This window comes from Helianthus annuus, chromosome 10, assembly GCF_002127325.2.
Source record: "Helianthus annuus cultivar XRQ/B chromosome 10, HanXRQr2.0-SUNRISE, whole genome shotgun sequence".
Taxonomy (NCBI): domain Eukaryota; kingdom Viridiplantae; phylum Streptophyta; class Magnoliopsida; order Asterales; family Asteraceae; genus Helianthus; species Helianthus annuus.
This window is the reverse complement of record NC_035442.2, coordinates 148473155-148545243: the sequence shown is the minus strand read 5'-3', so window position 1 is coordinate 148545243 and position 72089 is coordinate 148473155. Positions and strand designations below refer to the sequence as shown.

The following is a 72089-nucleotide window of genomic DNA, read 5'->3' as shown; positions in this document are numbered from 1 at the left end:
TTGCCGTCCGAGCCGAGTGATGAGGAACTTGCTCTTATGTACCTGTATCAGCAGAGTCAGTCACAGGAGCCAGTATCTAGACCGCTAGATGTTCCTACGCCCACCGTGGGTACTCACGATGATGAAGCAGGACCAAGTGGAACTAATCATGAACCGCCAGAGGAACCAGCTCCGTCATTTGACGTTACTGATGACTCAGAGGAGGAACCCGCTCCTACCTTTGACGAGGAGCCAAATGATACATCAGAGGATGCTGTTGATCAAACCGTTGATCTCGATATTTCGAATCTGGAATCGGAAGTAGTTGTGCCTGATACGGTGATGCCACGGACGTTGTCTTACCACCCTTCAGATCAAATCATTGGCGACCTACAAAGTGGTGTCAAGACAAGACATCAAATAGACTAAGCTTTTACGTGTTTTTATTCGTCTATTGTTGATATGCAGAAAGAAGTCTCACTTAAATGTTTTATTTCGCAGATGGAGCCCAAAACTTACAAAGAGGCATTGACCGAAGACAGCTGGGTTAATGCAATGCAGGAGGAACTGCAACAGTTTGAAAAACTGGGCGTCTGGAGACTTGTTGATCTGCCGAAGAATCAGAGGTTTATCAAGACGAAATGGGTCTTTAAGTGTAAACGAGATGATAGAGGAGTCGTGGTGAGGAACAAGGCACGACTTGTGGTCCAAGGCTTCAGCCAACAGGAAGGAATAGACTACGATGAAGTTTACGCACCGGTTGCAAGGCTTGAAGCAATTCGAATTTTTCTAGCCTTTGCATCTTGGAAAATTTTCAAAGTCTATCAACTCGATGTCAAATCAGCGTTCTTGTATGGCAAAATCCGAGAAGAAGTGTATGTGGGGCAACCGCCGGGGTTCACAGACCCACAACACAAAGACAAAGTGTATCTACTGGACAAAGCACTTTACGGACTTCACCAGGCCCCGAGAGCCTGGTACGAGACGCTTTCGACTTACTTGCTGGACAACGGGTTTACAAGAGGCACAGTAGACAGCACTTTGTTCACGAAAGAAGAAGCAGGCCACTTGCTGATCGTGCAGATATACGTTGATGATATAATTTTTGGTTCCACCAACGACGATTTGTGCAAAGAGTTTGAGAGAGTAATGAAGAAGAAGTTCGAGATGAGTTCGATGGGGGAGATGAAGTTCTTCCTCGGGCTGCAGGTAGAACAAATGCCCGACGGAATCTTCATTCACCAGTTAAAGTATGTAAAGGATGTGCTCGACACGTTCGATATGACAGATTGCAGTCCTGCATCCACCCCCCTCGCGCAGAATCATGGTATTTGTCCTGACGAACAAGGCGTGAAGATGGATGAAACATTATACCGATCGATCATTGGTTCGTTAATGTATCTCACAGCTTCCCGTCCCGACATCATGTATCCGACATGTCTCTGCGCCAGATATCAGTCGAATCCTAAGCAGTCACACCTGACCATTGTCAAACACATTTTACGGTATTTGAAGGGCTGCCCAAGCATCGGCTTGTGGTACCCTCGCTCGGGTGACTTTACTTTATCCGGTTTCGCTGATTCTGATTTTGGTAGCTGTAAGCAGAATGCTAAGTCCACCACTGCTGGGTGCCAGTTCTTCGGAACTTGGCTCGTTACCTGGCAGTGCAAGAAACAAACTGCAGTTGCGCTCTCCACGTGTGAGGCTGAGTACGTCTCAGCTTCTAGCTGTTGCTCGCAGATCCTTTGGATCCAACAGCAGATGCGCGACTTCGGTTTGCAATTCTTGGATACACCGATATTTGTGGACAATGAAGCGGCCATTAATGTTACTAAAAATCCGGTTCACCATTCAAAAACCAAACACATTGAAATCCGTCACCATTTTATACGTGACTGTTATGAGAAGAAATTAATACGGATTGAACACGTGAGCACCGATGATCAGAAAGCCGATTTTTACACAAAACCTTTTGATAAAAAGAGATTTTACTATCTTTTGAGGTTAAATGGGTTGAAAAATCTGCAATCTGGGAGGGTAATCGAATGTGAAGCCGAGTTGGGCGGCGATCTGACATGAACCTGTGTCGTGTTGTCACTTTTCTTTTATACAGTTGTATTTCCTGCTTTTCAATAAAAACAAAAACACAAAAATATGTTTTAGTTTTAGGGGAGATATTCGCAGAAAAATACAAAAACATTATAAAATCATAAAATCCAAAAACATTAGAAAAACTTCAAAAAGATTTGTGTAGAATAGGGGAAATGATAGTACATCAGCTAGACGGACTCAGTACGCTAATGAATTGTAATGTAAAAAATGCAATTAAGCAGTCTCGCTAAAGATGTGCCGGTAGGTTTTTACAGAATTAGTAGATCAGTTTGGGATATAAACATAAATTTAACTTGCGTTTACGTGGGGAACACCTCCAGGATATATAGGTAACCCCTGAAATCCTGTTTGAAAGGTCCCGTATTCTGAGATACTAGGTCTTTATGCTCAGTGATATCTGGGGTATTATCCCGGGACTTCTGCTGTATGGAAATACTGACCTAGTCCCCGGATAATACTTTCTGCAAAAGCTTTGAAACATAAGCTTCACCCTCAGCAAGCTGATGAAACAATAAAATTGATAGTCGCTGCTGTTGAAAACAAAAGATCCTCTAAAGGGGACACACATTAAAATCGAACCGTCATCTCTCTGCTGAACGGAAGTTCTGACCTGAGCTCTCACGGTTTCGCAACTACCCCGTTACAGATATCAGCTGTGGTATATTCACCTGTAAGACTGAATACTGGGATCCGGATACGGGAGTATATACTGAGGTGGGACACATGTAAACGTTTAAGTCTTAAAATACTAATCACGTATCCCGAACAGATTGAAAGTTTTGTGAGAATTTAAGTGGATCAATATATCGGCAATCTACGCGAACTGTTTAATGCTTAAAATGTAATATCAGCTTAACGGTACTTGGGTTCTGTCGGCAGCTGATATGATCTCCTAACACACTCGCAAAAATATTGTGTGTACATAGTTTCAGTTTGTCCAGTTAAAATCCAAAAAGATTTTCATTTCTCATTTTATTTTCGACAACCGATATTGGGAATTGGAAGATCAAAACCTTTGTGCAGAACATGTCAGTGATTGATGAGGGTTGGGTAAGCTAGAGATTGCAAACTGTGATTGGTAATGTGTTTGAAAGTTAAAATGTGTGAATGTTTGAAATGTTAGAAAGTTCACTCAGTTGAACGGTTTTTTAAAAGAAACGTCAGGGTACTTCATAAGTCTGATCATCCAAGGCCATTAATTTGGACTTGGTGGGTCAATTGTTGACCAAGGTCATTGACTTGGACTTGGTCAGCTGGTGTCACGGTGGTTAAATCTGAAAACGAAAAAAATGAATAAAAAATGAATTTTTGAAAAAATCAAAACAGGTTTGCTTTTAGGGTCACTACCGGTTCGTTTATTTGTCAAATGCATTGTGGTCCGCTCATTTGGTAGTGTCACATAAGCGGACCTATCCCCATATATATATATATCACTGGGATCCGCTTATAATATCATTACTCACTATTATCCACTATTATCCGGTCCGCTTTTACGTCAAAAGCTCAGATACCACTTGTAGGATCGGTTTTGACGCCGTTCGATTGCGTAACGGACGTTCGACGTGCGGAATCCGTGAACGTGCATGACCGAACATACAATAACGTACTAGAAACGTGATTTTATTGCAAGATATGACGTGTACGATACAAAATCACGTGTGGAAAGACTTTCTCTCTCTAGACTTTCTCTCTCTAGACTTGAATCACCAAATTCTCAAATGGAAGCTAAAGTCTTCAAAGTCTTCCAAAAGTCTTACAACTTATGACATACTCTCCTATTTATAGGCCTTGGAATTAATGAGACTTCTCATTAATTACCAAAACTCCACCTTACTAATTCTAACTAAATATTACAATATAAGCTCGATTTCTTCGGTTTCTCGCTACGGCTCGGATTGACGAAGGCGATAGACATTCGTGCACCAACACCACCCGATCGGATTGCCACTCGATCCTTGGCATGTGATGAACAGTTCTTTTGAATGTGTGCTTTGGATCGGATGGCCATCCGATTGGATTGCCATCCGATCGAGATGCCAACTTACCAAACCACTTTGTGAACAGTTAAAAGCACAGATATCGAGGTAAACAGTTGAGAAATATTTTAATCATGAATTGCTAAGGATCGGATGGCCATCCGATCGGATGGGAGTTGCCAAACTATCCTAACAACACATTGACAGATAATGCACAAATTCCAAGGCATCATATCAAATAGTTTAAGCACAGATTTCAAGGCACAAAGACTTCGAAAATTTCAAACATGAAAGGCAGTGGATCGGATGGTCACTCGATCGGATTGCCACTTGATCGAGTTGCCACTTGATTCAAGAACATTCAAGAACAGTTTGAACAAAACATGAACATCAAAATTTTTCTAAGCTAATCATCAAATTGAACACAGATCTACGTAGAGAATTCAAAGGCGATCAAAACCCTATGTTCAATTCTTTCTAACTCGGCTTAAACAAAGATTAATTTGACAATAACTATATCAACAGCTGACTCGTTCTAATCATCAGATCTCAAATTTTAACAAGTTTTGGCACAAATTGAGATGGTAAACTTGTAGATCTAAGGCTCGTGAACAAAACCCTATGCTTGATTTCTATCGAAACATCCTAAAATTGCCTAGATCTGAGAATAAAGGTCCGAACAGTCGCTAACCTCAAAAACACATCAAGAACATCAAATTAACAATCAAAGATCAGAAATCTTACCTTGCCCATTGTGAAGGTTGAGTATGCCAACAATCCAATGTAGTATGGAAGGAAAGATATTGAAAATCAGATCAAGATCAGAGAAAGTGAGAGAGTATCGGATGGTCGCCCGATCGAGTAAAAGTTTGACTGAAACCAATGACCGTCTATTTATAGGGTGACCATGTATCGGATGGCCATCCGATTGGATTGCCACCCGATCCAAACACTACTCTTTGACTTTCAAATTTTGACCTTTTGACTTTTTGCAGTTTTTATCAGATTTTGATCAATTTGTAGAAATCCACTTAAGTATCTAGGTCCAAGTTAATGACCCTATGTACTTAATTTTGTCTACCAAGTCCAAGTTAATGACCTTGGTTGACCCGAAACGATACAAACTGACATTTTGTTTTCATTTTTCAAACCCTTTTTCATGAAAATTTACAAGTGTCAACTTAATGAACTTGCTTTGCCTTTGCATTTTACTGAGTTTTTCATGATTAGCTCCCAACCCAGCTGTCCAGTTCAGAAACTTCCTGCATCTGCTTCATGACTGCGAGTCTGAAGATCTGCTTTCTACCTTGGTTTGTCGATAAAACAAAGCATAAAATTTCATGATTAGCTCCCTAACACGCTTTAACGGAAAAGACGCAGCGGAAAATACGTACCATAAAATTTCTTTCATTATGAATGTCTTAACCTACTTGCAGTTCATTTTTAAGGTGACCCATTTACAATGAATACAACAATCGAACTCCTTTACAAAATAAAAACATAAACTATGTTCACTAAATTAGTTATCCAAGCATTCCCGTACAATCTAACTTGTGACTCGGTCTTCGATCTCCACGCCTCGGTGATCCTCCGTGACTCGTACAACCTACATTTACCATACAATTTCAAACATTAGTACACATTATGAATGTAACAATATTCATAAACTTTCACTTTCCATTCGTAAGTCCTTTGCATTTAGGCATTTCTGTCTGAGTATCTACTCCCTGGTGAGACTTCAACATTGTACCTGCATTATTCTACATTCTCAAGGTACACTGTCATTAGTGTCAATACTCAATCGTATTGAAAACATACGAGCATACGAACTTACCTACTGGCATACAAATATACAAACATACTTGCATGCATACATAGAACGAATCATAACTACTCACATGTATACCTTCACTCACACGTACATATACTTACATAAATCCGTAATTACATTCATTCATACCTACTAACTCGTACATACCACTTATCCAATTCCCCACGAATTACTGTCGTATCTTAATTACAAACCTTCGTATAACATGTATGAACAAACCTACATTCATACTTACTCTTATTCATGATTACTTATTAATTTAAGCGTATTAGAATAAAGTTAAATCTTTACATACATATCTAATGCTTAGTTCATTACCCCGTTTACTTGCTCCCACATCCCGATCTTACTTTCCCATTACAAACACTTTTTAAGTGTCATTTGGGTACGTTTCGGGTCTTAAGAATGAGTTCCATGCTCACCCGTAACTCACCTAGCCATTTAGTAGGGTTGAGGAACATTATAAATGCTTAACGAGGCTTGGAATGGGTTCACGGGGTCCGAAATCGAAGGAAAGACAATGAACTTCATAAACTACACATTTGCATCAGACCTCCACCGTAAGCTACGGTGGCTACCGTAGCTTACGGTGGCCCCCAAAAGCCTACGACAGCTTCAAACTGCCTTACGGCAGAAATAGAATTCCCAGCACCCACCGTAGCTTACGGTGGGCACCGTAAGCTACGGTGATGCCCAGTTCAGCCCCCATTTTAAATACTAAAATTTGCATAACTGGCTCGTTTTGCATTCGTTTCACTTGAAACTTGTTCCTAAACATTCGTAAAACAATTCCTTACATATTAGACTAAGAATCCTTATCTCGGGTCCTTATTCATTAACAATTTTATTACCGTTACCTCACTATTTCTTAATTATTCGACCCGTTTGATCCCACAACGTACCTTCGACTATCTAGATCAATACTTATCCCAATACCAACAATCATTTCATACCTTACATGACTTCACCTCATTTATAAACAAGAAAGTTCTTATGCATACTAAGAAGTGAGTTGGATGTCACATACCTTGAGCGTCCAAGTTCGAGCATAGGTTCCATGCCTTCTTTTGACCGCTAGCTTCCGTACTTGAGCCCGTAGACATGCTATCTATCCTTACATGACCATACATTGATACCCTTGTTAGTAAACAAGGCCACACATAGCAACAATCATGATACATCTATGCTCAACAATTGACTTTCATTAGTGGATTTCTTGCAACTCATAGCATAGATTAACAATGAGATCCTTTTTACTCGCATAATATAAACACGCCATTACATATCTCGCTATGAATATACCATGTATCACTTTGACTTCCTAAATCGTACATTTATGATAAGAGATCCACCTTACAACATTCCTACCATTGTTGACTTTCCATAAAGTCAACCATCAAGCATTTCAATTTCCAACTTAAGCACACATTCATTCACAAATTAACATGTTAGAACATAGTCATTATGCCATCTATGCTTCATACTCATTTTGTAGGACATATTTGGTCGCATAATCAAATAGTTACATATACACATATACATACCATTCCGTTCATAACAACATCTTCATAGTTAATGCCAATATCATTTAAATTTACTCTTTTCTAGGATTCTCATTCGTTCCATAACTATTCTTAAGTCGAAACTAATAAAATCAAACAATCCATATATATTCATCACATCATTCAAGCGTATGATACGGATTTCACATATTATTGTCGTTTAGGCATTTCATCAAACACCTTGTGTGCGTACTACCATCTAAGCTTAATGTACAACTAGTTCATGCATATCCTTCTAACCTCATACATAATTCACCAAAATTCCTCTTTCTAATCATCATGAATCATTTCTACATAATCATTGAACATACTAGTATCACATTTCTTTCAATTCCTCTAACAAGAATCTATCATGCATGCCAAAATACAACAATATTAAGCAAGAATTGGACATGGGTGATCATTCAAGTTGTCATCATCACCATAACCAAATGGGTTTCACATATAAACATCAAATTAACCCAAACCATGCCTAATTCATGTTCCAAATGAGGATTCTAACACATACTCATACTCAATTTCATACAATTTCGAAATTTACACATAACCCACTTCGGGCATAATCATAAATCTAACTTTTAAGACATACCTTGCGATCCCCTTGTGAAGGTGATCAATAATCCGTGCTCGGTTATGAGTTTAAGCTTCATTTAACCTTTCATTTTGATGATTTCTTGATTAGGGTTCTTGAGCTCTCATGGAGCTTCCTGGCTTCTTCCAGAACACACGTACGTACGTGTGTATGTTTGTGTGTATATTTCATACATATAACCTCAACTTTCATTTTACCTTACTTTAGTCCCTCATGTTTGATAGTTAAGCATAATTGGCACCATTTTCATATTTCCTTAGCTTTTTACCTTTCCCTTAACTAGGTTAATTAGCCTAGTTACTTATTTCATAATTTATCCTAAAGGAACATACAAAAATATAAACATTCAGTTTTTGAGGTGTTACATCGAAGCAATCTCGGATGAAGTGATGACGAATTTCAATATGTTTGGATTTAACATGATGTATCGGATTCTTTGTTATGTTTATTGCTGCCTCATTATCAACAAAAATAGGTGAAGTAAGAAATTGCATACCGTAGTTGCGCATCTGTTGCTGAATCCACAAGATCTGAGAGCAGCAGCTGCTAGCAGATACATACTCGGCTTCACATGTCGATAAAGCAATAGAGGTTTGCTTCTTACATTGCCATGTGACCAGTCGGGGTCCGAAAAATTGGCAACCTGCAGTTTTTGATTTAGCATTGACTTTGCAGCAACCGAAGTCAGAATCAGAGTACCCTTCAAGCGTGAAGTCACCATCCTTTGGATACCACAACCCCAATCTTGGAGTTCCTTTCAGGTAGCGCAATATCCTCTTAACAATTGTCATATGCGAGGCTCTGGGACTTGATTGACATCGGGCCGCGAGGCAGGTTGGATACATTATATCTGGCCTTGATGCTGTCAAATACATCAGCGATCCGATCATGGAGCGATATAACGTTTCATCGACCTTCTCTCCGGTGAGATCAGGGTTTATACCATGATTCATTGCAAACGGGGTGGACATTGGAGCAGTTCCAGACATCTCGAATTTCTCCAGAACATCATGAACATACTTTGTCTGATGTATGAAGGTTCCTTCGGGCATTTGATCAACCTGGAGCCCTAAGAAGACATTTCAAACTTCTGCTTCATTACTTTTTCAAAATCTTTGCAGAGTTCTTCATTTGTCGACCCAAAAATAATGTCATCCACGTAAATCTAGACTATCAGAAGATGACCATCAACTTCTTTCGTGAAAAGAGTGGTGTCTACCTTGCCTCGGATAAAGCTGTTGGCTAGCAAATGTTGAGAGAGCGTCTCGTACCAGGCTCTCGGGGCCTGATGCATGTCGTACAACGCCTTGTCCAAAAGGTAAACCTTATCTTTGTGGATTGGGTTGGTGAAGCCCGATGGCTGTTCGACATATACCTCCTCTTTCACCTTGCCTTAGAGAAATGCCGACTTTACATCTAGCTGATAAACTTTGAACCCTTTCCATGAAGCAAACGCTAGGAAGATTCTGATAGCTTCAAGACGAGCAACAGGAGTATACACTTCAGTGAAGTCTATCCCCTCCTGCTGACTGAAACCCTGGACCACGAGTCGAGATTTGTTGCGAACAATAACTCCTCGGCCGTCTCTCTTACACTTAAACACCCACTTCGTGTTTATCTTCCTATGACCATCAGGCAAGTCCACCAGTTTCCATACACCAAGCTTTTCGAACTGAATCAGCTCCTCTTGCATTGCGATGACCCATGAATCTTCAGTTAGTGCTTCCTTGTATGTTCGCGGCTCAATCTGCGAAATGAAACAACGAAGTGAAATTCTGTTTATAAAGGAGCAACTTTAGAATAAAAGCAAGTAAGGCCATGGTCAATCTATCTTCTGGTGCGAACGCCTAACTGCAGCTCTCCTATTATCAACTCTTCTGGATGGTATGAAAGAGTTCTCGGCATAACCTCGCCAGGAACACCCACCTCGCCTTCCAAATTGGTAACGTTCTGATCCGCAACTTGTTCATTGACAGGAATTTTCTGATCTGAAGATTGGATTTGCTCCCCCTCAGACTCTGAATCACCATGATCAAATGTTGGCCTTTCATCAGATTCTGAATTATCATTGACTGTCGTCTGATTTTCAGGAGCATGTTCACGTTCCGAAGAATTCGAAGTTTGCTGAACTTCATCATTCTCTCCAGTGTTACTTGGACCAGCTTCATCATCATTGGAAGTTTGTCGTTGACGTCTAGAAGATCTTGTTGGGATTCTTTCCTGTGATGCTTCATATTCTCTTAAAATATCCAAATCATCAAAGAACTCTGGCTCTTCTTCTAACTCGAATGAATCCCATAGAATATCGTAGTTGAATCGCCATGAGTCTGCGGGCTTCTGTGGTGGCATGTTATAGCCTTGGCACTCAACATGCTGTGCTTCGATGATTTGCTTCAGGCATGGAACAAAGACTCTTCATAGAGGACTAGCATACCCCACGAAGATACCTTCAATGCTCTTCGAACCAAATTTGCCATCGGGATCCAGAACTGTGCAGGGAGATCCGAATGGTTCCAAAAACTCGAGATTAGGTTTGCGATATTGATCAACTCGAAACATGTCTTGTTATGCTTTTTCACAGTAAGTACCCTGTTGAGAGTATAGCAAGCGGCTGATACTGCTTCTGCCCATAAATTAACAGGTAACTTGGGATCAGCAAGCATCGTCCTGGCCGTTTCAATCAGTGTTCTATTCTTTCTTTCTGTGACTCCATTCTGTTGCGGAGTATATGGTACGCTAAATTCTTGCAGTATACCTCTCCTATCACAAAATTCTTCCATTCTGTTATTCTTAAATTTCGTACCGTCGTCACTTCTCAATCTTCTGATGCGGGTTCGGTACAAATTCTCAATCTTTCTAAATAGTCTCAGCAAACTCTCAAAAGTTTCATCTTTCGTCTTTAAGAATGACACCCATGAAAATCTCGAGTAGTCGTCAGTGACTACTAAGCAGTAGAGATCACCAGTTATGCTCTTGACATTCACAGGACCAAAGAGATCCATGTGAAGTCTTTCCAACGGCTTCGAGACTGAGTTTATCTTTTTGCACGGGTGAGATTTCTTTCGTTGTTTCCCTTTTACACAACTTATACACTCCCCCTCAAGATGGAAACTCTTCAAGTGAACACCTTTTACCAAGTCGTTATGCACCAGGTAGTTCATCTTGCGCAGGTGGATGTGGCCCATCCTCCGGTGCCACAATTGCGACTCCTTTTCAGTGGCTCTTGACATGAAGCAGTGAGTTTGACCCGTGGTAGTCGTAGCTACGCTCATATCCAACACGTACAGATCATTAACTCGTGGTGCTCTCATGATGATCCACTCCTCAGGGATGAACAACCCCGGCCTCAATATCAGACATTCTTTATCCGTGAAACGTGTCGAATACATTCTATCACAAATTTGAGAAATGCTCAGAAGATTGTTCTCTAGCTCGGCGATGTAATTGACTCTTTCAAACATGATAATACCATTTGATAATGTTCCTTCACCAACAATACGTTCTCCCTGATTACCAGCAAAACTAACGTAACCACCGTTAAACCCTCTAACATCGTAAAGAGGGTTTTTCTCCCTGTCATGTGCCGAGAAGCTCTGCTATCCATTATCCAACGTGAGATAGATCTCGGGAGCTCCTGCACATATCACAAACATTTAGTGAGATTTTGAAGCAACCCAAGCCTCTTTCGACTCAGGTAGCTTGACATTGATGTGGGTTGTTGCAGTGTACAAAGGTGGGAAATTCTTATCATTCATCTTAAGACTTTCTTCAGATCCAATCTCAACCTCTTTATACAAAAAGAATACCTTTTGCTGAGGTTGGCCAAATGATTGGTCTTTCTTCGGAACATACTTCTTCCCTGGAGAGGTAGAAGTTTGTTTCTCAAGTTTCTCGTAGTAATCCAAAGGTACATTCATCTTCTTAATTGAAGATGATTGTTTTGTTGACTCAGAAACCTTTGGTTTTGGAGAACTTGGTGTCTTATCCTCAGATTTTGGCTTCCACGTTTGTTGTGAAGAAGCGACCCGTTTGTAAAATTTATCAGTTTTAGTTACCGACTTCTTTACGGGTTCAGTTTTGACTTTGTTGTTTTCATTTTTCAAAACTTTCTTCTCAGCAAACATTGGTGCTTTACCTTTGACATCGTCTTTCTTCTTCGGACTCTTGACAACCGCAGACTTAGGCTTCGAGTTGGTGCACTTTCGTGCAATGTGTCCAACTTCATTACATTTAAAGCATGTTCGGGTATCAACTTCCCGACTTTTGCCTTCAGTCTGAGGCTGTGAGACCTTTTTCTCAAAAAATTATTTGTTAGATTTCAAAAAAATTTCAGATTCTTGCTCGGAATGTGAACTTGAGCTTTTCACAAACACTTTCTTTTCAACAAACCTTTTATTTTGAAAGTTCCTTTTCTGATTGTTCTTACCACCCTGATAACCACCCGACCATCTGTTTTGGTTGTTGTTGTTGTTAAAACGTGGCGGTACAGCAGGTTTTTTGTAGTAAGATTTATCTTTTTCAAAGTTCATTTGCTTTTTAAACCTTTTCAAACCCTCAATTTCAGAAACATCGATTTCAACCAATTTGAAAACATTCTTTAACTTGTCAACATTCACATTTTCAAGTGGAAATTCAAGATCCGAATACACATTATCAGAACCAGACATCTTGTACATCACAAGAGTAGGTCTGTCACTTGAGTTGTTTTGGGATTTTGTCTTCGGAATATAGTTATTCAAAAGCACTCTTCATCCTCAGTCGATTCACTATCTGATTTTAAAACGTTTTCAACCACATTTTTCACGACTTCAGACTGAACATTGTCTTCATCAGATGATGAAGTGAATGTGACATCGATTGTTTCTGGAAGTTTTACATCATTTGTTTCCTCTTTGTTATCCAACCCAGACATTTTCTTTGAAAAATTGTTTAATATGGGAAGTGGAACTTGATGATAACCCACCCCGGTTCCATCTGAGCATACATCTTCACCAGCTTTGTTCTTCCCAATTGGTTTGGGAACTATGTCTTGAAGAACAAAGCTCGCGGAGCTGTAACTGTTCAGTTTCAGATTGATTCTTTCGTTCTCAATCTTAGCTTCCTGGAACTGAAGCTTAAGATTTGCAATCTCATCTAACTGCTGCTTGATTTGTTTTTCTTTTGACTGAAAAACACCAGACAATTGAAAATTCTCTTTAGAAGTTTTACTGTTTCGCTCATCAGAATCTTTAACAGTTCTTTTCAATTTCTCAAAATTTTCAGAAATGTTTCTGTTTTCTTGAATTAACTTTTCATTTTCTTTCTTAAATCATTCTACATCAGTTTTATCTTTTTTGATCTTTTCTGTTAATTCTTTGATTCTTTCGTTTGAAGCTCTCACTAATTTATCTCGACTTAAGATTTGATCTTCAACCATTTTGACTTTTGCAGTCAGTTCTTCAGTCTTTTTTACTGTGAGATATGCATTTGTGCTACAAACTTTGCAATTTTTCATGCAATTTTTGCAATCACTTTCAGTTTTAGCTTTATCAGTCTTACCTGATTCATTTGTTGAACCACTACCACTGACCTTGCTGGTTGACTCAGACGCAGATTTTGAGTCTACCTCTAGTACTTTTGCTGCAAGTATTTTATCTGCCATCTTCGTCAGGTTCTCTGCGGTCATTTCCTTTGTTGTGTCGATTATCCCATCATCGACTTTCCTTGACTTTTTCTCTTCCTCTTCAGCTTTCCTTGCCTGTTCTCTCTCTCTCTCTCTCTCTCTCTCTCTCTCTCTCTCTTGCTTTAACTGTTCAATGAGAGTTTCAATTTTGAGTGTTCCTGGTTCAGCAATTATGTTGCCTTTCGGGTCCAACTAACACTCACGATCTGGTTCCCATCTGTTTGCCTTCTTGGCCTCTTTCCTAGCTCGATAGTTTCTATCCCTCATGGTTTGAGCTACCAGCTTCCGATAGGTGTATTTCTGCTGTTCGGTTCGTGTATCTTTGTGTGGTTCAACTTTTTCCATGAAAGCATAACCTACAGCATCATCTTCTGGTAGAAACTCACTCCAGTGTAATTCCTCATCATCATGAACCACTGCTAAGGCTCTTGACTTTTCTTTAGGAATTTCTTCAATTTGTTTCATTCTTGGCGGTTCTTCCTTGTTGCGATGATAAACAACCTTTTTATAATAATCATCATGGAACGGATTAGTTGTTTCATCTGAAGCTGCATTCCTACATTCTCTCTTGAAGTGCCCTTTCTGTCTGCACTTAAAGCAGGTAACCTTTGACTTATCGAAGCCCAGCTTTGTTGAAGGCCCACCAATTGAATTTCTCCCGGTTATCTCCATGAACCTTTGTGCACATCGAATTACGCTTGCCATGCACCAGCGTATGTCAATCAATTCCATTTCCTCGGGATCGATTTGATCATAATCTTCTTTGGTCAAGTTCGGGTTTCCGATATTTCCAGCGACTAAGCTTTCAGAGGATTCCCGGATTGAAGCCAAAAATACCATCTGTTGCTTAGCTGTTTCTTCATTAAAATTTTGTGCATTATTAAGATTCACAGCTATGTTGCACTGGAATACATTTTTGGGAATATTCTGCTGCTGCGGACTCCCTGAAGTGGATGAAGAAGATCCTCCATGATAACCACTGCTCGGAGCAGAACTGCTGCTTTGATTCTCTTGATTCGTCGTGTTTGAACTCTCAGCTGAGAACGCAGTTTTTGGTGAAGCAGTTTTAGGTATCATACTACCCCTATAGTACAGATCGACGTTTGCTGATACGGGGTGTTGTTGACTTTATTCATCTTCCTAATTTCAAGTTCGTGACTTTCAAACCTTTCTATCAGCCAATCAACAGTCATCTCAGACATCTTCATTGTGTTTTTCAAAACCAATGCATAATACTTCCAATCCTTTTCGTCTGGAAATGATTCCAACAACTTCTTAACTAACTCTTCTTCAGTGTATGTTATCCCATATCTTACAAGCTCTATCTTGAGGTGACAGAAGTGCTCAATCATCTTTAGCACCGACTCATTCTTCATACACGCAAACAAATCGAACTGTTTCTTCAGTAGGCGCTTCTTGTTCTTCACTATCTCAGCTCCTCCAATACATTTCTGCTTTAACTTGCCCCACAAATCTTTTGCATTTTCATAACTAATTAAAGAAATGATATCATCCCTAACAGATTGATGTAATAATGCTATACATTTCTGTTCAGCAACAAATGTTTCTTGTTCACCCTCATTCAAATTTTCATAATCTTTCCTACCAATATCATAAACGTTCTTAAGACACTTCCAGCTTTGATAAGCAAATGCCTTCAACCAGTCTTCAAATCTGCCTGCCCGTCTGTTATAGTCTTCAATAGCCATGAGCTTTGGCGGTTTGTTGTAAGTACCATAAGCGTTATCAATACTTAGCGAATCTGTAATCGCCTTCTTTGGATTTTGATTGGTACTGGTGGTTGTTGTATTTGTTGAAGCATCTCCCGTGATATAAGCAAACACATCGCTGAACGGATTTAAGAATTCGTCTCCCATTGTGATCACCTGAAAAATTTCAATTACTTAGAAAAATTTTCACAAGTTTCAAACAAGTGCACTTGGATCAGATGGTGATCCGATCGGACAACACGACCAAGTAGCAACGACCAAGTGACAGATATACTCAAGTATCGGATGGCGACTCGATCGGGTGGTGATCCTATCGAGTGGTCGTCTGATCGAGTGACACAAGACTATGAAACTTTAACCTTCAACCTTTCACCGATCGGATGGTGATCCGATTGAGTGACAAGATGACGTAAGGTGATGAAACTTAAACAACAATGCTACACCGATCGGATGGTGATCCGATCGAGTGATAATGATGACGTCAGCAAGCAATATCCAAGAACAGTCTATGCCAATCCGTTCGGACAGATGTCCGATCGAGTGGATGACGACAGCAAGAACGAACAGTTCGACATGGTTTTTGCTTGATTTGATTCAGTTTTACTTGGAATTTTTCAATGAAAATTTGAAGGATTGATCTATGTTTGATTGCGAATCGATTGATATGATTTTTACTCAATTTTATCCGTTAATTCTCATTCAATTTTGAGTTTTTCTCGTTCTTAAGGTGTAAAAATGTAAAACACGGCAAGAAATGAGTAGAAGATGAGCAATTGGTCATATTTCCGGTGAAATTCGACAGAAATCGGCAAAGAATCACTGAAATTCCGGTGAATTTGCAGTTACCGTCTTCGATTCAACCTCCTGTGGCTCTGATACCACTTGTTAGGCCTTTGGATCAGTATCTGTTCGTGTGGAACGTGGATGAATCGACCTGAATCAATGTACGGAATCCATTGATTATGTCACAAGATCAACAAAAACACATTCAACGTTTAATCTCGTTTGATTTTCTATTAGAATGATTGTGAAAGTACAGTAGCATCGGTAGAATCTCAGACTGGTAGAAGTTCCTTACAAGTTCAGCAAAAAGTCCTAAATGACTAACACATGCTAGCTATTTATAGGCAAACATCAGAGAGACTTATAAGTGTCACCCGATTGGATGGTGATCCGATCGAATGGTGATCCGATCGGGTGACATTAGTCAACCGTCAGACTTCACTTTTACATTACATCACCGTTCCCTGAGTTGTCGTTATACAAACATACATACAAATACATACATATACACAAAAAACACACACAGTACAAAATAAGACTCAATGCTGACGGAAGCTACAGACATATGAACTAACAAACATGATTACAGATTGAATCGACCAATTCATCATAAGACATTTTATGTCGCATAAGGAATGCGGTAGTTAGCATGGACTGGTCAAATTGAACAACCCCATTTACAAAAGAAAAGACACCACCCCAGTAAAGTCTAACTAGATATGGCCGGAAATAATCCATTAACTAAGAAAAGGAAATTTGGCGGAAAATTGATAGGATGAAGCGAAAAAAGAAAGTTGTTATGGTTATTAGGATGACCTGAAAAAAGAAGGTTGTTTTGGTACTTCAATCTTGGTGTGGGTTGACACCCTAATCCCATGGGTATTTATTGTGGTGAGGACCCAGACTTTTGCTGGAGCCCACCACCATGTGGGTTGAAAATATATAACTATTCTTTTTAAATATTCAGACAACAATAATACTATTTTTCACAAACAGTTAAGTAATTTAAAATATTACAGTATTATTTGTATTAACGAATTCAACAACACAAGATGGTACAACACCAAATTTAACGAACCTTTTTATTAGGTAGTTCAACAATATTACAACATTACAATAGGATATATCAATCTCGCAACATTACATACGTGCAGTATTATTTTAATTGAATAGAAAATGCATTTAAAATGTTGTGTTGTGTGCAGAAATACACTGTTACTAAACAAAACATTTCTAATGGAGAGGTGCCAAACACAAACTAAATGAATTTAAACCCGTCCGGTTTCTTCGTATATCGAGTTTCGATATAAGGTCAAAAGGCAGTCACTAGCTCTTCGACCCGTAAAGTGATATGGGACGGGTTGTTCGCAACTTCCGTGACGATTCTGCATCTTCGGTAATGTGTAAGGATCTAATCAACACATTTTCATCGCCAAGTCATAGGGGATAAAATGCGACTTAAATTGTGTTATGATCCTAATCTCCTACCAAAAACGGGGGTGATGATGATTGTTCTACAGGCTCATACCCCCACCAGAAGTTGCAGAATACTTTAAAGCTCAGAAACACGTCATAAACCGCCCGACCACCTGAGCGGCTGAGTCTACTCAGTAGCAGCTGTAGAAGCATCCACAGCAGCAGTTGAGTCATTGTAATTATACACATTACGTGAGCGGGTGGTAGATGAGAATTATCGTTCTCCTCCCACCAAACTCTTCTCACTATGTGTTCAAAATTTAAAACTGAGAAAAACGTCATGTTGAAAGAAGTCTCGAATAATCTTCTGGTCCAGTGCACGTAAACTGCTTCATAATCTCTCAAACTCGTTTAAAAAAAACAGCTTCATAATCTCACAAGTTACATTTGTTGCTGGGTAATTTAAACATCATATTTGATTGTCTTCATACTCACAGAAGGTGTAAACTACTTAGACATACCATTCTCTGTTTCTAATAGCAAAACACAACGACCCACTACTAAAAATCAAATTTCATTTAAAACTACTGTTAAAAACAGCGAAGTAAATTGAAGATTGCAAACAAAAAAAGCGAACTTCTTCAAGATTGCTATTAAAATAAGCGAACTTCATTAAGATCTTAGTTCAAATCAGAGAGCCTTTGAAGATTGCCATTAAAATCAGCGACCTTCTTGAAGATAGTTGTTAATATCAGCGATCTTCTTCAAGGCTTGCTGTTCAAATCAGCGATCTTCTGATTAATTTGTTGTTCATATCAGTGAGGTTTCAAGGTATGCTGTTCAAATCAGCGAGGTTCAATTTAATTGGCTGATTGTTGTTTGTCAGGGACCTCTCACCTTTAACAGGATTTTGGCAGAAAACTTGTGAAGCCTCGCTGATCTGAATGGTGAACTACCTAAAGGTGCTTCTTTTCTTGCAGTACACCTAAAATCACTCTTTGGGGACTCAAACCCCCTACTTCTGCAAAAAAAAAAAAAAAAAAAAAAAAAAAAAAAAAAAAAAAAAAAAACCTCATAATAATATGCAGCGGAAATATTTGAGTAAAATTATTAAATTCAATAAAGCTTGAATATATAAAACTATTACAAGCGTTTCAGTATAAGCCCATAGGCGGGATCTAATAAATAGAGCTTTAGACATCATAGGCCTTAAGCTTTAGGAGTTGATAATTCCTTAGCCTTCATTCTAGCTGACCCAGCATATAATAAGGTTCGGTACCTGCGGTTCAATCTTTTGAAAATACGTCAGCTTAAGCTGGTAAATACAATCAACTGACTCGTTTTGAAAACAGTTTTTCAAAAAGAGTTTTATACATAGAGAAAACCCGTAGGTAATCTTTTAATATTTCTTGGGATTTATTCATGTCTCCATATTTACATACTTGTCATACAACCGGGAACCAGAGATCAGAGCCGGTCATTTTCAGTGCTATAATGATAAAGGTTAGCACCAAAGTTGAATAAAACGCGTCTTACAGTTGGTATACCTACCCCTGCACGCTATTCCGTATGGCCATAACAGTTAATGAGTCGGGACGTCCAGACACGGTACCATTAACCCCCAATTGTTTCAGTTATCAAGTAAAAGGATTAAACCGGGTTCTTACATTTATGATCAGTAGAAGTTGACCCATTTATATAATACCCGCTCCAAGTGGCGTATTCTCCATACCCCAGGTTTAAAAACAAAATAAGTTAAGAGTATTTACCTTTTTGCTAGCTTCCAATCAATATGGTTATAATTTAGGAAAAAGCCGCAAGTCTAAGTATTATTGACCCAAGTCCGATTATCCGAGGGGTTCTATAGTCTAGAATGAACAAATTTATTATCTGTTAGAATCTATACGGGTCAAAGGTTAGTCCCTTTAGATATGACCCGTTACTTAAGAATAGGTTCGCTAGATTAAGCGTAAATCGAATAGAATGCGGTTTATACCTATCCGAGTGTAATGACTAATTGGATAAAGGTTATTTAACCAAACATTCTGATTTGGAAAGGTTTAATAAAGTTTTGACCCGTTATGCCAAGTTTAAGCGAACTAGGTTCGTATAACTAGTTATGCGCATAAAGATGGTTTTGAAGGTCGGTTGGGCATACGACAAGTCCAAGTAGTAAATTACCTTTTTAGTTGAAGTATCTACTGACTTAAAGTCAGATTATAAGTTTGGTTTAGTTTAAAATCATTCACTTAGCTACTTTGACCATACAAGGGCATTGTAGTCATTTTTTATAATAATTTCAAGACTTGTCGTTTAACCCATCAAACGGACTGAGCATGTGGTATAAATTCAGAGAGTTATACTCAATAATATCGTGGTCCTAAAACTAATTTAAAATAGGCCTAAACGTTGACCAAACGGATCAGAATCGAAAGTCAAAGCAAAATTCAAACTGCTTGACTTTCGATATAGAATTAAGCTCTAAACAAGAAATGACAAGTTGGACATGTTTAGACATGTCCTAACATGTTTTATAAACTGATATAATGTCGAAACTTCAAGTTTTAATAGTTAGAAGCTTGATTAACTTCATTTAGAAAGTTTACGTTTTTGACTGTTTATTTAATATAAAGTTGACTCGTCATTTCGCCTACTTAACGTGATCTTTGGAAGGTATGATCCCAGGGGATTATAACCTTCATTATTATGATCACGTAGCCATGTTCGATTGGCTTAACCATAATGGTAATAACTGAAAGTCATACAGAAAGTCAAACTGTTTGACTTTTGGCTATTAACTAGCCTATAAAATGAAATAGACTATGAAAGAACACTTACTTGTGTTCTAGGAGAAGTCTTGAACTCAGAGGTTGGCTTCATTGAATCAGGAAACACTCCAAGAAATAATAGAGAAGAAATCAAAGAAATGAGCAATTTGAAAATGAGTACAAGCTTACTATTTATAGTTTTAAAGGATGAACAAGATCAAGACATGTGTCCAGGCTTATTCTAGGATCATGGCAGGTGTTAATGAGGTGTAAAGACCAGGTGAATTGGTGGTAAAACGAGCTATATGTCACCATGTGCATAAAAGCCTTGGGATGCAAGAATGAATCTACCAGCAGACCCCTTACGGACCGTAAGGGTGACGGCTTACGGTCCGTAAGGACCTTCAGCGCACATTTTTTGGTTTAAAACCCTTGCGGTCCGTAAGGGACCTTCAGAGCATAAATTTGAGATTTTACATTTTAAGTCCTTGGACTTTACATCATTGGCCATTTGGCAATTATAGTCCCTCTCCTTTCTTATAGTTGAGATTAGTCGGAGATCCGGGACGCGTTTTAGTTAACGCATGATGAAAGTTTCTCTCCTTCCCAGAACTGGGATCAGTCGGAGATATGAAACACGTTTCAATGAACGTAGAATATAATTCCTTCCTCCTTCCACATAGTCGGGAATAAATTGGAGTATTGGATATGTATTGTTACATAGTTGAACGAAAAATTCCCTCTCCTTAGTTGGAGATTCAGGACACGTGTCATCTCATAGTTGGACCGAAATTTACGGGCGTTACATTAACACAAAATCCTTAACCCGGATTCTTAGTTTTTTTTGAATTACGCATTTGTTACCCAATTAGCGCATATAAATTATTTGACCCGTTTCAAGATTTGTGTACCAAACATCAAATCTTCCTTATTCTTTTCATACGCCCTATTTCCACACTAATACTTCCATTTATCTTCCACCACAACTATATTTTTGGTGAATTATTTTAGTGAAAACATTATATGCCGATTCTACCCTCCGGATCGGCAATTTACGAAAATGACCCGTTAGGTGGCATTTAGCTAAAAAGGCTTACGCCTTTCACTTTTATACCACCCAATGGGTCCACCCAAATACAAAATCCATTTTTAAACTGCCCTCAAGGGTCATTTGCTCGATTTTCTATTCAGGGGCGTTTTAGTCAAATTTAGTCCTTTTTAACTACGAAGGACATTTTAAAAGCTTGTTTTGACCAAGTTTACTCTTTTAAATCGTATTTCATTTTAAATTCATTATGTCTCTAAGAACATAATATCTCAAACTCAAATTGCTTGATATACCTCACTTTGGGTGAATCCAATGTTCACCCATGACTCAATTAGCTCTCCTCGGCCCTAAGACCTCATTGAGAGTTTGACCCATTACACATGCCTAGCTCGGGTCAAAGAATTGACCCGTTTTAATACATTGCTTAAATAGTTGGTAATTAATAGCAACGCAATCCCATACGCTATTCACCCCTGTGAGCATAAGACTCGACAATGGATGAGATTAAAAGTTATAAAAACAATATTAAATTCTTTTTGTCTTATTATGTTTTTAATATTTTAATGTCAAAAGGGTAGTTTAGTAAATTTGCTTGTTTTGTCTTATTGTACAAATTGTTTTTTATTACTTTTTTTGTCTTATTAAATTAATTGTTTTTTATTAAAATCAGATTTTTTAATTAAAAAAAATTAAAATCTGATTTTTTTTACAAAAAAAACAATTTTTGTCAGGATTTTTTTACAAAAAAAAGTTTTTACGAGCCGGTTTTTACACCCCGTTATTACACCCCGTTTTTACGCCCCATTTTACGCACCGTTTTTACGCCCGATTTTACGTGCCGTTTTACGCCCGGTTTTACGCGCCGTTTTTACGTGTTGGTTTACGCCCCCATATTCACGCCCCGTATTTACGCGTCGTTTTATCACCCGGTTTTTTTACGAGCCATTTTTTACGCCCCGTTTTTACTCGCCATTTTTTTACACACACGTTTTGAAACTTTTTTTACGGTTTTAAACTTTTTTTTACGAAAACTTTTTTTACGGTTTTACACTTTTTTTTTACAAAAAAAAATTTACAAAATTTTTTTTACAAAAAATTTTTAACAATGAACAAAAATTTATACAAAAACTTTTTTAACGGTTTTAACCTATTTTTTACAAAAAAAAAATTACACACATGTTTTTTAAAATTTTTTACGTTTTTTTACGAAAACTTTTTTTATGGTTTTAAACTTTTTTTTACAAAAACTTTTTTACAAAAATAAAAATTATCGAAACTTTTTTTACAAAATACAAAAATTTATACGAAAACTTTTTTATGGTTTTAACCTTTTTTTACAAAAAAAAAAACATTTTTTTTTTCACAGACGTGTTTTAACTTTTTTACATTTTTTACGAAAACTTTTTTACAATTAAAAACTTTTTTTTACAAAATAACAATAATTTATAAAGAGGAGAGAGAGATGATTTGATGTGAAAAGAGAGAAATTGAAATTATTTTAAAAAGAGACTTTAAATAGGAGAGATGGATTATTTGATTATTTTGATTAAATGACTATATTACTCTTTTGGGTGTCATTATTTGATTGGTGGATAGTGGTTCTCGTGATTCTCGCAACTAAGGGTGGTTTTCATTTTAGCGGCCCCCTATATATATATATATATATATATATATATATATATATATATATATATATATATATATATATATATATATATATATATATATATATATATATATATATATATATATATATATATATATATATATATATATATATATATATAAGGAGAAAACGTCCAAAAGTGTGAGAACAGTGAGAACGCATTCTGGCCCAACACGTGGCGCGGGATATGATCAGGTGGTGAGGGGTTTTTTTGTCTTTTCAATCTTCTTTTATTTTCTCAACGCACTATAACATTTTCTGGCGTCTAAGATTATTTTGGCGTTAATTGTATTCATTAAACTTTTTGGCATTGAATTAATTGTTTTTTTGTGTCACATAGATAATTTTTTGGCGTTATAGCGTTTTCTGGTCAATTTTTTTTGCGTTTTGTGGCGTTGTATAATAATTCACTACGAGTCATTAATATTTTCATAAGATTACAATAAGACCAAATTTTTTTATGGCGTTTAGTGAATTTTTTTGGCATTTAATACATTTGACAAGGTGCTTTGCCAGCACCCGTTCTCATAGTTTTCATACTAGTAGCGTTTTGGTGTTTGTAGTTTTTGGCGTTTTATATAATAATGTATTTTATTTGTAGAGAATTAGATAACAAAACAATAGATAATTTGATAACAAAACAATCTAAAATGAAAAAGAAAATAAAATTAAAAATGGTGATCAAATTTCTCTTCTGAATCTTCACTATCATCAGCCTCTTCTTCTTGAATTTGTTTTGGCGTTTTGAATCTTTGAATACCTTAGCTAGATGTTAACTTTCCTACATAAACCCCGTCTTTTTTAGACGAAGCTTCTTAGTGGCATCCTGTTTTTTGGTGTGATATTCTTGTTTGATGGCATGTCATTGAAGATCAACTCTTGCTTGATGCTATTTATAATAATGGAGTGCAAAATAGCATTTTACACTGGTATCGATCCATTCATTCCATCAATATATCCATCAAGAACAAAGCTCACATGATGACATATCACTGTCATCAGTCTCTTTTTCTTGAATATTTGTCCATCTCATTCAGCAAAAGATTATAGAGATGACCCCCTCAGAGAAGAATCCATTCAGTGAAAGCTTTGCCATCTGTGGTTATTTTAACTAACCGTTTTTGGCGTTTTAACGTGAGTGGTTTCTAGAGAACATGGCGTTTGTTTTCTAGGTGTGATCAATTCATTGTGTGTAGACCCCTCTCTTATAGGAGTTTTTTGGCGCGTAGTTTAGGCAAGATTTTTTTATTATAATAAATTATAGTAATAAAGTAACTGTCTTTTCAATTACTGTTTGTATTTACTGTTTTGATCAGCTTTTATCAGTTTCTAGGGTGATAGACGTCCCATCTTCCAAGTTTGGATTTTTTTAAATGGCGTTATGCAGACCAAGATGAGAAAATACAATAACGGAGAAAATAAATTATTAAGCAGGAAAAATATTTTTTTGTTATTTCTGGCGTTTTGTAAACAATAAATAGAGAAATATATCATTTAATTATCTTTAAAAAAAAGGAGATTGCACAGAAGAAAAAAATTAAAACCCTTCGTCAGAAGGTACTTTATCCGAAAAGTATCCAACACTTGCGTCATCTTCTTCCTCGGAGTTTTCATCTGGATCTTCATCCATGTCATCACCTTCACCCTCATCGGCTTCTTGTTCCTGAAGATTCTAAAGCCTCCATTTGAACATGTCTTGCATTAACGCCAATTTTGAGTCGATTTCTGTGTTCAAACAAGTGGCGTTATGCAATTCTTCCATGAACCCAAGCCCCTGCTTTGTCATGATGTTTTCAAGCCAGTAGTCTTCCTGCTCTCCGTTGTTGTATATAACGGTCACGGTGTCTGTTTCATCATCAAAACGCCATGATGTCATGACAGGGTCCGACTTTACATCTGCTTTGATTGGTCCAAATTTCCTTGTTAATGCTTTCATAAGCATATGTGTTTCATGGCATTCGTTATCCAGAGTGATGCCAAGAGATAGGATACCCCTCTGTACCTCTTCTTCCATCTTTAAAATTGCCTTGATCATCCTAACATACACCCTCCTTCTGTTGTCAAAACGCATGACGAATCGCCTGATTGCCAGAGTGCATCTCCACCAAACGATTGTTGCCATTTTTGGCGTTTTGGTTACATTGGCGTTTTTTGTTAAAGATGTTTTTGTAGAAATGGATAGATGGAAGTGATTATGGAAGCAATGTTTTACGTCATTTATATAATGATGTTTTTGGCACGTAATTTAGGAGGGAATTTCTTCTAATAAATGTTAATAACTGAAATTCAGTTACTGTGTTGTTTCGTCTTCCTGTAATATCCAACGCGTTTTATCACTAATTTTTGGTGTTTTGTTTTTAATGGCGTTTTATTTTTTATTTTTTATTTTTTTTGAATGGCGTGTTAGCATTTTGTTGGCGTTTTGAATTTGAGCGGTAAAAAACCCTTTTACCCTTAATGAAGCGCTTCCCACATCATAAAATTGATGTTATTTACGAAAACGCCACCGCTCAATCTAGTCCATGGATTGTTTTGATCTGACGATCCATAAGCGTTCTCACCGTTCTCACACGTTCCACTGTTTTCTCTAAATCCTGACCCTATATATATATATATATATATATATATATAAGAATGGTATTTATTTACCATTTCATTTAGGGCTGTAAAGAACCGAACGTTCAGCGAACAGTTCGTGAACCGTTCGGCGGGAAGTTCATTTATGTTCGTTCGATTAGCTTAACGAACAAACACGAACACATGTCTCGTTCGTTCGGCTGTTTTCATGAACTTTCGGTAATATGATCGGTTACGTTCGATCATGTTCCCTCGTGTTCGTTTGATTATATTAAAAAAAATAATAAACAATAAACCTTTTATCTAAACATATTAAAACCTCAAAACCCTATTTTTTCTAAGTTAGCTAAACTTTGGAAATTCTAAGACATTTTTGGGGATAATTATGTCTAAGTTAGTTAAACTTGATTCGTCGTTTGGTGGTGTAGTAGACTTCTTGTGTTTTAATTTATCATTTCATGGTTGTATTTAACTACTTATATCCAATGTTTAAGAATGTCAAGATTTTTATTTTTTGGTTTCAAGTTAAATTTTCGTTTGCGTTTGTTTTCTTGTTTGCGTCTGTTTGTGTACGAGACTAGTGTTCACGAACTATTCGTGAACAACTGAATTTCCTTAACGAACGAACACGAACATAAACTTATGTTCGGTATGCTTTCGTGAACAGTTCATGAACATGTGAATTTCGTTAACGAACGAACACGAACACGAACATGACCTTGTTCGTGTTCGTTCAGTTCGTTTACAGCCCTAAATTTTCATTCATTTGGCCCATTACGGTTTTTCACCGTATGGTCATATTTCTTGAAGTCTTTTCCTTACGCGTTTGACCCATCATGGCTTACGCCATAGGGTGTCTTTTAAAAACTTCAACCTTTATTCGTCACTTGTGACTAAATTACCATTTTACCTTCTTTACCCATTACGGCTTACACCATAAGGTAACTTTTTCAAAAACTCATTGTTTATCAGTCAACGCGTGACTAAATTACCGTTTTACCCTTTTTTACCAATTATGGCTTACATCATAAGGTAACTTTTCAAAAACTCATTGTTTATCCGTCAACACGTGACTAAATTACTGTTTTACCCTTTTTACTCATTATGGCTTACACCATAAGGTAACTTTTCAAATGCTAAGATGCTTTCATCTTAATCAACTACATAACTAGATGTTCTATTTTAAAGATGTAAGCTTAACTTACATTGCATCCGATTATGCTTCTCTCGCGTATTCGATCCGTTTTACCCGTTTCTTCCCCAAGCTTCCACCTAGTTTGTCAAGCGTCAAACTACCATTTATCATTCGCAAGATGGTTAGATTAGTCATCATCTATCATGACTCTCCCACCTTTTGGACTTTAAACCAAAATCACCATTTAATCCTATTATAGGTCATCTTGACTTTTAAAAGTCAATTGTCTATTAACTTATGCAAATCCACAAATAAGTTCAACGACTCATTTACGCATTTCACTAATTACCTGGTAGGCGCTATTTTTAGGCCACCATTTTAACTACATTCATTAACCTAGTTCATGTGATTGTTAACATCAGGTTAACATAATTTATAATCATTGTATACTAATCTATCAATCATTATATAAGAACATTGGAATTGTTTCATCACCATAAAACAACCCATTGCATCATGTGTATGAAATTTACCTAAACATCAAACTTGGCCAAAGACTCAATCATTCATATACACATGACGATTTCAAACATATATTAATATAACATCAATTTCATCTTATCATACAAAACCCATTTCATGGAAAGTATGAATATGAACTCAAACTCATTGATCGTTCAAATATCTTCCTATTACTATCATTCGTGATGATTATAAACATAGATATATCATCAACTCAATCATATTATAAAAAACCCACTTCATAATCTACTTGTTAATCACTTACAAGTAACCTTACATCAAATATTTCATAATTTCATTATGTCAAACGAAATTAAGCATGCATATACACCTAGTTTCATCTTTGGATCATAATCCAACAATCTAATTGCAAGTATTCTACTTGTCTCAAGTTATGACTTTCACCAAATCTAGGTTTTTAAACATACCTTATGATCCCCTTGTCTTGGTAATCGATAATATGCGTTCATGCACTGATTTGGGGCTCGAATTGGTCTTCAATTTGATGGATTAAGATTGAACAAGGGTTTTGCTCCCTTGTTCTTTCTCCTGGTCGTTACACACACACACCTAGTGTGTGTTGTGTTTTTTTTTATTTTTATTATTCAAGTTTCAACATCTTCCCCTTTTGGTCCCTCATGTTTGAGATTTTAATTGTATATTTATCACTTAACAATACGAATAATCAACTAGGTTAATTATTCCTAGTTGCCTACTTCCCGTCAATTATCAATAAACATGATAATTCAATTTACTAAGTTCGGGGATGATACAACCCGACTTAGATCACGTACCGATTGCCTCGGGCTTTTTATAAACTTTGTTCAAAAGGAATTCATCTATCTTTATTTAACATTAGGTTTATTTAATTAAATTTTAATGTTTACCGGGTTATTTTTTACCTCTAACGGTATTTACCCGTTTTTCGATATTCACATGGTTTAATTACCAGACCCGTTTTTGGGTGTTACAACATATTACATCTAGCTCACTGTAATTACATTGTGTCTAAGATGGAGATATAGGAATGAGGGAAAATGTGTATGGAAGAAAGTTCTTAGGGGTTGTCACTCTAATAAAAGAGTATGGTCGGTTTTGCCTCTCAATAGAGCTATCATAGGAGGAGGTGGGGTTAATATAGTTAAATTGGAATTCAAGCTTAATATTAATGGTCTCAAAATTCATAGATTAATTAAAGGAGTGGTGGAAATTGGAAAAAGAATGAGGTTTTGGATTGATCCTTGGGCTTGCAAATTGCAATGAGCCTCTTAAAGATATATTATCGTATTAATTCAATATGGATGAAGATAAAAGCTGCAAGGTTGCGGATTAGGAGAATTTTACGTAGAAATGGCATTGGAAATGGGTCCTTTCGACATACTTGGAGTTATTAGAATGGCAATGTGCAACAAACTGTTGGATACAGTAAGATTCGACGAAAACAAAGATCGTTGGGAGTGCTTGGGAAAGGATTCGGGGCGGTTCTCAGTTGGTTCGGTTAAAAGGCTACCAAATTAAGATTATAATTCGAGTTAGGATTATATTTTGGATAAGTGTAAGTGGGTCCCGGTGAAGTGCAATATCTTTGCGTGGAGAGTGGAGATTATTCGGATCCCAATGTTGATGACTTGAAATAGGGAGAATGTCCAAGTGGGCCTGCAGAGGTGTGTGCTATATGATTCGGATTTGGAAACAGTGGAGCACTTGTTTACATTGTGCTTAATGGTACGGTCTTATGGCAACACATTATTTCCTAGTGTCGGATGACCCAAATAGAAACATAATGTTGTTTTTCGAAAAGTACAGTCATTCACAAAACTGCACTACCAAAACAGTAGGAGCAGCAGACAACATAAGCACGATGTATGTTTCATATTTACATCCGATTTGCAGGTAAGCAGACAGAAGAAGATTCGTTAAAGCCAGAGGCTTTGAATCTTGTCGTTTCTAGCAAGGGAAGAAGAAACGGTAGAAGCGGCAAGCTTGTTTTTTTCTTTGGTCGTTGGTTAAGAACAGGGTTGTTCTTGTGAGCTGGGAAAAGGTAGATCCAAAAGTGGTCATGTGGGATTGAAGTTGTGGATAAGAGGATATGGAAATGGTAAAATAGGGAAGTTCTATGGCATATCAGTTTCATGTTTTGACTCCTACAAATTGCCCGGTGTGGGTTGTCAATCAGTTTCATGTTTTGACTCCTACAAATTACCCGGTGTGGGTTGTCAAAGTTAAGACGATTATGGATGTGTATGTCATATTAGAGGCGGTCGAACCAAGCGGATTAGGGGTTGCGGTAGATCTAAAATCTCCGTGTAACTTACAATGAGGGACTAAGCCAATGAGCTATAGCTCAACTGGCATTGGAGAAAAATGAAGATTCCGGGTTGAAGGCCACAGGTCTCAAGTTCGAATCCGATCCCAGCCAGGTTTTATCACAGTGGGCCTTCGGTGGTGGATTTTCCCCGAAACTGGAGATGTTGGGCTTGTGCTAATACGATCACGTACTTAGGGTCGCCTTTTGTCATTGAGTTACCCAAAGAACAATTATGTTGTGTTCCCGAGTTTCATATAACGAAGGAAGAGAAAGAATTTGAAAAGATGTCAAAAAAGAGTTTTTTTAAGGAAGGAAATAGAGAGAAATTGAAAGAAAATTTATTTTTAATTCCCTCATTCTAAGGTCTTTGGGTATACTTTAACTTATCTTAACTCCACCTAAGTGTCATATCAATCTTTTTTCCACATTTCACTTTGGCTCACTCCAAGGAAATGGTTTAACTTTATCTGACCCTATCTTTTAATGGTTTTTGGTCTAAAAAAGAAAAAAAAATTAATCCAATCTCTTAACATTCGGTTAACATGTTAACACATAACTCATTTTACACAAGGAGATAGTGGTTTGCAATGTCGGTTAACATGTGATGTCCATAGTCACCTAATTCGCTAGAAAAGTGGCGATTTTCGTATATACGGAATTCGTTTTTGTATAATACGGTTCGAATTCGCGAATTCACTCCATGAATTCAGCATTTCATTCCATTCAATTCTGCGAATTTGTTGCACCAATTCACTGAATTCCGTTTGCAATAATAGCGAATTTTAAGGGTCAATACGTATTAGGGTTGGATACGGCGCCAGTACCATAGTCACCTAATTCGCTCAATTCAGCGCATCATGTTCATCTATGTAGCACGGGGACTCCATTTATGTGGCCGTACCCGTATCGGGTACTTGTCGGGGACGGAAACACCATGGGTACTCGTCGGGGACGTTTCCTAAACGTTTCCAATGTCGGGGACGTATCTGGTAGAAGTATCCAGCCCGTTTCCATTTAATTTTAGGGTTCTAACCCTTTCAAATTCCACAACCGGCTATTAAATAAATAGACCTATCATATTCGGCTTCTCTAATCTCTAAATTCTCAAGTCTCATCATCTCTAATTCTCTATCGATTGCCGACCTCTCACTAGATGAACCGGAATTTGAAAATGATTTGATTATTGATAATTAATTACCTTTGGAAGATGTACTATTTTTGGAATTTGTTTAATATATTTTTATTTGTTTATATTTTTTATTGTCGTACCCGTATCTTGAAATTTTGAGTTTTGCCGTTCCTCGTTCCCGTATCGTCCCCGTACCCTGATCCCGTACCCGTTCCAGTGCTACTTAGATGTTCATCAATTCAGCGAATGGTGATGAAGATGAAAAAATTAAACCTTACCTGTGATAATGATGAACCCTAGTGAAAATGGAGGAGAAGATGGAGTTGGAGGCTGTACGTTGCGTTTCTTTCATCTCTTTTAACCTAAGACCTCTTTTATTTACATATTTCATCCTTTATGTTTATGTTATTATAAATATTAACCTAAAGCTTTTTTTATTAAGTTACATATTTCATGCTCAAATCTCTATATTTTTACCTTTTCAATTTTAACCTAAAACTTTTTAAGTTGTTTACTTATTTGGATTTATAAAATTAGTAATTTTTGTTTTAATTTGTGTATACCGAATGGAACGGAATGGTACACCGAACCGAATCGTACCGGACCGTACCGAAATGAACCTACCCCCTTCCGAACCGAATTCGTCCCAACTAGCGAATTGCGAACCCGAACCGCGTACCCGAACCGGAGCGAACCGCGAATTAGGTGACTATGGTCATGTCACTATTAACACTCTAAATCTTAGAGTACACCCGCATGGCCTAAATACAATATATTTCTTTTCTGTCGTTATGTGGGAACAGAGGGGTTACTAAGGCCAGGCGGGGTGGCAACATAGTTCAACGCGTTATAGGAAAGATCAACGCGTGAAAAACGAAATCTTCCACCGCCGGCTAAAAGTTCAACGCGTTATAGCATCACGGACTCAATTTTCGTTATTTTTATCACGCGTTATTGTTTTGTTTTGGGAGGGTAATTGTTGGTTGGGGGAAAATTGTTGGGTGTGGTGATGAGTGATGACCACCCCCACTAAAAAGGTTGTGAGTGATGAAAAAATGATCGATGACATGGCGGAACTTGATTGATGCTTGTGAGTGATAGAATTCTATTACTGTTGACCAAATGGGCAAGTCCCTAATGTTGTAATTGGCTCCAAATGGGCAAGTCCCATGTTAACAAGCCATCACCTTCTCTTCGATTTTCTTTCCCCAAAGTTTACGCAGGTCCGAAAGACAATGCGATTTTCATGCACTCCCCTTCAATTCACAAAACCATAATCAGCTTGTAACCCTACGTCAATTCTTGGGCTTCTTCGATAATATGGATTATTACTATTGACCCATGATCAATCTTGTTAAGGTTTTGTTATCTGTTTTCCTAATAATCATGTGATTCTTGATGGTAAAAATCCAATCTTGCCATTCGTTTTCTTGAAATCTTATGTGAGTAGATCATTCCAGACATTAATTCATCTGGGTTGGTTGTAATTCTCCAATTCATGCCAAAAATCTGTCTGATTGTTTAATCTTGGTTGATACATTTCAAGATTTGCTCAACTCGGAAAACGAATGAAAGATGTCGACTTTCGAGGGTGTCTTTGTGAATGATCAATGGCTGCAAAGCCAGTTTACGCAAGTCGAGCTTCGTAAACTTAGAACCAAAGTATGACATTTCATGTTTATACCTTTGCTCATTGATTTGATATGAATCTAGATGTTGATTGATTCGCATATAGTTTGTTTCAGCAAGAAATGAATCTGGGACAGTCACAATACAGGATTTGCCGCCGGTTTTGGCAAAACTAAAGCCCTTTAATGAGGTAGCAAGCCAGGATGAAGTTAACCGAATGCTAAGCGACTCATATTCTAACTTGTCCAAAGAGTTGGATTTCGAGGGCTTCCTTCGGGTGAGTGGATCAACTATAGACAGTCTAGTTCGTTTAACGGGTGTTTGGCATTGCGTTTTCAAGTTGCGGATAATCAATATATAGTGTTATTCGCGTTTAGAACGCAACGCCAAACACCCTCGTGTTTCGTTAAGTGATGAAAAGACAAAAGGATTTTTTTAGAACTTTTTTATATAATTATTATAGGTATATCTGAATTTACAATCTCGAGCAAGTGCGAAAATGGGAACTTCAAAAACTTTCAGAACGACTTCATCGTTTGTGAAATCGGGGACAACTCTCCTTCGCCACAGCATTAGCGAAACGGAAAAGGCTTCATATGTTTCTCATATTAACAACTATCTTGGAGAAGATAAATTTTTGAAGCAATTTCTTCCTTTAGACCCTGCTACCAATGCTTTATTTGATCTTGCTAAAGATGGAGTCCTATTATGGTATTACTAATTACTAATAATTCAAATGTTCGACTATATATTCGTTTGTTTAACAAGACTTATGTTGATTGATACTCTTGTTTTTGTAGTAAGTTGATTAATGTGGCTGTTCCCGGTACGATAGATGAGCGAGCTATCAACACTAAAAAGGTTCTTAATCCATGGGAACGAAATGAGAATCACACGCTTTGCCTTAATTCTGCAAAGGCTATAGGCTGCACTGTTGTTAACATTGGCACACAGGACTTGGCTGAAGGAAGAGTAAGTTGAGAACATGTGATCATAAATGGGCGGGTCGAACGGGCTGGGTAACGGGTCAAAACACGGTCATTCTTGATACAAGTTGAAACGGGCTACGTTGGGTTGACCCAAAACCTTTTTTGTCCATAATTTTTAGTACCTTATATAAGTAAGACTTTGGGTGATTTCAACCTGTTTCCATATAAAGTAATTATTTTCTTGACCTGTTAGAGATGAAGCATAACCTGGTTCGTCGAAATTGCGCCACTTAAGCGAAGCAAAATAAAGTAACTCGTGAGATATTAAACTTAAGTTTTGTACTAACTTTTCTTTTGGTTCATGTTTGCAGCCACATCTATTACTCGGGTTGATATCGCAGATAATTAAGGTAATTTAGGGGATTATTTTTGTCAAATTAATTCAAGTTTTGTATTAATATATATTTCTAACTTAATGTTGGCACTGCCAGATACAACTTTTGTCGACAGTCGATCTAAAGAAAACCCCTGAGCTCGCAGCGATGGTTGAAGATAGCAAGGTCCGATGGCTTGTTTGGTTGCTTACCGACCTTTATTTATTTATTTATTTATTTATTTATATATAGTTTTATACGCGTGATTTACATCTCAACGCGATGTTAAATCTACAGGAAGCTGAAGAACTCATGGGTTTGGCACCAGAAAAAGTGCTTCTAAAATGGATGAACTTTCAGTTAAAGAAATCAGGCTACAAAAAAGAAGTTACAAACTTTTCATCTGATCTAAAGGTACTTGTTTATGATTAATATTGAAAAAAAGGCTGTATACACACACTTTTAGCTGATTTATCTAAGTCGTGTGTAGGACGGAGAGGCATACGCGCATTTACTTAACGTTCTAGCCCCAGAACACGGTACCACTAAAACTTTGGAAACGAAAGATCCCACAGAAAGAGCAAAGTTGATTATCGAACAAGCGGAGAAATTGGACTGTAAAAGATATGTTACATCTAAGGATATTGTTGAAGGGTCCACAAATTTAAATCTCGCATTCGTTGCGCAAATATTTCAGCATAGGTGAGTGAGTCTAGTTACTTCTTTTCAAGTGTATAAGATATTAAAACCTAGATAAAATGTTTAAATATGGATCATATGTAACTTGAATAACAGGAATGGGCTTACTATAGATAAAACTAAGACTTCATTTGCGGAGATGATGACCGACGATGAAAGCACATCACGGGAAGAAAGATGTTTCAGAATGTGGATCAACAGTCTTGGAGTCGAAACACATATTAATAACGTGTGGGAGGATGTCAGAAACGGGTGAGCTTAAAATTTAAAAAAAAAAAAAAAAGAACGCGTTTGCATGATAATGGATTGACGGTAACTTGGTAAGCAATTTATGATTTTCATACCTTTGAATTTTTTTCTTGCATTCAGATGGGTTCTTTTAGAAGTTCTTGACAAACTCGCTCCGGGGTCAGTTATGTGGAAGCAAGCAACAAAACCTCCAATTAAGATGCCGTTTAGAAAAGTCGAGAATTGCAATCAAGTTATAAGGATTGGGAAAGAATTAAATTTCTCGCTCATCAATATTGCTGGAGCCGACATTGTTTCAGGAAACAAGAAGCTTATAATAGGTTCGTTTTTTAAATGGACGTTCAATACAGAACCAATTTGAAAGTAGAGAAATGTGAGAAACGCACCAGTTACAACTACACATATTGCTTTAAATACAATACATAAGACAGTTTATGCGGATGCCGCGGTTCTCTACTTAAAATCAGTTATGTATTGAACATTTGATCGCACCCTTTCTTATATAAAACATGATCATATCTATCGACAAAGGAATAAAATAACTAACTGTGTTTGGTCTTGTTTGCAGCGTTCTTGTGGCAGTTGATGCGATTTAGCATGCTCCAACTTCTCAAAAATTTACGAACTCATGGTCAAGGAAAAGAGATAACCGATGCTGATATCCTCCAATGGGCAAACATGAAAGTCAAACAGTCAGGAAAAAGACAAATGGATAGCTTTAAGGTAATCTCGATATGGTTATCGCAGATCGCATAACAATGTAACCGCTTTCAGTCTGATTGTCTTGAGTAACCATCTTTATTTTCACCCATAAATGACTTCCGAAAATTCAATTTAAGGTAGCTTGTGGTTTGTACAGGTTACCAGGTCAAACTTATGATGTTTGTAGGTTTGACCTTATTGACTTTTTTTCTGTCATGTTGCTAACAAGATAAAGGAATACCTGAAACTGAAATTTTGAAAAGTTGTTACCCTGTTATGGGTGAGAAAGCAAAGATGATTACTCAAAACAGAAATCAGGCAAAAATAGTTAATGATGAATTTTTTTTTTATTATTATTATTATTTTATTTTTTTTAGGATAAACGACTATCAGACGGTATTTTCTTCCTCGAGCTTCTTAGTGCAGTGGATAAAAGGGTTGTAAACTGGGGTCTTGTTACCAAGGGCGAGAACGGTAAATTTTTAACCTTTTATCATTTTAACGCGTTAAATCTTTAAACTTTATGAAACTAACATTTTCTAATTGTTGTTGAAATCACAGAGGAGGATAAGAAGTTAAACGCAACGTATATAATTAGTGTTGCAAGAAAGCTAGGGTGCTCCATCTTCTTATTGCCTGAGGACATTCTAGAGGTAAAAAAAATTACTCTTTCAAATCTAAAAAAAATAACTGACTTTTTAAACAGCAATGAATTGAAGTTCAAATATATGTTGACAGGTTAACCCGAAGATGATCCTGATTTTGACAGCAAGCATCATGTACTGGAGCTTGCTACAGAAGGCTAAGACCGAAGAAGAAGATAGACCACCCGAAGAAGAAGCAAACGCAGCGATGGATGAAGCCGCTAGCGAAGATGGTAGTACCCAAGCGAAAGAAGAAACGGTTGAGAACGATAATGAATGATTATGTAATATAAATTATTCGTATTAATAAGTAAATTTTGTTTTTTTGGTATTAGAATTGTATGTGGTATTATTGATAAGTTCTAAAATATTTCAACATGTTAAAAAACAAAATTACTCATTATCAGCTACAGATTGTTCTTGTTGTGCAACCAACATAAGCATCTCAAGGCGTTTATCAAAAAGTAACGCGCTTTCGTCTCTTGTATCGAGTTCTCCAGCTTCAACTTCCAGCCACTTTTCACGCAAATCATCTAGAACGTTCCCTTCTGTCATCTTCATTTCCGCTCCAGGAGCATTTGGAACAGTGGTACGAAGTGATGAATCACCAGATGGCGGTGGCAGCGTTAGAAGCATCGCTCTGAATTCCTTAGTATCTGCAAATGTCTCAAAGTTGCAGGCTATCATATCCAGACAATATTCCCGTATCTTCAAAACACCGTACCTACAACAACACAAGGTTTTGTCGTAAAATATAACGTGTGATATTATTAAACTTCAAAGAACTGATAAAATAAGCACAGGGTAACGGTAACGGTAACGGTAACATACATGTCGGATAATATCAACCAGTGGCATAATTGTGAAGGAGGGACCATTTGTAGATGAGGTAGTAGAGCATCAGCAACCGCGCGTTTAAGAGGAAATAATAAGTATCTTGAAGCAGCATCAAACATTTCTTCAGCCTGCTCAATATATCAGTAAACGACCGTTTTTTAAGAGTTGAAAATTACATTTTTGACATTTTTTGTTTATTTTTTTAAATCTATAAAGATGTATGTAGAATACCTGTTCAGGGTTGATATCCTTCAAACCGTCAGTGTACCTGTGAAGAAGCAAAAGGACGTTACACAAAAATTATGTTTTTTAAGTCCATTATACAAACAAATCATAAATAAATAAATAAATAAAATGAAGAAGCTTACATGTACTCTATCATCTTCTCAAAAGCTTCCATGCTAAGATCGTGTTCGTTAATAAGCGGAAGATTGTAATCAGGTAACCCATCTTTCCCTTCAAGAAAATCCTCCATACGCGATAATCTAGTTTTAAAGTATTCCGATCTTGAAGCCAAAATAACTTGATGACAACGAAAAACTTTATCATCAACTTTTATATTAACATCCGCAAGATCATCTTCAAATTCAAAACCATTTATTTTCATCGAACCAAATCGTGACACAAGATCATCTTCATGTTTTCCCTCTTGAATCGAATTATTAAGAGATATTTGAAGAACACGCGATAAGGCAGCGGGGAGACGATCTTCCTCAGGTAACGAACTACCCTGTAAAATATACCGTCGCTGGGAATTATCGATATCTTGTAACGATTTATAATCTGCGTACTTTTGATGCCTCACTTCTTTTTCTATAACCTTTTGTAATGATTCGCACTTACAAACTTTGCATATTCTAACGAGATCTTCCATGTCATCAACAGCGATCTCGAGTCTATCGGAGTAAAAGAAGTGAACAAGGCTGTAAAATGCAGGGTAAGATAACTTTTCTCTCGAGAATCTTATTTCTTTACGGTCCCTCCAATCGGTTTCGAACTTTTTCTTGAAGTAGGGTGACCTGGCACTCAAGATTACTCTATGAGCTTCGATTGGTCTTCCATGAAGATAAAATGTAACGTCTGGAGGGAAATAGCTGGGACTGGTTCCTCCGTTAGACAAATTACCTATTCACCGTTCATACCCACTTTCAAATTCGATATCAAGATTAACAATCAAGCAAAGATTAGTTCTTAAAGTGCAGATTATAACATACAAGAATCAAAATCAGACAACTGATGATAAATCAACATGATTAACAATAAAGTTCCGTTTTTTTAACAATCCATACTTTAAGTGCAGATTATAACATTCAAGAATCAAAATCAGACAACTACCTAATGATAAATCAGAATGGTTAACAATAAAGTTCTAATCTTTTTAACAATCCATACTTAAAGTGTAGATTACACCATTACACCATTCAAGAATCAAAACCAGACAATTAACTAACAATAAACCAACATGATCAACAATAAAGTTCTAATCTTTTCAAACAATCCATACTTAAAGTGTAGATTATACCATTCAAGAATCTAAATCAAACAACTACCTAATGATAGATCAGAATGATTAACAATAAAGTTCTAATCTTTTTTAACAATCCATACATAAAGTGTAGACTACACCATTCAAGAAACAAAACCAGACAAATAACTAATGATAAATCAACATGATCAACAATAAAGTTCTAATCTTGTTAAATAATACATAATGAAAGTAGGGGTGTTCATCGAATCGAATATCGAATTTTCGAATTATTCGAATCAAATTATTCGAATAATTTTTATTTTTCCTTGAATTCGAATTCGATTCGTATTCGATTAAAACCTACCCAATTCGATTCGTATTCGAATAAAAAACCCAATTCGTATTCGATTCGTATTCGATTAAAAATTTGAATTCGAATTGATTCAGTTTCTCAGACAGAAAACATGTAAATAACTATTAAAATGAAACATAAGTTTTAAAGCAACCATAAATAAAGTATCATAAGTCTAACATTCAAAACGAGGATTCGGGAATAACCACTACACTTTAATATTTTTAGGGTTAGAAATATACTGATAGATTTGCTACTTAGGTTTTAGTTATGGCCTTATGGGCCATGTAGTGGGTTTGGTAATGGGCAATTTTAATATTTGGAATAAATTTTGAAAATAATTTATAGTATAGCCCAATAAAGTTATATATGTATTATATATAAAAATAATAAATAAAATGTATAATTTTTATTCGAATTTCGAATCGAATCGAATTTGAAATTATAAACTCGTATTCGATTCGTATCGATTTGTATTCGATTTACTTGACTCGAATTGAATCGAATTCGAATTCTTATAATCGAAACGAATTCCTGATAATCGAATCGAATTTCGAATTTGTCGAATTCGAAACGAATTCTGAACACCCCTAACTGAGTCTGAAAGTGTTGACTACACCATTCAAGAATCAAAACCAGACAACTAACTAACAATAAACCAAGATGATCAACAATAAAGTTCTAATCTTTTTAAGCAACCCATATTTAAAAGTGTAGATTACACCATTCAAGAATCAAAACCAGACAACTAACTAACAGCAAACCAAAATGATCAACAATAAAGTTCTAATCTTTTTAAACAATCCATACTTAAAAGTGTAGATTACACCATTCAAGAATCAAAACCAAACAATAAACCAACATGATCATCAACAAACTTCTAATCTTTTTAAACAACCCACACTTAAAAGTGTAGCTTACACCATTCAAGAATCAAAACCAAACAACCAACCAACAATAAACAACATGATCAACAATAAAGTTCTAATCTTTTTAAACAATCCATACTTAAAGTACAGAGTACACCATTCAAGAATCAAAACCAGACACCTAACTAACAACAAACCAACATGAACAACAACAAAGTTCCAATCTTTTTATACAATTCATACTTAAAGTATAGAGTACACCATTCAAGAATCAAAACCAGACACCTAACTAACAACAAACCAACATGAACAACAACAAAGTTCCGATCTTTTTATACAATTCATACTTAAAGTATAGAGTACACCATTCAAGAATCAAAACCAGACAACTAACTAATAACAAACCAACATGAACAACAACAAAGTTCCAATCTTTTTAAACAATTCATACTTAAAGTGTAGATTACACCATTCAAGAATCAAAACCAGACAACTAACATGATCAACAATAAAGTTTTAATCTTTTTAAACAATCCATGCTTAAAGAACCAAAACCAAACAACCAACTAACAACAAACCAACATGATCAACAACAAAGTTCCAATCTTTTTAATCTTTTCAACCAACCCATACCTTCAAACTGTGACTTCCCATCCAATTGCTCCAAATACCCTCTATTCCCCACACACCCAAGAAAAGTTTCCCTCAAAGCCCCCTGCAACGGCCCCAACGGAGGCGGGCGCGCCTCAAACGCCTTCAAAAGCTTCCTCACCTTCAAATTCAAAGCAGCATAATGACACCTGTCACCATCAAAAGTATGTTCTGAACAAATTGCACCACTTTCAAGCAACATCTTGGCTGCATCAAGATGCCCTGCTAAACAAGCATAGTATAGAGCCACAGAGTCCCATTGGTCACGTGCGTTGACATTAACACCGGACTCTAATAAGTATTTCAGCCGGTCAACGTCTCCGGCGCGTGAGGCTTCGAAAACGTCGCCGTATGGGACCTTTTTTAGTGGGACTGATGATAAAAAGTCTTCTGGGTTGAGGTCAATGTCGTCCAAATCGGACATAATGATTGTGGGTTTCGGTTCAAGATGAATAAAGTTGCTGAATTTGGTAAGGATGATGATGATAAAGAGGATAAGATCGTTGTTTGTTCATTGTTTAGTTAAGGGTGTTTGTGGAATTTGAAGATGGAGGCGGTTGTTAAGAAAATATCAGCATTTTTCTTGGTGATTAGGATGTGATTAGGGTTTATGATCAGGTGACTGTAGTGAGAAATGGGTTAAAGGAGGAAGATGATTAACAAAATGGACAGTTATGATTCATCGGCAAAGATTTTAAGAGGGTGTGAAAAAACCAAATTAACCGACCCATAATCGAATTAACTGATAAAACCGAACCAAATCAAAATCCGGTAGGTCAATTAGTTGTTTTTTTTTTTAACCGAAAGTAACAGGTCGGTTATGGTTATCAATTTTTCATACCCATCATAACCGAACCAAACCGACATCTAGTAAAATCTTATCATTTTTGAAACACATGTATGCATTTTATTTCAATGGAGAGTTGACATGAACACTCATGCGCCACGGATATGCACAAAACTTAAAATTGATAGCCACTCAGGTAAAGACGATATAATGTATGAGATATTGTATGTTACATTATACGTCCATATAGGGCAGCGAGTGTGATGGTATACGCTTGTATTGAGGCATACGACCCATGTACGTATGTTATTTTATAGCATATGACTGACGTGTTGACTCAATGACTATAAGATGTTGATGCAGCGTATTCCCCTAAAAGGGTGTATCTTTAGCAACACCCTTGATAAAAGTATAAAACTATTAAAAAGATCAAGCCACTTGTAATATTAAAAGAAAATTTAGTGGATAAAGAACACTGATTTGTGGGTCAATACTGAAATATCATAGATAACCAAACATAAACTCCAGCCAGAAACAGGCACCAGGAGCCAACAACATCTCAATACATAAGCTACAAGATTTGAACACAAATCCCTTGTGAGGCAAGTTACCTCCTAAACATAAATAATAGTCTGAAAACAAACATGCTAGGCCTTGCAAGCCTTTTTAGCATTTGTACAACATGTCCAAGTATATTAAGGTTTATTATTCTTAAACAACAGATGTCAGCTGTTCTCGTCCGAATTACTAGAATTTAGCCGTCTTAACCTTTGATCAAGCTCCGCCATTACCGCTGGTTCTTGTTTTTTCCTTTCCTTGGATATATTCGTGCTCATAAACCCCAGTTTATCAAAAGCAACCTGCACCCATAAGTACCAATATATAACGTTATTTTCTCCTTGATCCAACAGCCTAAACACATTTATAGAGGGTACACTTACTGTCAATAGGTCATCGGGATCAAAGAGATGATGAGTCGTATTCTGTATAACATTGATTACATCCCCAACATGATTTGCCATTAGCAACTCGTCTTCCTTCATCTGCAATAACAGTAGAACCACAAGACTTGTTACTTTTAATGAATTAATGGACTAGTGTTACTCGTATAAGTCTGCAAGTAAAGACATAAATAAGTGAATCACCTTGAATATAGCAAGAGCCATGTTAAGTAAGACCTGTGCTCCTTCATAAAAGAGAACATCCCAAACTCGCAACGTTGTCTGCATTTGTACGAACATAACTATTAGATATATACATACATGTCACATGTCACATGTCACATGTGCATATTCATGATTTACGTATGTCTACAGTAATCATAACCTCTGAAGGCAAGCTCTTTGAAAAGAGACAAAGGAACCACTCGGTGGCAACAAGAGAGACATCGAACTCAAGAGCTTCTAAATGAGCATGTATACTGCATTCCAGAATACTCAAAGTTTAAAAGCCGTAATTTCATGATAAATATATAAAGCAATACAATATTACCTTGGGCATTTCTTTTTCAGCAAATCTTTAAACACCCTTTGTTCTACATGACAGCCTGATAAGTTATTTGAGTAGCAATCATTGACTAATACATTTTCCAAAAGAACCGCCAACATCCAAAACGCGTCTTCTTCTGTTTTCATCACGAGTAACAATAATGCAGCCACATAATTTAAACCCTGCAGTAAATTATAAATACAACTCAGTCACCAAAAACAAAGACCTTTATTAGCATTGTTAATTGAGCATGTTGATACATACCTGACAATAACCAACATCAGAATCACGAAAAGAGTAACCGACAAGAACACGTCTCAGCGAAGCGTGACCTTCCGGAGTGTCCAACCATGGATGACCCGGGAAAGTTCGTGGCAGATCCTGCATTCCAAAAAAAATAATAATAATAATAAATAATAATAATAATAATAATAATAATAAAAAAAAATTCAGCTCGAGAGTACAGTGTACTGTATAAACCAATATTTAGTAATTAAAAATGTGGATTGAGTACACTAAAACTTAAAGTAAACAAACTGAAGTGTCTGAATTTAAAAGCAACCATATTACACTATACAATTATTATATATCCCTTCAATAACACACATAATCATGTTAATGACCTTTACAAACTCTGGATCATGTAAAGAACTAAAGATACTTATCGCATAACGATTTTTATTTTATTTTTTGGTTTGAAACATTTTCGTTTTTATATAAGCAATCATAGGCCAATTACAATGAAGTGGCAGGTAAACAGGCAACAAGCTGCGCCTCAACCCCTTTTGGATAACAAAACCGATCCTACTAAAGACAAAGATATGGGTCTTAGCCTCTTAGGGGTCGAGAAATGTTACGTGCCAATGTGACCCACGATCTACTAGCTAGCACGTTCTCACAAAACTCACTTTCATGCAACTTTAGTTATGCAATTTTCCTTTGTTTAGTTTGTAATTCATGTCCTTATTTTACGTAGGTGGGTAAATTAGAATGAGTAGTGGGATTAGTGGTGATAGTAGTGTAATTGTTTTTGTAAGCCTATAAATAGGTATTTGTGCTTAGTGTTTTATTATGAATGAAAATTATTAAAAGGAGAGTTATCTCAAATTCTTGGTTCCTACTATTTTCTTTTGAGCTTAATCCACTCAACGGATTATTTATCTATTAACCGATTGGTACATATCAAGAAACTACTATGCATGACCCGTTGGACCCTGTTCGAAAATTCCACAAAATTACACATCCGCGATGATAAAACACAAAATTATAAGGCATTTAAGTTGCAATTCACATCCCAGAACAAAAAATTGCTACAAAAACAAAACGGACAAAATTTAGCTAAAACATTTTGATATAACATGAACAAAGAACTTGTAAAACTTACATGATCGATCTGCTTTGTCGCAGGGGTGACCTTACCCTCAACAGCAATTATCAAATCATTATAATAGCTATCCGGCACAGTCGATTTCTTCTTCGCAGCACCCGACAAAGAAAACCAAACTTTGGGTCTCAAAACCGGAGGTATCCCCTTTCTAATCAGCTTCTTGAGGGTGATAGCATTCACTAAAGCCGAAAACTTTAGGGAAGATTTAATAGCAGAAGTTACATGAGTCTGTAAATACCAATTTGCCCCTTTGCTAGCTTCTAAAGCCCACCAAACCCTACCCTGTTCCCTCACTTTCTCCCTCACCTCATTCAATATATTTGCATCATCAACATTACCCTCAACTGTAAACCCATAAAGATCTTGAAATTTCACAGTGATATTTGCCCTTCTGGCATGAATACTTGGTCTCAAGATGGGTATTTGGGATTGAATTTCAAGAGATAGATCCCTCTTGCTTTGAGTTCCAAACATTTCTTATGGATGTATAAATTATAATCAATCAAGAAACATAAAGATTCAATCTTTATACAATAAAAATATCAAGAAAGCTCACATGGGCTTACTGGGTACAAGATTGGATTCACAGATCAAATCTTTACAACATATCTCCAAATGGGTGCCTGAAAAATCTCAACTTTCTTGTATAAAACCACAAATTATTGAAAAAAACATAGCAACAAGAAGGTAAAGATGATAATAAAAGCAAGAAACAGAAGAACAGAAGAGAAAAGATGATGTTGATCTTGAAATGGAGGTGTGGGAATTGACAGATGAGTTAGGAAACCCTATGTAATTAGGGTATAACGCGTTTGAATTAGATGAACATGGTATGTTATATGCAATTCATTATTGTAATTTAAAGGGGAGAACTGACTTGAGTAACATTAGTACAAAGATTTTTTAATGAGGGCCGCATAGGTTGATTACTTCGTAGGAGGAAATGTTGAATTGTTGGTGTTTAGTATTTATTTACGGATTAAAAGGGATTGGGTGGGGAACTTGTGTGGTAGGTGTGGTAGGGTGTGGTGGAGCACACTTTTCTTACATTTTATTTTTTTGAAAATTTAAATTGTAAGAAGATATTGAAAGAGAGTGTTGTCTATATGTTCTATTTTTGTTTTGTTATTTTCTTTGATTGTTTTTAAATATTTTATTTGTGGTGATGCTTTACGGTTGAGTTTATGCCATTTGTGTTTTTTTTTTTTAAATGAAAATCTTTTGTTAAAAACCACACAAGTTTCAATATTTTTAAAAAATTATAAATGTTAATTTTTTTAAAGCTAAATGGAAGATATATGAATACGGTATTATTTAGAGGCTTTTTGTTTAGCTCTTAATGGGACTTTTAATGATTTAACATTTAATGGTTCAGACTGTTTGTTTTGCGAGTAGATATCTGAATGGTTCAGACATTTATCTCTGAATGATTAAGCATTAGGGTGTCCGGAGTGGGGGCGGCAAACCCACCCGGCACCGATCGGCAAACCCACGGCAACCAATGCCAACACCTTTGTCGCATGGGTGTTTGACGAAATGGGCACAGATTCGGTGAGGCATAACCGACGCGGGGAAGGAGAGAGAGAGGGGGGTGTGGGGTGCGGTCCATTCCAATCTCAACCAGTCACATCTTTTTCCTTTTTTTATTTAAAAAGTTTACCACTTCACCAAATGTCTAAATCATTGCCAACACTTTTCACCAAAGTTTAATCACTTTTCACTGATTGACGTGGCGCACTCTGATTGGTCGATTTTTTAGTTTGTCACTCTCAAGTGTTTAACCACTCCTAACACCCTTATGCTGAATGGTTAGACCTCTAATCTGAATTGGACAAACATTTTTCTCTAAATGGTTAAGCATTATACTAGCTCTTAATGGTTCAGACCTCTTACTGGTTCAGTACTTAACCATTCAGAAGTTGCCAAACAGCCTCTTAATAATTATTGTGTTTCAATTTTTAACATGAAGTGAAAGGTAGTAGTGAATAAAGATTACTAAATAATAATTGTGTTACGGGATTGTTCAGAGTAAGTCAAGATCAAAAAGTAATTTCTAATTTCTAGTTTATAATCAAGATTCATTTGTGTTTCATTTAGATCACTGGGTTAAAAAATTGTTTAGCATTCATAAAAAAGTTCAGGACACGTATTGAAAGTTGAGTGGTTTTTTTATAAATAAATTCATAAAAATAAAGTTCACAAGGTTGGAACACGTATTAAAAGTTGAGTGGTTTTCATAAGACGTGGGGGTGTGGTTCGGGAGAAAGGATCGGGAGGCTGATGTGGAGGTGTTCCCCGATCGGGAACACCCCCCCCCCCCCCCGAGCGGTGATCGGTGCACTCGGTAACTCCTTCCCGATCATCCCGAAGAGAATGAAGGTGATGTTGTGATGGAAGGGGAAAGGGGAATGAAGGGGAACCACACCCACATATGAGGGAGTAGTGATGATGTGGACTAGAATGTGATGTGGAGCCTAGGTGGCCATCAGGGAAGGGGAACCATACCCTATGGTCTAAATAAAAAATTAGTATATAAATTTATATATGAGATATTGTAAAAATATGTTGAATTTGTCAATCTGTATGTTTTATGTATTCACTCATTCATATGTTGAATGAGGGGTTGTTTGGTAGTCTCTGAATGATCATTAAAAAACTACCTCTTAATAGAACTATTAAAATTTTACCAATGAGAGTTAAAAAAATGTGACATGTGATGATTTACCATTCAGAGATTACCTCTTAATCATTCAGACTTGAGATTACCTCTTATTCATTCAGATGTTTTAAACCATTAAAAGGTAGCATCTGAATGATCATTAAGAGACTACCAAATAGCCCCTAAGTTTTTTTGCACTACTAATGTGAAAGATAGTTGTGAAAAGGGGACAGAGTTGATCAAAAGATAAAAGCTAGTGGGCTAGAGATGTAAAAAGTCAAAAGATGAGGACCAATGCTGCTCATATTGATTCCAACTGGCTTTTTATGAATAAAACATTAAATATACAATGATTTTTAATTTTCTTGAGAAATAATTCATCTCAATATATTTTTGATCTCACAAACGTGCTCTCGTCTCTTTCGGGTGAAGCTTCGTTCATAATGATTCCAGTTAGGCTTTTACGTTTCATGTGTGACTCATTATTCTTTATTGTGATTTAGTCTCAATGATTTTTGTTTGATGATATTTTAGAGTTGATATGGTCCATAGTCGTTCCCGAAAACTTTTGAAAAAATTTAGGCCTCAGGCGACGAAAAGAATTGGGCTCAAAATTATGGTTAAGGATAAATGAATTACAAAAATAAAAGCTTAGTGATGGAGCAAAGACTTCAACTTGAGACCTTTACATTATTTTGAGATGGTTTTTGTCACTACATCACCAATACTTTTTTGCATAACAAACCGATAAATATACTAAATATATAATTTAATAAATATATACAAGCTTATAAAGACTTTTCGGGCCCTTTGAAATTTTAGGTCTCGAGCGTCGACACGGGTTTGCCGAACCCAGAGCCGGCCCTGATAAACGCGTAATGATCCTTGATTCCTTGTTAAGCCTTGTCGTAATATCTCGATAATTGTTTTGTAGGCTACTAAAATCTTTACTAGACAAAACGTCTTGGGTGTTCGGATATGAAACCGTCTAGTTTTAGTTTTGGTGAATGGTTGGCTTTTCTAAGTTTTGGGCTTTGATGGTTAAGTTAAAGAAGCAACATCGTAAGTTTAGCCTATGAACTTTTAGTGTATGCTCATTCTCAAACTGATATTGTTACCTTAATTCGAATCAACTTGGATATAGATTACTCCTCCCAACATTAGTATTTTTGGGTACAAGGTTAGCTATTACAGGGTTTATCTTATTGATAGGTTTTACTTTTAATGGTGGTATCAACTATACATAAACTCGCAGGCCCGGTTTTTGGGCTGTGGCAGTGACCGAGGCCCAAAACTAAAAAATGTCCAAAATTTAAAATTTTGTTTATGTATATTATATGTAGGGTTGTAAACGAGCCGAGCCAAATCGAACCTGGGTGGGCTCAGGCTCGGCTCGTTTAAAAATCGAATCGAGCTGAGCCGGCTTATTTTCTTAACGAGCTAGAAAGTTGGGCTCGGGCTCAGCTAGTCAAAAGCTCGAGCCAGCTCGTGGCTCGTCGAGCCGGCTCGTTTGTTTAAAAAGGATTTATAATTTTTGTATTTTTGTACACATAATTATATATATATAACCAATAAACAATAATTAAACATTATTTAGGCTAATAGAATAGTAATTTTTGGCAAACTATAAATAAAACGAAAAAGAAAAGATTCTATGTTACTTACCTTAATCTATTTTTTTTTAAATCAATATTACTAATTAAGACTTTAGCTTAACAATATATTTCTTTCTATAAAAAATAACCATGTTACTAATTAAACAACATGTCTTAAATATATTAGAATATACACTATAATTTGGGGTTTAATTTAAATGAGCCAAGCAAGGGAGCCAACTAACGAGCGAGCCACGAATCGAACCTACCTTGGCTCAGGCTCTGCTCGTTTCCAAACTTAGCCGAGCCAGCTCGTTTAAAACCGACTGACTTCGAACCGAGTTTTTTTCGAACTTTTTTCAAGCGAGCCTCAAGCCATGGGCTTTTTAAACGGCCCTAATTATATGGATAATAGAGGATTGGGCTATGTAATATAATAGCGACTATTCCAGTTGGTTTCTATTTGAGTTTAGTCTACAAAGGTTGTGTGTTCGATTCTTTGTTTTGCCACTTTTTCTACCTTTTTTAAATTTTTTATAGCTGGGCCGGTTGGCCTTTTATGTATTTATTTCCTCGTTTCAAAAATTTTTGTTTGTGATGCAACTTTCCATTTTCTATTTTTACACATTAAATATAAGTTTCACCTAAATTAATACTAGAGTTTTATGCTCAACGTTGCTACTTGTTGGTGAAATTAGTAACTCTTGTTGCTATCAATATTAGAGGTGTAAAAAAAAACATTTTCTAATCGAACAGAACCACCGGTTTGTATATAGGTTAGTATGTTTGATCTCTTTAACCGGTTAAAAAACTGAAAACAGATTTAAAAAAAAAAACGGTTTTTTATCCTGTTAACCGATTTTTTTTTTGCCAAACCTGGTTTTTAACCAAACCGAATCAAGTAGACCAGTATGGGTTCCCACCATGTAAAACCGATTTTTTAACTGAACCGGTTATTAAAAACCGGGTTCTTTTTCAACAAAAATAAACGGTTTGGTTTAAAACCGGACCGGTTATTCGAAAAAAAAAACGATTTATACACCTCTAAGCAATATTGCTTGTATAGATCTTAGATGTTTGATTTTTTTAGCTATTGAATGTTTATGGGTGATGTAGTTGGTGCAAATGGTTTTATTCAAAAACGTTTGAAGAACCATATCATTCGCTTAAATAAATTCAATTATTTTGCTATAACTACCTTTTTTTTGTTTATTCTATTACACTTATTGTCGTGTTGTGGTTTCTTAATATATACTTGATGAGTTTATACTATAAGGGGTGAACTCAACTTTTTATCTCGCCCGAGGCCCAATTGTTTTTAGCATTCTCGAAGACGGCCCTGTAAACTCTCAGTGTAGTAAATAAATCCGCAACTATTCATTTGCTTTTTTCGATTGCTTTCTTGTAATTCAAGTAGAGTAAAAAAATTGTTTTTTGTTATATAATGGTTTGGTTGTGACTAGGGGTGTTCTTTGGGTTATATTTTCGGGTTTCGGGTTTTTTGGGTTGGGTTGTTTGGGTTTTTTGTTAGGAAAAAGTGACCCGGTAATCAACTCATTTAAAGTTCGGGTTGTTCGGGTATGGGTTATTCGGGTTCTAGTTAGTTCGGGTCGGGTTGTTCCGTTTTCGGGTTTATATGTTAAATGAAAAAAAATAATGTTTTTTAGAAAATATCATCATATATATCATGTTGTTAAAAAAATATCATCACATATTCAAACATCATTTAACAATATGGTACGATAATATTCAAAAGTGTCAAAACTTATTGTTTCAAATACAAAACCCTTCAAATCACATCTATAAAAAAAAGACAACTAATGTTCGGGTTTTTATTCGGGATGAAGGGCATGCCCGTCCGCGAAGGGACTCTAGATCGCCGAAGGTTGTTTCGGGCCGCGAGTTTGACCTAATATAACCTAATTTCGTCTCTAAAACATCAACAACACCACACGGACGAACATTAAGCAGGTTGGAGGTGATTTTGGAGCAGGAGAAGCATTTGGTTGAAGGTTTGAAGCTACGGGATGGAGTTTGCTTGAGTTTTGCCATTCGACTTTCCTTGTTTCTTAGTTTATCTTGTTTCAACCATGTTTATTGAATGCAAATTGCTATTTGTTTTTGTTTTAAAGATGATTCTAGGCTAAATACTTTGTTACTACCTAGGTTTAAATATGAATATTTGTTGATTGATTGTTTTTTCTTTCGGTTATTGGTAACAACTTTGATGGATTAATACTTTAGTAACGTGTCTTGTTCATGAATTCAGATGTTATGCATGCTTATTATTGATTTAAACTATTTCATAAGTTTCGCTTGCATTTTTGTGATGGTCAGTCATGTATGAATGCTAGTTAGGTCGCCTAGTGTGTGTTTGCGATTAGTTTACGGTTAATAGTATATGTTACCCGTAGGAGCTGTGATTGAGGTTTTAGAGGGTTTAAATGTTCTTCCTGGTCTAAAAGTTGTGAGGTGGGGATTAGTTAGGTTTGTCTTTCTCACTAGACGATTTAGGTGTTAATTGCCTGTGAGCAGGTCCTCTTTTATTGTCTTTTGATAGTTGCCTACTTAACTCTGATGAATTGTTATTAGATCACCCCTTTACATTTTATGGTGCATTGAGATTGTCGCGCTCTGAGATAGACCGTCTTTTGGGTACTTTAGTATTGTTGGATTCGTTGTGGGGTTATTCGACTAACTGGTGAGTTTAACAACTTTTAGGGTTTTCTTAGTTCTAGGAATTCCTATTAGTTTAGTATCATATCCTGGTTCCATCTAGTTACCAATACCATTAGAAAACAATGATTCACGAATAGGATTCCACACCTAGGTAATACTTTTATTATCATCTGATTGCACATGTTAGTGTTCGCGTTAGTTAATATTTTATTAAAATTGCATTCGGTTGTTAGAAAACCCCCTCAAAACATTAAAACAATCAAATCAAGTCAATTTAGATAAGTAATCTAGTATAGTATACGTTTTCAATAGAGTCTCGTGGGTTCGATACTCTGATTTCTTAGGCTGTACTACATTGATCTGTACACTTGGCGATTGTGTGGTCTAGATTTAGAGAGTCTTAATTTATAATTTTAGAACTTAGAATGTCTAGGTCAGATTCAAATTAGTTAGTTTTTATTAGAACAATTCAAACACATAAAAACCCTTGGATATATTAAAATTTGGATACACACAAGCAGTATATTAAGTACACTAGTGATAATACCTGCGAATTTCGCGGTGTTGAGAAATGATATGTTTTTTTATTCTTTTTAATTACATTTATACTACTTAGTATACAAAATTCAAAATGTATTTGTAAACTTATTAAACTATCTAACTCAAAGTAACGTGTGCATCTAAACACACCAACATTTAAAACTTAAAAACTCAAAATTTAAAATACAATCTTTTAACTTGTAAAAAAAAAGATAACACAGGTAAAAAATCATTTCTAAAACAAAACGTGAACTTTAGCTGACGTTTGAAATTTAACCACTTTCTTTTATATTACCAAATTCATATTCTAAACGTATAGTAGTTATTACCACTTAGATGTAGTTGAGTTATTAGCGTATGATCTTATGCATGACTTAATCGAGTAATACTCGTATTTTAGATCAGATTAAAACATAAACCCTGTTCCCACCACTTTGTCTGCCAAAACACCACTTTGCTTAGCATAATTTTTTTTTAATTTCGCAAGTAGTCTACTTGACAGTATTTTTTTTTTTTTGAAACGCAGTCTACTTGACAGTACATGTGAAAAGATTGAAACGATATTTAGTGTGTGTAAAGAGGAAGTAAAATGAATAATATGACCAACCACACTTCTAGTGAGAATTGATGGTGTAACCAAGAGCACCAAGGTCACCCTTAGTTCGAAAAAAGTCATGTTCATCATAAGCATTTTCAACACTATAACTACCCAGTGCACTACCTGTTGCTGATGAATTACTTGGAAGGGGAATAGTTGTATAAATATCAAGTATATTTTGACGATAAACAATAATCTCATAGGAAAATGTAAGTGAAAATAGCATAGGCACCTGGTACATGAACATACTCTTTTATAAGATCTCCATCTAAAGAAAATCTTAAATCCCTAGCCACCTCAACATTTGTGCTCTAGGCATCCCACAAACTGGTAACATGTCGCGTTTTAAATCTCTAACCCGTTCTGCATTTGATTTGGGGTTGTTACAATCATGCTATGAGCATCATCAATCGTTGATTCTTTTTATTTTCTTCATGAAATGCTTGAGCGATGGAGCCATTCACAGTAGAGCTAATAGAACTTTTCTTTTTTATTTTGTTTTGCCTCCTTTTTGTAACATGATATGTTAAATTGTTCTAGATGCCTGCAAAAATTAAGGTTTAAAATAATCAGAAAAAAGTTAATCCTATAAACTGATTGTAACGACTAATCACTTATTTACCTAATCTAGGGTTAACTTTTAAACAATCTAAGGGGTGTTTCGGCAGCTCTAACATCATAATACTCTCCACCTTATGGTGTCATTTATGCAATGTTTAATAGGTGATGATACTGAGCCATCTTTGTGGGATCTAATGTGTGGTTTGACCCGACCCTAGCCAGCTTGTATCACCCGTAATCCAACCCCCCATTAAAATAAAATTGTGTGACTTAGGTTCTCCAATCATGAGAAAAAAAACTCATTTAATACTATTCCATTCAATGCGTACATCATGGGAGATGACCAGTATCCCCATATCCACCAACTCTTGACATCACCAACAGGAAAAAAAACCAAATGCAGATAACAGCTTCAGTTGTGTGATCCATAAATTATATAATAATATATCATATAACAACTTACCTTTAATTTTTTCCTGCTTTAGACGTGTGGCCTGCATTGGACAGTTGAGGTAACATGGTCTGCTTCCACTGCCTATAAATTTTTTCCTGCTTCTGCTGCAGTTAATAATTCTTGTACACGAACCAAGATTTCTAGAATTCTTGACTCTATAAAAAAACACAGAAGAAATGTTGTACCTGCTAAATAAGTTATTAAGATTATATATTTTCAGTTAAAAAATATTATTCACAAAACATATAAACATGAAATGTTGGGTTCTAAGAGGAGATTCACCTAAACCTATGTTGAATGTCCACTACGGATGGCGACTAAGATTGATGCGCCGTAATTCAACATATCCGTTTCTCATAAGTCTGGTTGATTCTTCACCCAAGTCATTCAACCGTTGGGCGCTGCAAAAAGGCAAAAAAGTAAGAGTTGTTCAAAAAGCTCGCGGCTCGCTCGAAATTGGCTCCTTTGTAAAAGGGCCGAGCACGGACCAAGGTAAGCTCAACTTGGCGGCTCGCTCGTTTGGCTTATTTAAATTAAAACCCAAATTTTAATATATGTAAATTATAACCCAAAATTTTATTATATATAAATTATAAATTCTTTTGTTTAAAAATTCTTTTGTTTAAATATGTGTAGAAATACAAAATTAATTTTCTTTAAAAAAATGTGACGGATTGATGAGCTGGCTAGAGCATAGCATTTCAGCTCGTAAAGATAAATAAGCCGAGGCGGTTATGCTCACTTTAGCCATGCATGGTTCGTCTCGTTTACAGCCCTAATGAAAGTCATCATTCACATTTGAAAAAAATCCTTATTTTTTCGTAAATATGGAGAAAAAACAGACCTTAGCATTATATTGATATCATATGAAAAATAAAGTCCTGGTGTTTTTTCTACAACTTTTAACAGACTATAAAACTCTGGACTCCATCTTCTGCAAGAAATGGAAAAGGTTACACAAATTTCATAAGCTAATCACCTATAAAATCATTTCACCTTTTCATCGTGGGATCCTTTCGGTGAACGATCACACGCAAAGACTTTTAGCTACAACACTATGAATTAAAAGACTGCATCATTTGTTTCTCATCTTCTCCCTCAACTTCATCTCCTCCACCTTCATCCGCCATCGCCCCTATCCTGCAATTTCAATCCAATTGAGAAACATTTGCAACAAATTGTTGTACCTTGGGTTTTTTTGGGTTGAACATGTAGGTAAAATCATATAAAAAACTCATTTATACCTATATTTTGGGTAGGGGGCTTATTTATAGCAAAAAAAAACCTATGTGATATATATATAAAATCATATAATCGTCTTGCGCATCGGGTACGAAAGGCCACCGCTTTTGCGCTTTGCACCTCGATTATAAACCACATCGCTTTTGTGCGCTTCATGCTTTTTAAAACCAAGATACTTTGCATCAGCTGTGTTGTAAGCATTCACATAATGATGGTGTAACCAAGGGTCGTATTCATAAGAAATGAAATTCTTCATTCAAAGAGACCAAAACCAACAATACGATCACGGTAACCACACCAACTTACTTTGCTTGATGTTAGAGTAGGACTGTGAACAACAAACTCATTTGTTTGGGGATCAAATGTTGCGGTTATTTCTAGACCTTGCACATTGGATACATGACCAAGTTCAACTTGTGCATAACATCAAATAATTTGCATTTTTTGAGCCAATAGCTACCATTTCTTTTTATGTTCTTCAATTCTTCAGTGCCTTGTCCTTCAATAACCGGGATGAACATTCCCTAAAAATCGAAATACTAACAACCGGTAAGCAGTAAACGCCACTAATACACCTCAACACACAATCTATTCTAATTGGAATAATACAGTTTAAGAAGAGATACAGAAATTACCCACTGAAGATCAGTGTAAGCAGGTTCATTAATATACAGTCACAACCATTTACCCTCTTCTTCTGAGATAAACAAAAAGTGCATACTTAAGTCAAACATGATGAAACCATGTTTGTTTACTTAAACTTGGTATCTTAATGCTGTTTTGCAGGTTAAAAGTGAAGATTACCAATCAGACGAAGATCAACAATCAGCTTCCATCCATGAGCAGCTTTTCTAAGAGTAATCTTAAGCAACTCTTTTCTACCCATCATAGACCTTGTTGTAAACTTTTCGAAGGCCTGCAAACAATAAGACAGAATGTAAATACACATATAGAGAAGGTATATATGCAGAACAATATATATAGCGAGAACACACGGAACAGAATGAATCATTCGTTTTTTTGATCTTAAATACACTAAGTATAAGCGATTAGGCTAAGCAGGAAATTTTTCTTTCAACACAACATGAATCTAAAAGAATGGTTGAAGCACTAAAACACTCCTTCAAAACAAAACCACTAAAACACTAATTTCATTTACAGATTAACAAACCACAATCAAACATAATATGAAGAAAACGTACCAGATTATTTTGCTGGTCATCGCTTCTCCGGTTCATTTTAGCTTGAATGTCACGAACCGCCTTCACCAGCCACCTCTAGCCACCATTATATATCATCTTGCAATCCTTAATAGAACACCAACCTCCACTTATGGACCCACGGTTCATACACCTCAATTCAGCCCCAAAACACTCATTGTCGTCATCCTGTTATCATTAGGAACTTCAAACCCTAAATTGACCAAAACAATGCAGTTCTTAAAGGAGTAGTACCTTGAAGGCCACATAATTGTTCGTCTTATTCATCAATTTTATAGAACAGGAGATCCGCTTCTTCAATTCAATAATGAAAAAAAAACGCATCACCGAATTCAAAGTGCGGTTATAAAATACTATCTGGAGTATATGATAATGTGAAGGATTCATATATAAAATAATATCTAGAGTATACAATCTTCCCGAGAGATAATAGGTGGATCAGATGATGATGCTGAATCAATCTCCTGATTCTTCTTATAGTAATATGATTTTTGTACCTGAAGCAGGAACTTTTGTACCCAATACACCAAAATACCTATGATGAGAATGTAAGCCAGTTTGTAAATCTTTCTGAATAAATTTAATTCACAACACATGTAACATTGGCAACAAAAAAATAGGTCCGAAATCTCGTACATCTGAAAACCCAATACACCAAAATCCTATGATAAGGAACTTTTGATAAGGACCTTTTGTATCCAATACACCAAAATACCTATGATGAGAATGTAAGACAGTTTGTAAAACTTTCTGAATAATTTAGTTCACATATACTAATTTCAAATCCTCAGATTCTAAACCACTTTTATAAGTTAAACAAAAGCTATTTACATTATTACATATATACTTCAAATATCAATTTAAAAAGTAATCAGTTTAAACTAAGAATCAAGGAGATGAACACATTAAAGTTACCTTGATGGTGAAATTGTGAACAGATTTGGGGGATTGTTGAGATATCTTTGGAGTGAGAGAAGAACATGGGTATCTGTAAAAGAGGAAGAGTAGCCCTAATAAACAAAAATTCATTCAAACAAAGAACAAATCAATAACATAACAACCATCAGATCTGATAAAACATTAAAGACACAAATACAATCATAGGAAAATAAGAATAAATACATTAACTTACCATATGCTAATGAAATTGGAAGAGATGGTGGTGGATTTGCTTGATCGGCGGTGACCGAAATTAGGGTTTCTGGAATGTTATGGATTGAATCAATTAATTGCATAGGTTGATGGATCAAAATAGCTGAAGGAAGAAGAAAAAGAATCAGAGAAGAAAGGAAAAAAAAACCTAATCTCAAAGCGTATGCGAGAAGAAGAAGAAGAATGGAAACAATGAACGGTTTCAAGCTTTAAATATGGATGGAACGTTGATGACCCGAATAATGTATTCGGATCCCGCTTCGGGTTTCACACGAGGGGAATGAAAGGTTTGCAAAAATGGCAGGAAAATGAGGTTTTGAGGCCATAGATGGGGGACATGTGTCCCCTAGGTATGGCTTTTATTAGGTTGTAAAGATTTTGGTTCATATATAGGTGTCACATAAGAAAATTTGCCGGTTTCATGTTAAATTTTTATCTAAAAAGGTGTGATTGTAATTTTCTTTTTACTAATGGGCGTTGTTTTACGACTATCTATCAAATGGGCGTGATTGGAAAAATTAAAACATAACTACTCTAATACATTTTAGTATTATTATCCTATAATATATAAAAATGCTATACATAACGTTCTCAAATAAAGAGTGAAAGTTTACACGTTAGAATATAATACCAGTGTAAAAATTAAAATACAAAGGGTAAATTACACTTTTCGTCCTTATGTTTGTACCGAATTGCACCGGATAGCCTTTAACTTCAACTAGGTGTAGTACCCGTGTAACCACACGGGTAGGTTTAGTAATGATCGAAATCAAATACTAAAAAACAGATTATAATATATCATTTAAATTTTAGTCTTTATTTCTATATCTTTATAAAGTAATGTTGAAGACAGTATGTGTGACCACACAGGTAGTTTTAATAACCATCGAAATAGATTATAACACATCATTTAAATTGTTTGTATTTAGTTCATGTTTGATATAGAAATTAGCTAACTAACTCAAAATTTCTTGTCTAAAATGAAAGCATGACCTAATTTTATATTGTCTAATAATTAAAGCCTGACCTAATTCAAATAACCAAATGTTATTAAACAGTTCAATAAAGCCCCTTATATTTGATCCAATTAACTAATAATTAAAGCCTGACCTAATTCAAATAACCAAATGTTATTAAACAGTTCAATAAAGCCTCTTATATTTGATCTAATTAAGCTTACTAATGGATTAGATTTTGTAGGCCCGTTAAAACCCTTCTATCAAATATGGATTAGATTTGTTAAAGACATGTATGAAATGTCCTTAATACCCTTATCCCTTAATATTCCTTAGTACCCTTATCTCTTAATACCCGCAACATAGGCAGATTTACATCAGTTTATAATATATCATTTAAATTTTGGTCTTTAGTTCTATTTTTACTATATTAGACCATTTTTTATAGATAAGTATTATTTTAGTTTAATCTTTTCTAATTAATTTATATATAATCCTACTACTAAATATTATTTAGTTTAATTTCTTATGGATAATTATTTTTTAGTTTAATCTCCTTGTCATCATCACACTTCTCGAAAAATACAACTTGACTGTTATAAGTTGTATGAAATGACTAACATCATCATCGATCATTATCATCATCACACTTCTCCAAAAATCTTCAAATATCTCTCTCAACTCTCAACAGTCAACACAGATCTTCATCATCTTCATCCAGCTTCATCATCTTCATCCATCTTCATCTTGAAAACAGAGGTTTGAATCATCATCTTATCTATATATATTTTTGATATTTGTGATGTTTTTGTAAAAAACAGAGGGTTTATTTGGGTATTTTGTTTCAGTTTTTGATAATGATAATCTGAATGCCGCATGATGATGATGATGATAATCAATTTTTTGTGAATGTTTTTCTAAAAAAAAACAGAGGGTTGATTTGGGTATTTAGGTTTCAGTTTTTGATAATGATAATCTGAATGCCGCATGATTATGATGATGATAATCAGTTATTTGTGAATCAGTTTTTGATAATCAGTTTTTTATAATCAGTCCTTTGATAATCAGTTTTTGATAATCAGTTCTTTGATAATCTGAATGCCGTATGATGATGATAATCACTTATTTGTGAATGGGTTGATTTGGGTATTTTGCTTTCAGTTTTTCAGGTTTGTTTGTTCTGTTTTTGTTCTGCTTTGTTATGTTTGTTTGTTTTGCTTTGAAAAAACAGAGGGTTGATTTGTTTTGCTTTGTTCAGGTTTGTTTGTGATGTTTTTTGTGAAAATTTTGTATAGAATGGCTGTGGATGTAAAGATACGCAAAACACCAACTACGAAGGCGAGAACACTTGACAACCTCCTAGAAGATAGTACGGTGCACATAAGGAAGTGATTGATCAAAACGATCAATTGCATATGAATGAATACAACCCCAGTGGTAGATATGTAATTAGCGAGCTCTGGAATTTCAAGGAAAATCTAAGAGCTACACTGGCGTTATATTCATTCATATGAATGAATATAACCCCAGTGGCAGATACGTAATTAGCTACACTGGGGTTATATTCATTCATATTTGCTACATTCCGAAGTGCACCGTCAGTAAAGATCCACAATTGCTTGTGGTGGTATGACGTTTTGTCTCTGTATTGTATGTTACAGTCTTTTGTTATCTAGTCTGTAAGGTCCGTCAAGTCTACGAAGTTGGTATGATGTTTTGTCTCTGTATTGTATGTATTAAAACTTTACATTTAACATACAACAATGCCAATACAACTTTCATCAACAACTCTCCTTAAATATCAGGTTATGTGAATGATATGAGAGAACCAACTGGATCAAATTTTTCTGTAATACGCAACTCTTACGGAAGATGTCCTCCTTTCATCGATTACAATAGATAAATCAACATTCAATGAATGATTTATAGTTATAAGAAAACTTTATAGAGAATACAGTTTGTAATATTTGTTAATGGGCTGCTCTCAATGTTATGATTTGACGATTCAAGTTGTGTGACCATTGAAGATACAAACAATGATAGATTGGTTTAAAACATTGGTTTCAAACACTGTCCTTAAATCAACAGTAGTTTCAAACAGTGTTAACCCAAAAATGGTTTCAAAACATATCATTAACAACACTATTTTAACCGAAATAGTGACAAACTAAACTACTGCTTCTTCCTTCCATTGTTGCATGTCAAGCACTGATGTTTGACATTCAGTGGTTTCTTCAAAGTTGATCAGTCCTTGAGTGAGCACTACTTTAATCAACAGCAGTACTTATATAGCATCAGTAGATTGAACCAACAATGTTTAATCGTTAACAGTCTTCAGGGCTTCATCAGCAGTTTGAAGGACAACAAATGTTGTATAGAGACAGTGGATAGAGGACATAAGATGTTATAAACACTTTCAAGAGGAAAGCCAGGTGTAAACTACTGCTTATGATGAATGATTAATAGTAATAAGAAAACTCTATACACTATACAGTTACTGAATTTAGGCACAAGTTATCAAATCCACCTGAGAAGGTTTCCACGACAGCGCCAGAAAATATCATTAACAACACTATTTTAGCCGAAAAGTGGTTTCAAACACTGCTAACCTTAACCACTGATTCTATACAATATAAGTGACAAACTAAACTACTGGTTCTTCCTTCCATTGTTGCATGTCAAGCACTGATGTTTGACACCCAGTGGTTTCTTCAAAGTTTATCAGTCCTTAAGTGGGCAGTACTTTAATCAACAGCAGTACTTAGATAGCATCAGTAGATTGAACCACCAGTGTTTAATCCTTAACAGTCTTCAGGACTTCATCAACAGTTTGAAGGACAGCAACTGTTGTATAGAGACAGTGGATAGAGGACATCAGATGTTATAAACACTTTCAAGAGGAAAGCCAGGTGTAAACTACTGCTTACGATAAATCCACTGTTGTGAACCAGTTTTGGCTTTAATTATCTGTTACTCTGATAGGGTTCAATTCCAATACTCTTTAGATTATTTTTCAGTACTGTAAAACTTATCAAAGTTTGAATTTTCTTCATTCATTCAATAATAAACCATAGTATTACAAAATTATGATTTTCAAAAAAATAATAAAAATTAAAAATTAAACATTACAATTAACACTTCCTAGAATATCTCGTTCTCTCGCCTTCTTCCATCCAATTTCATTTTTTGTTTTAATTTGCAGATCAGCTAGCATATCACAGTCTTCTGATCCTGTTTCAGCAAATTTGTGATAAACTCTTCCGCTTTTTCTTTAAATTCTGTTGGAGTAGAAGAGGCAACTTCATCTAGCAATGCAATGCTACTCCAGGTTTGCTTATAATATTTATCACTAACCATACCAACTTTTTTGTTGAGTTCTTCAGCGTTTCTCTGTTCTTGGAGTGACCATGTTGAAAATTCGATTTTAAGATTAGTAGTATCCGACCAGTGGTAGAAGGTTTTCCTTGCCATTTACGAAGAATGTGAGTGTGTTTGGACGGTTTGCTTTAGGATGAACGTTTTTTTTTTTAAATTGAAGTGTTGATGTTTTCAAGTAAACTAATAATGATCTTTTATAGTGTTTAAAATGTTTGATATGATAACTGAAGAGACGTCTCCTAATTATGATAACCTTTTTTTGAAGGTTTCAATTTTGTTCTTTGGTTTTCTAGATATTTAATTTTACTTGTTTTCCCATGAAAACTCATTTTTCAAAGGTTTTGCATTAAAATGTTTGATAGGGTGACTACATAGGCATCTCCCATAAACACGTTTTTGACTGTTAAATCATTAAATGTACATGGTTTTTAAGTATAAATATTTATTTAATGATTGCATTTAAATCTGACATTTGGCCTGTTTACATATATTCTATATAATAGCATTGCTAATAAATTTTTTTTTTCATCAAAACAGTTTCATTAAGTGAAACAGAAAAGCAACTATTATTATTTTGCCTTAATTCTTATAAATATACTAAAATGGAGTCATATACTTCTGCAAAATATGACGATTTCAAGCAACGTTTTATTAAACAAATCGAAGACCAAGTTTTGGCTGATAGGTATACTCTTCAAGAGTTGAAGAGGTGTTTTAACGGTCTGGAAGTTGGTCTGCTGACAAGAAACCAGGTTTTGAGGGACTTGAGGGCGATGCCGACTACTTCCGTTCGTGACCTGTGTGTTGCGAGTAATATAGAATGTGGAGAAAGAGACCTGGAGCTCATGAGAAAGATCAATGAGATACATCGAGAGGTTCAACGCTCCATGGAGTTGAAGTTAAAGTTTCTTGATTCTTTTTATTAGAGTTAGACGTATCTGATTAGTTTTCTTTTTTGTATGTAATTGCTACTTTCTTAATACTTCAGATTTTAATCGTATTAATTTGTCAGCAGTTTTTACATTCCACTGCTTCATTCCAAGCAGGGCTTTGCTCTTTAACAGCACTTGAGTTAGGACAGTAGATTAAGTAGCAGCACCTTGTCTTCAGCAGTTGTTGTACACAAGCAGTACTTAATGGATAGTAGTTGTAGTATACAAACAATGGATGAGGGCCATCAGATGTTATAACCACTTTCAAGGGGATAGTCTAATGCAAACAGCTGCTTATGATGAATCCACTGATGTGAACCAGTTTTGGCTCTTATTATTTGTTCCTCTGATAGGGTTTAATCCCAACAAAAGAGGCGTGTACAAAAGAGGCGCATCAAATTCAGATTATAATATATCATTTAAATTGTGGTCTTTAGTTCTATATCTTTATAAAATAATGTTAAATATAGTATGTATTAGTATTATAATAACCATAATGATAAAAGTTTTTGTCTATGTAAACTATCATGTGAACAAATATTTGATGAATTGACATTCGCACAAACTTTCATTAAAAGCAGTCTTATTTGGCCCAAACAAAAGTTGTTCTTAGTTAAGTGTAACAAACGGATTTTCTTTAGTGTATAAGATCAAAATACATCTAACATTCTATAAAAAAACATCATTAACAACACTATCTCGATGGTTAATAAAAATATTATGATATTGAAAAATAAGATGGTGGTGCCTCTTCTTCTAATTTGAAAACTTTACTATTGAAATGCTGATGAAATTGTTCTTTTGCATAACTAATATAAAACTGTTATATTAGCCATAACATAAGAGCAAATACACCCCAAATAGAACAAAAGCAACAAACAAACTACACAGAAGCCTATACAAAATCCAAGTTTTACAAAATTGTTCCAGTTATCTAAGGTGAGATCCGCAATTTTTCTCCTTTTAACCATCCACCGGTATGATTTCATTCTGCCTTTATACTTTCCAGGAGATGTGTTGATGTATCCATATACTTTAGTTCAAAAACCCTCTCGTCTGGGTTCTTCCAATAAAGCTCTAAAAACATTTCATAAATTCAGCCAATTTCACTACATACAAATAGAAAAAAACGTAAATGGAAAGAACTACGTTGATATGAAACCAGCAAATCACATAACCACTTTATTACCCTTCGCTTCCACACTTTCAACACATCCAAACACTTTCAACACACATCCAAACAGTGGTTTCAACAACTGTTTTAACCCAACAATTGTTTCAAACCTCCGTTTTAACCGAACGGTAGTTTCAAGCAGTGGTTTGAACAAATATTATTTCAATTTTTAAACTCAACTAAAACAAATTAATAACGTTAAAAATTACGATCATTAATATACCTTCATGATGATAGCATACGCATGATTTTTCTTTGCGTTGTGGCATTCATCAAATATTAACACCTTGATAATATCCAACGTTAAGAATCTATGCCTCAATGCATTCCTTAAAATGTCAAGGGTCATGACCAATAGCTGTAAGAATGATATATAACATATACGTGTGTTCAGTTTAAATTGAAAAATAAAAACTACATGATACAACAAAGGTAAAGAGTAACACAATAAAAGTTTATTACTCAAGACTGCATTTGTCTGCCTCAGGGGTACTTTACGTATTTGATCATTAGTCAAAATTCTGATGAGATTGTATGCGGTCAACAAAAAAGTCAAATGTTGACTTGTCATACCTGATTCTGATATCGTTGTTTCTTCCAATCAGCAGCATTCTAAAAATCAACACCTTTTTCACCCCAATACTCCTCCACTTTCAAATCAAGGTGCTTTCTCACATACTCCGCTTGCTAATAAGACGGACAAAGCTTCCATTACTATGCTTTAAGCACATGTTGAAAACATGTTCAAGAAACAACTAAGTCAACCGACATACCTGTCTGACCAATACAACAGCGGGTACCAGCTACCAAGAACACAACAATACACGAGGAGGGTTTTTTCGACAGATAAGTGTAGTGACATAAAAGCATAATCGCGATCAACGTCTTGCCTGATCCCGTCTCCAAGAACACTATAGTGTTCTCCTTAATTGCCTAAGCTAATGCTTCTATCTGATAACTACTATATTAGACATAACATAAGAACAAATACACCCCAAATAGAACAAAAACAACAAACAAACGACAGAGAAGCCTATACAAAATCCAAGTTTTACAAAATTGTTCCAGCTATCTAAGGTGAGATCCGCAATTTTTCTCCTTTTAACCATCCACCGGTATGATTTCATTCTGCCTTTATACTTTCCAGGAGATGTGTTGATGTATCCATATACTTTAGTTCAAAAACCCTCTCGTCTCGGTTCTTCCAATAAAGCTCTAAAAACATTTCATAAATTCAGCCAATTTCACTACATACAAATAGAAAAAAACGTAAATGGAAAGAAGTACATTGATATGAAACCACCAAATCACAAAACCACTTTATTACCCTTCGCTTCCACACTTTCAACACATCCAAACACTTTCAACACACATCCAAACAGTGGTTCCAACCACTGTTTTAACCCAACAATTGTTTCAAACCTCCGTTTTAACCGAACAGTAGTTTCAAGCAGGGGTTGGAACAAAACAGTGGTTTGAACCACCGTTTTAACACCAACAGTGGTTTCAACCACCGTTTTAACCCAACACTGGTTTCAACCACCGTTTTAACCCAACAGTGGTTTCAACCACCATTTTCTACACAAAAAACATTGTTTAACCCAACAGTCGTTTGAAAAATCTGTTTTATATTCTGACATCTGTTCACAACAAACAGAGGTTTCAAACATAAAACAGACCTTTGCCAAATACATGTTTCACAACAAACTTAATTTATACTATCTATTACCTAAACCACTTTCCTGAACCACAAGTGATGATTGCATAAGGATCCAACATTCCATTCAGATTAACACCAATAAGATTCTTCGTTGCTAACAGTTCCATTGAGATTAGCATAAGGATCCAACATTCCATTCGATTCGATTAAACCAAAACTCGTCCGATGAAACAGGTGCCCAATTCATCCATCCATCTCTACACAAAATTCAATCCCTAAAGTAAATAATAAAAATGAAGATGTTATCATCCCATGAAATTAATTTGAACCAAGAATATGTGAGAGCACATACCTTGGTTTAACAATCAAAAGTTCAAATCATAAACATAAAGCACAAATTATCACAAGTTCAAATCATGAACATAAAGCACAATCAGTTTAACAATTGTGAATACAATAAATAATTTTATTTCAACCCGCAAACCTTTGCAAAACTCACCTACATCAACAACTACTGCTACTGCTGCTGAATCAACAACTGCTGCTGCTGAACCTCACAAATTCAATCTTCATATTCCTGAACCTCACAAATTCAATCATTTTGGTTTAACAATGGTGAATACAATAAATAATATAACTTCAATGAGTCGATTATTAACTGAACCTCACAAATTCAATCTTCATATTCATGCATCAACAACTACTGCTGCTGAATTTGCCATTGATTCGGCTGCAACACAACTGGAGCAAGAACCCCAACTGTCTCTTTCTTCTCTATTCATGGTGAAGTTGCAAAACATTATATTTTAAGAGGGTCACGCTCAGATTAGGAGGTCGGTGACATTGTCGAGGGTTGTTAGGAAATGCTATCACTTTGCATTTCCTGACAACCTCGACAACGTCACCGACCCCTCCAAGTTTTCCACCAAAACACTATCACTGGTTGCTTCTTCAACAAAGTCACATACAGCCTCAAAAACTTGGATTTCTTACAGTTACATCGCTTGCAAGCCTCCACCTCTCCAGCAGTTTCCGCTCTACGCCTATAAAATTCAACCAAAACGTTAATAACCATTACGCTTAGCATATTGAAATGTTATACACCGACACTATAATGATCTATATATCTATATATAAAACTGAAACTCATACCTGAAAGTCTTTCTTCTTGCCACCAGACCTTTCTCCGAAAACGTTGTCATCAATTCTAACTTCACCTTTATAAGCAAGAACATAGTAATTAGTAATTTCAATGAAAAACTCGTTCATCACCATTTGTAAGATCGGGGTATTCATATTTTTTTTTTAACTCTGTATAAGATTATACTGCACAAATATCAGCTCATAAAACTCTGCCAAACATAAATGCTTTTTAACCTAGTGAAATTAGCTCATAATACTCTGCCAAACATAAATGCTTTTTATCCCCTAGGTTATTAATGATATATGTTTGTTTATGGGCTCATAATCTACACATCGAGGGGTAGGTAACGATTAACAACAGGTCATACAAATACAATAATATTCAAATCGATGGTAAAGATGATGAATAAACAGTACATGAGGGTCAAGATTCGGTGTAATATTCAACTACCGTGCCCTGATGACTCTAAAAACCCTAATATGGTTCCAGTAAATAAAAAGTAAGAAATCGAAAGAAAAGGCAAGAAAACCAAGATTGAATGTTACCAAAGAGATGGAATTGTACCTTTGTGATGAAGATTTCGTAAGGCTGAAGGACGACAGACAGAATTAGGGCAGAAGATTTCGATATGAAGAAGAAATTGAAATAATTCCAGATTCTTGCCAAAGAAGAAAGATTTATCTTTCAAAAGAGGGCCTGCAACTGTGAACCGAATGATTTATCTTTCAAAAGACTGTGAATTTGAGAGAGAGAGAGAGAGAGAGAGAGAGAGAGAGAGAGATAGTTGAGCGAGAAATTGATTAGAGAGGCTAATTGATTGAAGAAGATGATAGGTTATATATCTGGAGCCATAATTTTGAATTTTTAACTTGGAGCCATAATTTTGATTTTGAATCATCATTGGTTGATTTTGAACATTAGTTCGTGACTTTTGGAGTTGGCCAGTGGTTTGGATAATCATCAGTGTTTGCCTTTTTGCCCATTTAGATATTGATTCAATATGATTACTTCTTACAATGCATTAATTGTTGATTTCTTATCACCATGCAATTTCAAACTTCCCTCCTAAATAAATCTCTTATTTACTAATAATAAAATCTGATTATATATTTTAGAAAGATTTATACATATCTAAATATTGAAAAAGGAATTATGACATCAGCGATTACATGTGGCATACCTTAGAAATTGACACATAAGCAGTTTTACATCAGCTCATAATCTCTTATTATAGATAGTATATATATTACAATCACAATCATTTATTTGCAAAACTCATTACACTCTAGGTCCTTTAGCACTAACCAGATAAAAATTTTCAGTTAAGTTTATTCACTTAAGGACATTTTGGTCAATTTATGCTTTTATTTAAATATTTAATAGATAAAATAAAAAAAATTGCATAAACTCTTCATCTTTTCCCCGGTTCCTAACCCTAACGTTGTGTTCCAGAGATCCACTTAACAGGGGGAGGGGAGGGGAGGGGAGGGAAAATGGGGTTTTTTTTGCCTGATAATAATCTTTCCAATTTGGAAAGACATGGAGAGGAGGGGAGGAATGGGGAGGGATTTTTAACTCGGGAACACACCCTAAAACCCTAACCACCACCTCATCCTGCCGCCACCACCACCACATCCTGCCGCCACCACCTCATCTTGCCAACCCCGTCTTCACAAACCCACATTCAAATCTCGTCAAACCTTAACGACCACTTCAGCACCATAGGCATAGCTAGAAACATGGTATTTTTCAAAAAAAGCTAGAAACATGGAAATTATTGTTTTAAAGGATAAAACAAATCATATCAGCATAAAAGTCAATGGGTTGAAATTAACACTCACGGTTTAGCGATTTCAATAAAATCGATACGGGCCAGACCCTTCCTAATGCCATCTAACATCGTAAGATTAAGAAAACACAGTGGGACACGTCATTAAATGATTTAGGCGGCCGGATTCTTGGCCGGAAAATGGCGGTGGTGGTGACTGGATGTCGCTGAAAATGGTGGCGGTTGTTATCAAATTGACGGTGGTGGTGACTACTCCGGAAAAATGGCGGTGGTGGTGACTGCTCTGTGTTTTTAGAGAGAAAGGGGTGTGTGTTAAGAGAGGGGATGTGGATTTGGTTATTATCAAATTGCAAAGAGGGGGATTTGGATGGGGAAGAAAGGGTTGAGAGGGGGGGGGGGGGGGTGTTAAAGAGTGTATATATAAATATTTTACTTTTTTGTTTTTTTTATTAAATTGGTAAAAAGACTAAATTACCCTTTTATCCTTATATGATAGTGATAGAAGTTAACTTAAAATTTTAATCTAGTTAGTTTTAAAGGATAAAAATTGTAGTGAATTTTTCAAATAAAGGATTGTAGCTGACTAGGTGTAATTATTGAAGTTAAAGGTTATCCACTAAAACCCACTACAAACATAAATGACAAAGAGTGTAATTTACCCAAATACAAATAAGTGCAAAATGCATGATATTTAGTTCCAAAATGCAAATAAAAAGAAATCATGCATTTCTATTAGTGTAATTTTGTATTTACTATAGAGTAATTACATAATTACTTTACTAGTGTATATACACCATTATTTTTTAAATTCTGGAACTAACACATGTGCTTGATAAAAGAGAAAAATGCCCGGATAGTCCATGTGGTTTCGTCTTTTTTCACCTATAGTCCTCAACTTTCTAAAATTACCTGAATAGTCTCAACTTTTCATTTTTTGTTCCCGGATAGTCCCTGGGTCTAACTTCAGTTTGTTTTCTCTGTTAAGTGGGTGTTAAATTACAAAAATACCCTTAATAATTAATAAAAAAAAACCTAAGCTTTTACCCACCCCACCCCCACCCCTTTCCCTTTCCCCTTTTCTTCTCTCCGACTGAATCACCATCACAAGTTTTCCCCCTCTCTCTCTCCCTACTCTTTCTCCCTGGTACCACCATCACCTCCACCGCAGCCATCACCACCGACCACCACCACCATCGTCACAACTACCCCTGCCACAAAAATATATCAACAGGAAACCCAATGGAATAAGGAAATATATACTGAAACGAAACGCGTTGCAATGGTCGTAGTGTCTCCGGTGAGTTCCCGGTTGTTCCGCTGCCGTCTCGATTCTCCGGCGAAGAGCGTGAAGTTCCGGTGATAATGGCGACGTGTAAATAAAGAGTTTTAGTCGAGGACTGTTGTCTTGTTTATATGCTAATTACCACCGACAATCAATACATGGAAAGAATATTGATCCGAAAGTCACCGCAAGGAATCACAAGAATGGCGGTTTATTGTTTTGAACAAATTCCAGCAAAAAGACATTTCTAGTCCCTAAAGTGGTGGTTGAACTGGTACATAAAGGTGATGAAGATTTCTGGGGGTGGTGATGATGGCAGAAGTGGTGGTTGTGGCAGGGGTAGTTGTGACGATGGTGATGGTGGTCGGTGGTGATGGCTGCGGTGGAGGTGATGGTGGTATCAGGGAGAAAGAACAGGGAGAGAGAGAAAGAGAAAACTGGTGATGGTGATTCGGTCGGAGAGAAGAAAAGGGGAAAGGGAAAGGGGTGGGGGTGGGTAAAAGGTTAGGTTTTTTTTATTAATTATTAAGGGTATTTTTGTAATTTCACACCCACTTAACAGAGAAAACAAACTGAAGTTAGACCCAGGGACTATTCGGGAACAAAAAATGAAAAGTTGGGGACTATTCAGGTAATTTTAGAAAGTTGGGGACTATAGGTGAAAAAAGACGAAACCACAGGGACTATCCGGGCATTTTTCTCTTGATAAAATGAGAAAAAAATCCCCTCATTCACACTTATATGTTAAAACTTATTTGTACTATAACCTTACTCTATAAAACTATTTATCAAATTCATAATATTTTTAATCTCTAAAATCTGTATAAAAATGATAGTAAATTCATAACTTTTTCCCCTCATTAGTCATTTGGTTGAGAATTTTAAAGCGAAAATTACTAAAATAACCTTAGTTGACTAAATTTTTCAAAAGAGTGAATTTCAAATTTTGTCATTTATTTTTATACTCTTTTTCAGACGGTGTCTTTTATCTTTAAAATTGATAGTTTTATACTTTATGTTTTGAAATCTTACATATTATGTCCTTTGAGCGTAACCTAGTTATTTTTTTTCTATTAAAACTAGTTCACTCAAGGGCAGTTTAGTAATTTTTATACATTACTTTAAAAATATGTTAATAAATAAAACAAAAACAAATTATAAATCTTTGATTTCTTTTAGAGTTGTTTAAACTTTAACTAGCCTTAGTTTTGCCTTAGCTTTCCTTTAGCATTTGTCTTAGCCACTTTATCATTATTAGTATTTTTTATGGTTGTTGCTTGATTCTCTATACATATACATATACATATACATATACATATACATATACATATACATATACATATACATATACATATACATATACTATACATATGGTTGGTGGCGAGAGTTGGCGGTTGCAGTGACGACGGCCTTTAGCGTGCGTTCGTCTTGTCCACTTTATCATTATAAGTATTTTTTATGGTTTGATTCTCTATACATATACATATACTATACATATGGTTGGTGGCGAAAGTTGGCCGTTGCAGTGACGACGACTCCGTTGAACGACAGTAAAAAAGGAAATAGGGGAGAAAAACAAAAGGGGAGAAAAATGAATGGGAGGAGATTCAAACTAGTGCCAATGATAAATATAAATAGCCTATAAACCACTAAACCAAAGCTCCAAACATATCAAACTATCAAATTCAAACCAACAAATACAATATCAGTATCGGATAAATGATGAACCTAAAAAACATTATTCACAAGCTTTGTTTTTAATAGATAGGTTAATAGGTTAATTAGACCGTGGGGTATGGTGGGGCGGGGGTTTGGGGCATGGGTTGACACATGGACTTCGAGGGGCACTGCTGGTCAGTTGCACGTTGGGTTGGTATGGTGGGGCGTGGCTAGCCCGCATAGGTTTGGCCTGGCCAAACGGTTGTTTTTTAAATTTAAATCCTAGCCACCTATAGCCTAGCCAACCCAGCCAATGAGAGCCGGCCACGGAAGACCGCTAGGCCCGCCCAACGCCCGGGCTGAAACCCCTGCCCAAGGGGCCATGCCGAAACCCAAGCCCACCCAGGGTGGTGACTTGGGCGTTTGTACCCAACCCCCGACCCATACCCCATAGTCTTAGGGGCTGTTTGGTAGCCTCTTAATGACCATTCAGATGCTATCTTTTAGTGGTTTAAAACCTCTGAATGAATAAGAGGTAACCTCAAGTCTGAATGGTTAAGAGGTAACCTCTGAATGGTAAATCATCACATGTCACATTCTTCTACCTTCTCATTGGTAAAATTCTTAATGATTCCATTAAGAGGTAGCCTCTTAATGACCATTCAGAGGCTACCAAACAGCCCCTTACACTCTGTTCCCGAGTCTCATTTAACAGGGGGACAGGAACGAAAAGAGATGAAAATATGAAAAATCATGTTCTCGAGTTTCATTTAACAGGGGAGGGAGGGAAAAAGGAAGAAAATATGACCATATATTCATTCTCCCAAATTGAAGAGTTTAGGAGAGAAAATTTTCCTTCTCCATCCCTGTTAAACGAGACTCGGGAACATAGTGTTAGAGAGGGCTGAATTGTAATTTCTTAATACTTGGGTTATATATTCTCTGTGCCCATTTTCTTCTGGTGAAGCGAGCGAAAAGTAAACTCTTGTAGCGGTCAGAAACCCCCATCGGAACCACAATAAGCCTGCTGTAAGTCTCCGGCACCGGTTAGGAGGTAAGCCACCGAACTTGCTCCTGTTTTAATTTCAGTGTAATGTAATGTCGGTTACCGTTTTTATAACCATGTCCTCACCGAAACCCTAGGTTGGTAGGTGTGCGTTTCTTTTGTTAATTCACTCACACAGTGTCTCCCAATTATCAGAGTTTCACTTTGCTGTAGGCCTGGCAATACCTAAACTTGGGTCAATTTGGACTTTAATTTTAAGCTGCTGGGTTATTTTGGATTGATTAATGAGTCTAGATGGGTAATAAGAAACCAGAATTAAAAAAGACCAGGTCATGAAGAAAAAGAGAATGGGTCAGGATGGGCCATTATCTTTTTTACCCAAACAACTCATCTACGCTCATCTTTCCTACTATCTACCATTACTCCCTTAAATCAACCTATTAACAATCTATTCTACACTTCTTAATCGATTGAAAGGTATGAATTTCACTTTTGGCTGATTATTTTCACTATGCATTCTAAACCTCTTCTTTAATTGTTCAATTTCA

General features: G+C 35.9%; 5 protein-coding genes and 1 long non-coding RNA gene across 7 annotated transcripts in view; 2 read left to right on the top strand and 4 right to left on the bottom strand.

Annotated features, from left to right (window-relative positions):
- Positions 1 to 3273: 3273 nt before the first annotated feature.
- On the bottom strand, positions 3274 to 9104 carry LOC118482720 (secreted RxLR effector protein 161-like). The gene is made up of 2 exons (XM_035978352.1): positions 8549 to 9104; positions 3274 to 3365 (listed from the first exon to the last, which is right to left on the bottom strand). Exons 1-2 carry the CDS (start codon positions 9102 to 9104, stop codon positions 3274 to 3276), a joined length of 648 nt encoding a protein of 215 aa, XP_035834245.1.
- Positions 9105 to 31937: 22833 nt separating this feature from the next.
- On the top strand, positions 31938 to 36304 carry LOC110885997 (fimbrin-5). The gene is made up of 14 exons (XM_022133748.2): positions 31938 to 32458; positions 32532 to 32702; positions 32889 to 33136; positions 33226 to 33397; positions 33726 to 33764; positions 33846 to 33914; positions 34026 to 34142; positions 34219 to 34430; positions 34524 to 34679; positions 34797 to 34996; positions 35245 to 35399; positions 35756 to 35852; positions 35940 to 36031; positions 36117 to 36304. Exons 1-14 carry the CDS (start codon positions 32372 to 32374, stop codon positions 36300 to 36302), a joined length of 2001 nt encoding a protein of 666 aa, XP_021989440.1. The 5' UTR covers positions 31938 to 32371; the 3' UTR covers positions 36303 to 36304.
- A 67-nt stretch (positions 36305 to 36371) lies between these two features.
- On the bottom strand, positions 36372 to 41064 carry LOC110885999 (BTB/POZ domain-containing protein At2g04740). The gene is made up of 5 exons (XM_022133750.2): positions 40182 to 41064; positions 37228 to 37984; positions 37091 to 37127; positions 36854 to 36987; positions 36372 to 36746 (listed from the first exon to the last, which is right to left on the bottom strand). The coding sequence occupies exons 1-5, from the start codon at positions 40621 to 40623 to the stop codon at positions 36416 to 36418; spliced, it is 1701 nt and encodes a 566-aa protein (XP_021989442.1). The 5' UTR covers positions 40624 to 41064; the 3' UTR covers positions 36372 to 36415.
- Positions 41065 to 41465: 401 nt separating this feature from the next.
- On the bottom strand, positions 41466 to 44932 carry LOC110885996 (growth hormone-regulated TBC protein 1). Its single transcript, XM_022133747.2, has 7 exons — positions 43859 to 44932; positions 42739 to 42855; positions 42478 to 42656; positions 42313 to 42406; positions 42132 to 42209; positions 41928 to 42029; positions 41466 to 41846 (listed from the first exon to the last, which is right to left on the bottom strand). Exons 1-7 carry the CDS (start codon positions 44333 to 44335, stop codon positions 41712 to 41714), a joined length of 1182 nt encoding a protein of 393 aa, XP_021989439.1. The 5' UTR covers positions 44336 to 44932; the 3' UTR covers positions 41466 to 41711.
- A 20354-nt stretch (positions 44933 to 65286) lies between these two features.
- Positions 65287 to 66499, bottom strand: LOC118483139. Its single transcript, XR_004869661.1, has 3 exons — positions 66370 to 66499; positions 65814 to 65878; positions 65287 to 65704 (listed from the first exon to the last, which is right to left on the bottom strand). It is a non-coding gene; the product is annotated as an uncharacterized LOC118483139 (long non-coding RNA).
- Positions 66500 to 71431: 4932 nt separating this feature from the next.
- Positions 71432 to 72089, top strand: part of LOC110885995 (transcription initiation factor TFIID subunit 6) — a 9786-nt gene continuing 9128 nt past the window's right edge. Inside the window, exon 1 of one of the 2 annotated variants that reach the window (XM_022133744.2) lies at positions 71432 to 71589. The gene's annotated coding sequence lies outside the window, so the exon portion shown is untranslated. Of the gene's footprint in view, positions 71590 to 71872; positions 72019 to 72089 lie in introns of those variants that run through there. The other variant, XM_022133745.2, reaches the window with a different exon arrangement.

What these genes read in the sequence shown, in the direction of transcription:
- LOC118482720 (XM_035978352.1), bottom strand. Translation starts at nt 9,104, where the DNA reads ATGCCCGAAGGAACCTTCATACATCAGACAAAGTATGTTCATGATGTT. An exon ending in GCAACAGATGCGCAACTACG is followed by an intron (nt 3,366 to 8,548) that starts GTATGCAATTTC and finishes TTTCGTTTTCAG; the next exon opens with ATTTAACCACCGTGACACCA.
- LOC110885997 (XM_022133748.2), top strand. Translation starts at nt 32,372, where the DNA reads ATGTCGACTTTCGAGGGTGTCTTTGTGAATGATCAATGGCTGCAAAGC. An exon ending in GCGCAAATATTTCAGCATAG is followed by an intron (nt 34,431 to 34,523) that starts GTGAGTGAGTCT and finishes CTTGAATAACAG; the next exon opens with GAATGGGCTTACTATAGATA. An exon ending in AAACAAGAAGCTTATAATAG is followed by an intron (nt 34,997 to 35,244) that starts GTTCGTTTTTTA and finishes TCTTGTTTGCAG; the next exon opens with CGTTCTTGTGGCAGTTGATG.
- LOC110885999 (XM_022133750.2), bottom strand. Translation starts at nt 40,623, where the DNA reads ATGTCCGATTTGGACGACATTGACCTCAACCCAGAAGACTTTTTATCA. An exon ending in TGGGAAGTCACAGTTTGAAG is followed by an intron (nt 37,985 to 40,181) that starts GTATGGGTTGGT and finishes AACGGTGAATAG; the next exon opens with GTAATTTGTCTAACGGAGGA. An exon ending in AGGATATCAACCCTGAACAG is followed by an intron (nt 36,988 to 37,090) that starts GTATTCTACATA and finishes TATATTGAGCAG; the next exon opens with GCTGAAGAAATGTTTGATGC.
- LOC110885996 (XM_022133747.2), bottom strand. Translation starts at nt 44,335, where the DNA reads ATGTTTGGAACTCAAAGCAAGAGGGATCTATCTCTTGAAATTCAATCC. An exon ending in CTGATGTTGGTTATTGTCAG is followed by an intron (nt 42,657 to 42,738) that starts GTATGTATCAAC and finishes AATTTACTGCAG; the next exon opens with GGTTTAAATTATGTGGCTGC. An exon ending in TGGCTCTTGCTATATTCAAG is followed by an intron (nt 42,030 to 42,131) that starts GTGATTCACTTA and finishes CTGTTATTGCAG; the next exon opens with ATGAAGGAAGACGAGTTGCT.